Source organism: Theobroma cacao, chromosome 7 (assembly GCF_000208745.1).
Source record: "Theobroma cacao cultivar B97-61/B2 chromosome 7, Criollo_cocoa_genome_V2, whole genome shotgun sequence".
Lineage (NCBI taxonomy): Eukaryota > Viridiplantae > Streptophyta > Magnoliopsida > Malvales > Malvaceae > Theobroma > Theobroma cacao.
In genome coordinates, this window is record NC_030856.1 from 13,209,232 (window position 1) to 13,281,320 (window position 72,089).

General features: G+C 34.7%; 5 protein-coding genes across 6 annotated transcripts; 1 reads left to right on the plus strand and 4 right to left on the minus strand.

Annotated features, from left to right (window-relative positions):
- Positions 16,488-17,750, minus strand: LOC18594940. Its single transcript, XM_018124068.1, has 2 exons — positions 17,334-17,750; positions 16,488-17,245 (listed from the first exon to the last, which is right to left on the minus strand). The coding sequence occupies exons 1-2, from the start codon at positions 17,645-17,647 to the stop codon at positions 16,759-16,761; spliced, it is 801 nt and encodes a 266-aa protein (XP_017979557.1). The 5' UTR covers positions 17,648-17,750; the 3' UTR covers positions 16,488-16,758.
- On the minus strand, positions 24,571-27,551 carry LOC18594938 (metal tolerance protein 10). 2 transcript variants are annotated; one of them, XM_018125092.1, is made up of 7 exons: positions 27,345-27,551; positions 26,822-26,986; positions 26,615-26,727; positions 26,271-26,516; positions 25,648-25,728; positions 25,284-25,514; positions 24,571-25,087 (listed from the first exon to the last, which is right to left on the minus strand). In XM_018125092.1, exons 1-7 carry the CDS (start codon positions 27,355-27,357, stop codon positions 24,740-24,742), a joined length of 1,197 nt encoding a protein of 398 aa, XP_017980581.1. In that variant the 5' UTR covers positions 27,358-27,551; the 3' UTR covers positions 24,571-24,739. The 2 variants fall into 2 exon arrangements, with proteins under 2 accessions (XP_017980581.1, XP_007022709.2); XM_007022647.2 differs by having other exon boundaries at positions 26,822-27,550.
- LOC18594937 lies at positions 31,641-33,197 on the plus strand. The gene is made up of 5 exons (XM_018124371.1): positions 31,641-31,913; positions 31,989-32,152; positions 32,305-32,794; positions 32,878-32,972; positions 33,095-33,197. The coding sequence occupies exons 1-5, from the start codon at positions 31,641-31,643 to the stop codon at positions 33,195-33,197; spliced, it is 1,125 nt and encodes a 374-aa protein (XP_017979860.1).
- LOC18594936 (metal tolerance protein 9) lies at positions 33,425-37,748 on the minus strand. The gene is made up of 6 exons (XM_018125091.1): positions 37,354-37,748; positions 35,346-35,458; positions 34,958-35,203; positions 34,681-34,761; positions 34,310-34,540; positions 33,425-33,982 (listed from the first exon to the last, which is right to left on the minus strand). Exons 1-6 carry the CDS (start codon positions 37,553-37,555, stop codon positions 33,638-33,640), a joined length of 1,218 nt encoding a protein of 405 aa, XP_017980580.1. The 5' UTR covers positions 37,556-37,748; the 3' UTR covers positions 33,425-33,637.
- On the minus strand, positions 66,943-69,080 carry LOC18594935 (metal tolerance protein 10). The gene is made up of 6 exons (XM_018125094.1): positions 68,894-69,080; positions 68,687-68,799; positions 68,343-68,588; positions 68,003-68,083; positions 67,639-67,869; positions 66,943-67,442 (listed from the first exon to the last, which is right to left on the minus strand). Exons 1-6 carry the CDS (start codon positions 69,078-69,080, stop codon positions 67,095-67,097), a joined length of 1,206 nt encoding a protein of 401 aa, XP_017980583.1. The 3' UTR covers positions 66,943-67,094.

Consider the following 72,089-nt stretch of genomic DNA (forward strand, 5'->3'; position numbering starts at 1 on the left):
AAGACCCGCCAAGTCTCGAACAAGCCTGTCTAGAATTTGCTCTTTAATCCACTACATTCAATCACCATATAATATTGATACTTTCATATACTAACTTGAACCATAAATATAAAAATCAATACAAACTTTTTCCTTTTTATTCGTAAGTATATGCATTAAAATCTATAATCTCCAAATTAATGCTTATATAAAAATTTAGAATTCGTTTACAACTTAATAAATAAAATGCTACGACTTGACCTCTAGTAGCGGAGCGACTCGGAATAAAATGCTAAGAGATGCCTTTACCTATTCACAGTGGACCGAACGCGTCACTCACTACACGCTAGGCTGATCCCTATCTACAAAAAGGGAAATAAAAAGGTGTGAGTCTTATAGACTCAGTGATAATCATCGACTCAGCGAGTAGGGCGTAGATGGAAAACAAGCAAACGGCAGATCAGTTGAATATAAAAATGCAAGATTATAAAAGCAATTCGTTTCAAATGAGGGTTTATGCCTTATATAAAAATCGAGAATTTCTTATACAGTATAAATAATTGAGATAATAAAATTTTTCGCATCAAAATATATTAATAATCATTTTCGCATCAAATCAATAAAATTTAGCAAGCTCCCGCGAAACTAAATAATATTTAAAATCATGCACAAATCATAACTCGCCCCATATGTGAGAAATTACAGATTCATTTCCCGGATAAACAAATAGGGGAGCTACGAAAAACCGTTTAATTCCATTTTCACCATGCAACAAAATATAATTCATAATATTAAAACTTATTTCAACTCATATAAAATCATTACATTTTTGTCAAAATAAACATGGCTTATGACTTTCTTAAAAACTCGGCTTGTGCCAAAATCATTCTCATACTCTGTTGTCAAGGATACCTTGGCCTGGGGTTATCCCAACCGAGTCTGCCAAGGCTGTTAAAAAGTTATGTAACCATATCTCATGTTTTTATTTTGAAAATATAGTTGTTCCTCGGCGTTGACTGAGTTCACCCTCACGTGATGGTTTAGCATGAAGTGAACTCTAAAGTCATACCTTGGGAGTTACCTTACTTGCCTCTCCAACCTAGGTAAAATATAACGGGGTTACCGTGCCCCTCTAATAGGCTAGTCCACGGAACCCGCCCACTGTAGCAAGCTAACCCACTATATAATAAAATCTCAACCGCATGACATGGCAATTATATCACAATCCAGCCTATTCATGCCCACATTATCATAAGCCATTCAATTCGAAATACAATTTATAACACAACAAGTAGTAGTCTCTAATTACTCTTGAATTTCTTGGTTAAAATGAAATCACCTTTTAAAAGAATTCAAATTTGATCTTCAAGGGGATATTTTAAATCTTTCTCAAAATATCGGTCCCCACATCAGGTTAAAACTCTCTTTTCGTAAAATGTTCATTGTAAATATTTGCATGATATTTTGTAACAAAATAGCATGGTGAATATGTAATAAATTTCATTAATGCAAACCACACAAACAATAAGGCACAATTTCCTTTGATGTAAATCTTTTCGAAAAGCTTGTTTTGCCGGTTTAAAACACTTTACGTATAATATATATATATTCCAAATAATTTCTNCCTTTGATGTAAATCTTTTCGAAAAGCTTGTTTTGCCGGTTTAAAACACTTTACGTATAATATATATATATTCCAAATAATTTCTAAAAATAACTTTCACCCACAATTCATTAAAATTCTATCGACGCATGCTTTTCATAAATTTTGTTCTTCATGTAAAATATACATACATGTATATATATATATATATATATATATATATATATACGAAATTTTTAAAATTGTCACCCCCTACTCACCTCATAATAGTGGGATATTACTTCACTATTGATTCATACGCGTATATAATTATTCCTATTTGTCAGGCACATACTTCGTTCGGCACGCCTCTATGACAAACATTCCTAACAACAATTTAAAGTCAGTATACTTAAGCACACATTTGTATGGGTAGTAACTTAATTAAAAATTTCTTAAGCAACTTGCATATTTTTCATCCGAACCCTGAACCCAAAAAAAAAAAGTTTGAAAAATGCTCTCAACCCAAAGGTTTTTCCTCCTCTCCCTCATCCTTAGGGAATGGCGGCTGGCCGACCGCCAGACCCCTCCCTCCACTGCCTACCCTAGGCCACCGGCAACTCCGGTCAACCTTACCACTTCGAAAAACCAACCTGCACAACTCAGCTTCCATCCAGCCACCACACCCCTATCTATACAGATCAGGACTTCCCATAACCTTTTGCCATCAAACAACCTTTGGCCGCCACTAAACAATGGTTTCCCACAACCAATACCACAAGAAAACCTGCAGCAACCAGTCAAAGATGGCCTATCGCAAGCTATACGAGATGAAAACCAACAACCATTATCCCCTCGGGCCTTCAAAAAATCCTTCCTATCTGTGGCAGCAGGAGAAAAGCCGTCAGTGATTCCTCCCACGAGGAACCCATGCACTTACAAGGATAGGCCAGCTGCCATGTTTTTTAAAGATGAGATCCAAATTTTGGCGCGTCCTTTCTCCCATTCCATTGTTGGAAAGTTCACTCGCACGCCCAGACTGCAAGACGTCCAACAAGCGTTCAAGGGGATAGGTTTATCGGGTGCATATGAAATCTGGTGGATGGACTATAAACATGTGTTGATTCATCTATCGAATGAACAGGATTTTAATCGCCTTTGGGTCAAGCAGCAGTGGTTCATTTTAAACCAAAAAATGAGAGTTTTTAAATGGACACCGGACTTTCAAGCGGAGAAAGAATCTGCAGTGGATTCGGTTTAGATTTCATTCCCTAACCTTAAGGCTCACTTGTATGAAAAGTTTGCTTTGCTATTGATCACCAAAACGGTAGGAAAGCCACTTTATGTTGATGAAGCTACGGCTAATGGGTCTCGTCTTAGTGTTGCAAGGGTTTGCGTTGAGTATGATTGTAGACATCCGCCTATAGAGAAGTACGGATCGTGATCAGGAATAGAGAGACGGGAGCCGTCACGGGTGGCTACTCTCAGAGAGTGGATTTTGCACGGATGCCAGATTATTGTGGTCACTGTTGTCATGTGGGTCATAACGAATCGGCTTGCCTAGTGCTAGGGAATAAGCCAAAGCAATATGAATCGAGTAATCCACAGAACAAGGGTAAAGGGCAACAAACTCTCTCACTGCCAGCCAGAACCGAGAATGTGGAGAAAGCTGCAAAGAGGGTAGGAGGCAATGTGAAAATTCTGGATAAAGAAAAAAACCTACGCTTGTAGGCTCCAGCAAAACCGGTACAAGGGTGGCAAGCAGTGGGCAAAATAGGAACTAGTGGAGTTAAGGATCAGTAGGGGAGAAAAATCGTTTCTGATAAGGTCCCTGATGATACTGGTGTTCAAGTTATAAACAGTTTTCATGTAATCTCGGGTGAAGAAGAAGAGGTGCAAAACTGGATTGAAACACAGGGACAAACAGAGCTTGTTAATAGTGATCTTGTGGGAAGGAAAAATCTATTGAAGGAACCAACTGAGGATGACGTACGAAGAGAAAATGAGGCAATTTTGCTTCGAGAAATGGTGGTAGAAAAAAAGGTGGGTTCGAAAGGCCAAAACGGTGAGGCAGAGCTGGCCGGTGCCGAGACCATAGCAGCAGTTTCAATAAGTTTGAAGTCTGTGCCGAGCGACGTGCAGGAGATTTTGCATGGAAATGAAAACCATGCGCAAGACGCAAAGTCCAAAAAGAACGAAAAAGGAAAGAATCCATAAAGTTTGGCCGCTAATCCCTGAATGCATGGAGCAGACGTGCAGATTTTAGAGGGAAACGTTGACCGAGTGACAATATCTGCTAGGGTTCAAACTTCTTTGGCAGCAGTAACGGGACCAGGGAAGGTGCCAACCTACTCTGCAAATTACAGACAGCAAAAGGAGATGCACAGGAGCCTATTTTCGACTATGGGGGACGCGAAAACCAAGCAGACGTGGAAAGTGGGTGTACGGTAAGTGACAGAAAAAATAAAAATAAAAAAATAAATCAAAAAAATCGATTGGTCGGAGTGGTAGAAGCCATCTCGCATGGGGAGGATAAACAATACCCAAAACCCGTGACCCATGTGCCAGCAAATGTTCACGTAGATGGAGCAACAGCAACGGTAGGAAAGTTTGCCACACGTCCCTTCCCCCTTTTGGCCGGCCAACGGGAAAACAAAGTCTCAGGTGAAGGAGAGCCCTCGTCCCCTATGCTAGAGCTGGTGGAAAATGATAGATCAATAACACCAGCAGCAAGAAAACCTGCCACGCACCCCTCCTCCCCTTTGTCCGATCAGCAAAAAAGCACAGCCCCGAGTGAAAGAGAAATAGAGCTTGCAGCAACAACAGAAGGTGATGTGACGTTAATGTAGAAAATAGTGGAGGAGGCAGTGGAAGATAATAACAATGGTGCAGTTTGTAAACAGAAAAAGAGAAAAACAAAGCAAAAAGTGATCGTACGGCAGGAGGAATTGACTTTGCATGGGGACGTACAGCGGCTGTCGATTATGAGAGCAAAAATTTTAAAAAAAGATAAAAGCCAACAGCAGACGACTGCTCGGGTTGCAAAATGCAGCCTGCACGAAAAGGGAAAACAACTTCCAATGAGGGCCATTAATCGAGAAACTTGTGATGTGACAGCACCTGGTGGGGCCGAGCAAACATTGGCATCAGCAGCGGGCACTCCTGCCGTAAGGCATGGGCAGCGGGACCCAACAGGGGAGACAACGGGGAGCAAGGAAAAAGATTTATCAACGCCTACGTCAGCTGATGGGACGTCAATGCAGGATTTTCGGCAAGAAGAGAAAGCAAAAAATTATTTCATGCAGTCTGAAGTATGGGTCGTGACCTCTGCGCATGGGAAAGGCCAACAAAAACCAAAAAATGGGTTGGCAGACCCGATGAACAACCCAATAGATATGCTCGGACAACCTAATGAATAGCCTAACAAATGCCAACAATCAGAAGATAGGCTCATACAGCCCAATGGACAACCCAACAATTTCCAACAATCAGAAGATATGATTGAAGAAAGTGGGGAACACAGCCCAACAGATGGACAGAACATAGATGACCAACATCAAGTTATTTCATCAGAAGCAGACATCCCCCCCACCCAAGAGTCTGCCTCGGGTAAGTGCACGTACAATAAAGAACTAAGTGATGTTCCTTCGTTTCCCTCTTTCTCTAGAACAAAATTCACAAAAATCAAGGTCCATCCTAAGATACGTCGTAGGAGACATTCAGACACTGAAGTTTCAATTGATAAAATGCTAAGTTTAGCCTCATACAAAGCCGTGGACATGTGGGAAAATGATGAGGACTCGGATGAAGATGCCATCTCAGTGAACTTTGCAGCTAGTTGGGAACACGAAAGGTATTACTAGGGCACTAATCAAGAGAAAAATAAAGAAATTTAGGTATTGCAAAATACATTTTAAGTTTCAAATTTTTACTCTAGGACTGTCTTCAAAACCCTCTTATGCTCATGTAACTTGGAGGCCCGGATCATGTCCCCCTCCTTTGTACTTTTCATTTCGTAATTTATAAAATTTAACAGGGTAGCTGGGCCCTGCATTTCTTTCCAGCTTAAAAAAAAAACTTGCATATTTTTCATCCAAAATATGCACAATATTAAATTACCCATAAATCTTAAAATATAACATTAATTTACCATTGGGCCTTTTTCATTTTTTTATGACCTTTGGTCCCCCACTTCATGGACTTTTTTCAAATTTTTTTTCCTATTTGGGCCATGCCCACTTATTTTCTATTGGGCCATGCCCATTCTTTTTTTTTTCTTTTCTTTTCTTTTTCTCTCTTCCACGTTCTTCCTTCTTGGCTCGTTTTCTTCCTCCTCCGGTGGCAGCACTTCCAGCTCTCTTTTTCTCAAAAATTTGGCAGCACCAAGCTGCCTTTTCTCCCTCAAATTGGCAGCACAATGCTGTCTAATTTTTCTGCACAAATTGGTAACAACAGCTCCAATTTTTCTATACAAATTGGCAGCAAGCGGCTCTATTTTTTCTGCAGCAAACAGCTCCAATTTTTTTGTACAAATTGGCAACAATTAGCTCCAATTTTTCTGCATCCAAAATCAGCCATAAAAACCTCAAAAATTTCAGCAATTAACCTCAAAAAAATCAGCTTTCTTACCTCAAAATTTTCAGCTTTCTTCTTCCTCCAAAATTGCAGCAAAAACTTTCTTTTTCCTTCCTCAAAGTGTAGCAAAACCATTCTCTTTACTCTTCCTCTCTCACGGTTCTTTCTCTCCCTTTTTCTCTTCATTTCTTTCTTCCTTTATTTTTTTTCTCTTTTTCTTCTTCACTAACCGACTTAACTTTTCTCTCTTCCTTTTTCTTTCCTCACATGGCTGGCCCCCACCTTCCTTTCTAAACTTTTTTTACTTTCTTTATTCTTTATTATTATATCTTATCCTTCTCTCCCATGAACCCATACCTTTCTTTGACTTTTCCTTGCCTTTCCCTTTTTCATCTCTTGTATATTACTTGGCTGGCCACCACCATTATCTTCTCTTATTATTATTGTTATTATATATATATATATATATATATATATATATATATATATATATATATATATATTCAGGTTACATATTGATCACATGGGTGGTTGCCCTTTTGTTCCCATATATTTATATTATTATATTTATTAATTTCAATTTACACATTTGCACTTAATCCTTGATTTTATTTTATTTACCTCATAACTCTCCAACTTTCACATTTTAAAATTTGATCTTTCCAATGCGTTTAAAAATTCTAATTTTCATCTATCTCTTTCCTTTACACGCTTACAATCAAAATATCGAAATTGTACTTCAACGCGGTGTCACCATAATATTTAAATATTTACTTACCCGCGTTAGCTCGATTTAATAAAATCACGCTGACACAATTATCATCGTTTTCCTTCAAAATTCTTCTTTACTTCTTCTCCCCCACTTAAATTAGTCATATTTCATTTTTCATGACTAATTCTGACAACATATAAAATATTATTTTATTTCAAAATTTTTCACTTGCCTTCTTTGGTCCCGAAACGCATCATTACATCTCGGTTTACTTCCAAATCATCCTTTAGCTTACTAATTTTTTTCCAACGAAAATATTATTATTTAATTATTGTTTTTGCATGCACGAAGCATTTTATTCTTGAACGTTCCTTTCATCCTTTGTCGCTCTTTAGCATGTCAATTCACATCAAACGATCATTCGTTTGATCAATAAGGTCTTATTTGTATCCAACGAGGGTGCGGGGTATTACAAATATGATGGTGAGTAGAGCGTCCATCCCACAGAGAATTTAATTATTTCTTACTATTAACTACTAAAATTAACACACCCTAATTTTATCTAAACAATTAAAATTAAAATTAAAACTAATAACTAGAACTAATCTAAAATATATCAACAAAATTATCTTATTAACTTCTAGTAATTACCAGATTATGATATTTCTCAATACTTCATCTGAATATGGTTTCTCTCCCTTAACTCAGTTTAATAGATTAAGTTGCTAACCTAGAGTCTTAAATTATTTACAATCTCTATTGAGTTTCTCATAAAAATATATCTTCCAATTAATTTACTATATGTCTATGCAAATTAATTGAAGAAAGACTCATTAAATTTTTGCACTAATTTTGGCTACGTATGGCTTATAGGTGTATGTTTACCTTATATGTAAATCAAACCACCTAATCAACTAAGTGCATTTGATCATACGCTATTCTATTCAAGGTCTACCTAAATCTCCTTCATCAAGATTTAACTTAGGTTTCTAATTCAATTTAATTGGTGGCTAGTCAACTAGAAACATTAAGAACAGAATAGAATAAACAACTTAAATTCATCAAACATAAGTAAAAGAGAGATAAATAATTCAGACTACATATTGAGTTCAATCATAATCTTAGATTAATGAATTACTTTCCCATCAAGTCACACATTATCATTAAATAAAATTTTAACATTAAAAACAAAACCAAGAGAATAAGAGAATAACAAAAGATAGAAAAAACCAAGGATTGTTTTCTTGATCTCTAAATCTCCTTGAATCATTCAAATTCTTCTCAGCTTCAATGATTTTGTGGCTTGACTCTCAGCTATTAATCTGGTATTTCGTTCCCTTCTAAAAGTCCTCCGAAAAGTTGTTTTTAATGGGCTTTGAAGTTAGGCCAAGTTGGATGGAGAAAGAAGCCCATTTCAACTGGGATTTCCTCATCAGACTATGTGGGCCGCAACCTTACCCAATTAATTAACATAAATTATGATTTTTTTAGGACTACTGTAATGCATCAAATTTGAAAAGATTTTTGACCATCTTTCAAGCCGAACTGGGTAATACGTAAACATGAAAGTTGTATATTTTTCTCTTATATTTCCAATGATTTAAGAATCACTTCATTTGAAGCTCTGTAGAGAGAGTTATGGCTGAAACACCGAAACATGTGCAGTCTAAATCTACACCTTAAAATTACTCTTCATCTTTCATTAAAATTCTTCTTTCATCAAATACCTACAAAAGTACAAATAAATCAATAACAATCTATCTTAACCACATTAACACCAAATTAAGCATAAAATTAACTAAGATTAGATTGACTCATCTAAATTAACTAATTTAAAATAATTAAATAAAATCTACTAATTTTTATGTATTGCTACAAGAACTAAGCTAAATTACTATCTAAATTAAATTCAAATAACTCTATATTAGAGAGTTATCAACGTCAATACTTTCATTTAAAAAAAATTAATTCATTCACTGTCAGAAGCTTGAAAGAAAGATGTTTTTTTGCTATATAAATACGCAACTTCAAGTCATAATTCATTATAGCCGTTTTGCATTCACCAATTTTTACTTTGAGAATACATAGTTTTGCTCTTATAAAAAAAACAGTATTGGTTTTTTTTTCAATTCTTTTCTTTTCGGCATAGATTTCCTAATCTTTTTCATATTTTGTGATCTAAGTTAAAATTTTATTTTGATCTAATTTTATTAATATATTTTTTTATTTCATAAATAGGTGTTGGCTATTTGAATAATTGAATAATTGGTGTTATGGTGGATTATGTGATATGATTGATATTTGAATTTTTTTAGTGTTATGGTTGATGTTATTTGAATTTTTTTATGGCTAATGATGTGATATGGTGGTCTATTTAATTATGGTTGATATTGGATAATTATGATTGAATTTTATTATGGTTTACAACTGTGGATGATGATTATGAATTTAATGATGTTAAGTTTTATTATATTTATGATTTTTTGTGATAAATTTAAATAATTGAATTTTTTTTTTTTAAAGGCAGTAGCTACGGAAGTATTAATGCATACCATGTGGGTTACAAAGGTGCCTCAAAGAGGGCAGTACAAAAGCATCCAGTTGATGCCAAAAGAAATAGCAAAAACCATAGCTACAAATCAGTATACCAAATTCAAGACTTAGCATGAAACTGCAGCTAGTCGATAACCATGAAAAAAATCAGTTGAATTGAATTAAATTATAATAGTATATATTTCAACTAAATTGTTTTAATCGTGTTTTAATCATGTTAATTGTTAAAAAATTATAAATTATATAAATTTTAATTATATTATTCGTCTAAATTAATAGTGTCATGTCGTATAAAATTGAACCTACACGTTTAGTAAATGCGTTAATCGTGTCATATCATGTTATATAAATATAAAACATATCATATACACCTTTAAAATCTTAACACAATTAATCATATTCATATTTATCTAAATATCTGAACTAAAAGATTTTTACTACATAAATTCGCAGGTCTACTTTCCAGAGAAGGTAACCAAGGTAGTCAAATAGGGATAATTCTGATGAGACTTAACGCCGGCTATTTTTTTTGGCAAGTCAAGAAGCAGCCCTAAATGTTTATAGGAAGTGCCGTGACTCAGAAAATCTCGATTTTGAGAGAATTTGGCTGTAATTATGGTTCTAATTTATTCAAACAAACTACAAAACCTCTTTATCCGAAGACTGGGGAGTCTAGGGTTTTCATCTTTCTTTTTGTTTCCCGGCGTTGGGTACTCTTTCTTCTGCAATATTTCTTGGTTCCTCTGTTCATAGTTTCTTTTACATTGTTATGAACTTTCTCTCAGACCTTTTCTTTTGTCTGATCTAATTTGTTATTGAAAATATATAGAAATTGCTGGGCTTTGATCAGTGTTTCTTAATAATTGTTTGTTTTGCTACAAACCAACCTTTGATGAAATTTATGCCTTATCTTTTAGTTTTTATTCTTGGTTAACTTTTCGAACGATACTCTTTTCTAATATAAGATTTCATATTATTAAGTTTAATTTTCTTGTTACAGTAGAACTGTCATGGCAATTACTGCAGCTTTAGCAAAGAAACGAAAGCTTGATGCTTTTCATCAGCATCATAAATTGCGAGAAGATCTAGGCTTTGAACCAGCCCCAAGTCCGAAACTCAAAGCTGGAAGAGATTTTCCGGCTGGCTGTCAGAACCAAATTTGTTGTTCGGCTCGGATAAACAGTAACCCAGCCAATGGAAAACCTTTCGCGGAAGTTCCTGTTCCTGGTAGATGCAGAACCCATCATTCTCGCTTGTTTAACAGTACTTCAGCCAATGGAATTGGGAAGTCTGCAGCAGACACCAATCCAATGGGATGTTGCTGTTACCTCCACCTTTTACCCGCCCAAAGCCCAGTCTGTTGAAGATAACTTTGAGAATAGTGTTCGTAGTGATAAAGTTGATGAGACTATCAAACTTTTCCGGAAGGTACTATCTGATGTCAGGCTGGAAACTCCCAGGACCGGTGACGGTGTTAATGATCATATTAAGGCCGCCGTTTTGCTCCGAGAACAGGGAAAATGGCTCAACACCGAAAAACGGCTTGGAGCTATCCCAGGAGTTGAAGTCGGTGACGCTTTTCAATGTAGAGCTGAATTGAGAGTTATTGGCCTCCATTGTCAGCTTTGGAGAGGCATTGATTATGTAAAGATTAATGGAAGAACATTAGTCACGAGCGTTGTTGATTCCGGACGGTATTCAAAGACGACTGATTACCCAAGTTCTCCTGATGTCTTTATTTATTCAGGAGAAGGTGGAAACCCAAGCACTCAGAACATAGCAAAACCTGAAGACCAAACGCTTGAACGAGGAAACCTGGCGTTGGAGAATAGCATGATGATGAAAAACCCCATAAGAGTTGTACGAAAGGTTAAGAATCCCTGGTGATCTTCCAATAAGTTTGTTTATCAAGGCTTGTACAAGGTGGTGGACTATGAGCTAGTGACAGGAAAATACGGTAAACTAGTTTACGAGTTTATATTTAAAAGAATGAAGCAACCGGAAAAACCTCAAGCTCATCGGACAAGAGGGAGAAAACCTGAGTGACTTGACATTTCTCAAGGAACGGAGAAGAAGACACGGATCCCTGCAGTAAATGCATTGGATGCTGATAAACCTTGTGTTCTAAAGGATATTACAAAATTAATGAATCCGAGGCCCGATGGTCAATCCATAAGATCAAGTGGAAGTGATGGACGCTCAGATTCGTGCAAAATCAAGAAGAATGGAGCAATAATTCCGTACAACTATGGTGAATGTCTGGTCAAGCAAAGGCTTCCTTCTTGTAAATGCTTTGGATCTTGCCCTAACAGAGTGAGCCCACGCACAAACGAGGAAGGTGACGAGGATTCTTGGGGGTTAGATCAAGGTCTTTCATCCCTAAAGGGGGTTTTGTTTTGAGTGCCAAAAGGGCTTCGGAAGACTTATTAAGCGTACCACTTCTCCAAATCTTATTGCTCGAAAAGTTCTTTATCGTGGTTATGGGAGACATACCTCGTCTGCTATTGGGTTAAGTCCCTAGTGAAGAAAACAATAATTATAATTTCAATATCCAGTAAGAATATTTATTTCTTATTTATTCTAGTTTTTCTCTTTCTCTTTCTTATATTTGAGGTACAATTTAAATATATATATATATATATATATATATACATCATCCGTATAAAAAAAATTTCTCTTTTTCTTTTTTTAAACAAATTTTTTAAAAAATGAGATTATTTTTTATTTTATTTGTGACCTAAAGTCTATTATTCGGTTTACAGGTGTGATATGCACATGATACAACTATAAAATGCATGATATAAATCTCAGTAAATGTCAAATGAAAACTTTTTTTTCAAAATGTTCCTCAAATTCACCCATGATACTAATGGGACCTAGGAATGCTCTCTCACTTAAGGTATTACTAAGGAAACCTTGCATTCATAAGCTTATTAAGTAAATCCCATTATTGGGGTAATCATTTGCTAGTAAAAATAATATTTTCATGAATACAAACCCTAGTACGAGTAAAGGTTCTTTTATTAAGAACATTTTCCAAGCCCTTTCATCATGTTGATAAGACCTAGAGATATTCTTTCACCTAGAGAAGTTTCCAAGCAAACTTGCCTTCGCAAGCTTTTCGAAAAGTTCCATCATCGAGGCCTTGAAAAAGAAAGAAAAATCTGGTTTTTCGGCTCAACAAATCGCTTTAAGATCTCAAGTAGGCACCCAGGTGTTGGTATAAGCAATTTGATTCCTTCATTGTGAGCTTAGGTTTTAAAAGATGCGAGACTGACCATTATACTTACGTTTGTAACTTAGGTAATAAGTGCTTATGTATCTTGTTATTATATGTGGACGATATGATTATTACAGGCAATAATTTGGAACAAGCATCTACAATAAAAGCTCAATTGGTTGGGGAATTTGAAAGGAGGGATTTAGGAGCTGTGAATCAGATTCTTAAGATGAAGGTACTCAAAAAAAGAAAAGACAAGAAGATCTGGTTATCTCAAAAGGGTTATATAGAAAGAATTTTGTTGCGCTTCAACATGCAAAATGCAAAACCAGTAAGTACCCCATTTCCTGTTCATATTAAATTGTTTTCAAAATTATCTCTCAGCACTGAAGTGGAGAAGGAAGCGATGTCTCGAGTACCATATTCATAGTGCCTTATGTTTGCCATGGTATGTACAAGACCAGACCTTGCACAAGCAATAGGAGTAGTTAGGAGGTACATGGAAATCCAGGTCATGATCATTGGATGAGTGTCAAATGGATCCTTAGATATCTAAGAGGCACTCATAATGTCTTATTGTGTTTTGGATACATAAAGCCGCAATGCACTGGTTTTGTTGATGCAGATTTTGCTGGTGATAAGGATAGAAGAAGGTCTATTACAGGCTATATTTTTACCATGTCAGGAGGTGTAATTAGCCTGGAATCAAAACTACAATCGGTTGTAGCATTATCAACAACAGAGGCAAAATACATGGCAACAACACATGCTCGCAAGGAAACTATATGGCTACAAAGGCTTCTTGAGGAATTGACGATGAGACAACAAGAGGTTATTTGTGTTAATAATGATAGCCAAAGTGTTCTTCATTTGGCTAGAAATCCAGCTTTCCACTCACGTACCAAGCACATCGATGTTCATTATCACTTTGTTCGAGATGTTGTTGAAGATGACAAGATTATCTTGAAGAAACTTCACACGAACCTAAATCCTGCAAACATGTTAACCAAGCCTGTGACAAGAAAAAAGTTTAATTGGTTGAAAAATTCTCTAGGTCTTGAAGCAGTTCGTTGTTCAATTTCAAGTGATGGAATTGTGTCTTCAAGTGGGAGAATTGATGAAAATTGAGTCAAATTTTCTATCAGTAGTGTCCTAATAAAGTAGGAGTCAAAGTTTGCTAAAGATTGAATTAGTAATATCCTAATAAAGTGAGAGTCAAAGCAACAGAGAAGCCACGATTTTAGCACAAAGCTAAGAAACAGACTTGACTTTCTCTATGAATAAAGTCAAGTTTCTTTTGCTTTTCATTATCACAATTACAAATCTTTATCTACTCTTCAATTTTTTACTGTTTCATAATTATTCAATATAGAGGTCATGCATTCTTTATATATGTTGTTGTCTTTTCTTTCAATTTCCTAGTTGTTAGCTATTTATTTTGCCCCCTGTACTTGATCCATTTTTAATCATAATCATGATTAATATTGGATGATTATGGTTAAATATTATTATAATTTATAATTGTGGATTTAATGATGTTGAATTTTATTATATTTATGGTAAATTTGAATAATTGAATTATACTATAATTGTATATATTTTAATTAAATTATTTTAATCATGTTTTAATCGAATTAATTGTGTAAAACATTATAAATCGTATAAATTTCAAACCTATTAATCATGCAAACGTGTCGTGTCATATAACATTTATCTTCATATATATAATAAATGTATTAATCCTGTCATGTAACACTATTATTAAATGTTTCTGCATATGTGTTTAAGATCCAAAGAATAAAGATAACAAGTGATGCAAATCTGATAACGGGATCATTGCACAATAAACCCCACTTGTTTTATCCTAGCCTAAACACTAAGCAAATAACTTAATCAACTCAATTACAACTCAAAGCCATAAATAACTTGACTCAGCTTGACTTAATCAACTCAGCCATAACTCAGTTCTCATGCAAAGCCACAGCCCACATAAGGGAATGATGAATTGAAAGGAATATCAGATTCAGAACAGCATTCTTTATACAAGAGTGAATAGCACGACTAGACAATTCATGTTCATTGCAATAGCAGATTTCTTGTCATTTAACACATTATATGTTACAAATGCATTCCAGGATCAAAGATGGGTGAGTGAAAATCACAAGATGTGAGATTAACAACACCCCAAACAGATGGAAGGATTAAGATGGACAAACCAGTGAACAAATTAAAGAAACAAGCTCAAGGCAAATATAAGAAGAATATTCTTACAGACTATAGCGAGAAGACCGCCATACAGTTGACAAAAATGTAACAAGAACTTGGAAGAAAAACACTTCAAATTTTTCCTTTTGAAAATTAGATAAATCTTCATGATCTTAATTTCAATCTATGCTACAGAATACTTCTAAAAAGTGTCATATCCCACAAGTGTCTAACACAGAATATACCAAACAGACAGTTCTATATGCATAGCTTTTACTTGCAAACATATGCAAATACTCTTTCTTATAAAAGAATAAAATCAACCTCTACATTGCATCTGGGAAAAAAGACAATTTCTAAATTGCATCTAATACCTTTTAGATACATCTAGATATACATCAAACATGAATGCAACCTGGAGATAGCCGTTTTAGCTGAGACAAACAATGAGTTCATAACCAATAAGCACAGAAGTTATATATCATAAAAGGTTTAGCTTATTTATGAGAAAGATTGATCTATAATAAACTTCCAACTGTTGCATAATGACCATGCATCTGCTGTACCATATTCTACCTTTTCAAGGATTACCATATCAGTGTGTCCCTATCATATCATACTGCAAAAGATTCATGTTGCACAGGTGTAAATTATCAGGCTAAACATAAATTGCTCAAGTAATAAAACCTTTATGACAGTCATCCGAGCCTTTAAGGAGCAAAAACTTATGACAGTCACCTAATAGTTCAAAATGAATGAGTTCAGCTGAATAGTGTCACGCGTAAACTAATGGTTCTTAAAGAAGTGCAGCGTCTATAAAATGACCACCTAAATAACTATCAGACAAAGATTAAACCCAAGAAAGAGTAGCTTGAGCGGTGTACTCAGCAGCTGCCCTACTTTATGAAAGATGAAGGATCAGCAGTTTAACTACATCATTCTAGGCACCAACAAATAATCTTTTCCTCGTTAACCAACCATATAATCCTACTCGAGGGACAACATTCTTCAATTAAACAATATTACCAAGGAGAAGGTTATGCTATAATTGCATATTGCTAAAGAAGATATGGCTGACTTGAAGAAATAGCTGGAAATGAGGTTCAAAAAGATGTGATGTGTTCAATGAGTAAACAGAGACACATACAATAATCTGGCTAAAGATGAGCCTATAAATATTAAAGCTCAACCTCTCACATGCTATAAAACCCAGTTTATATGTCTAAATGCAGATCTATTTCCGTATAAATAATTTACAGTGAAGTATATGCTTATTTAAACTAGAAGCTAGAGATGCAATATTGACCAACAAGACATTAATATCTTGATAGACATAGTAGGAAAATGAAAGCTTTACACTACACAGATATGTTGTTCCTACTCATTCTAAATATAATAAATAGCACACATAAAGGTTTCCACTTCTCACAGAACTCTGTCCTGTAACTTTTGAAATTAGAGAGCTTTGATACATGTATAAACTCTGAGAACAACAGCATAAGTGTATGATTTTTCCTTCTAAACTGCAATCATAGAAATAGGCAGTTTGTTGAAAAGGAAGCCTGTTATCCATCCTTTACTTCTCACCCTTCTCATGTCTTGATGCAAGCAACAACAGATTGTGGACTCAATCCAAAAGCAAATTATGATATTCAATGATGTAACCAAGTGAATATAATATAAGCTCTAATTAAATCAATAGATTAAGATTCTGTATACATACACATTGCCTTCTAAGAGCTGAACCAAATATCCCCAGGCTTGTCTTCCTCTGGCAACTCAAGAATTACATGATACTCTCCAGCGTTCTGGCCTATGTACATACAAAACCTTTACTAGCTATTTCCAGATCCATTATAAAAATTGTAATGTGCTGATACACGTATATATCATAAAATTTCACCATATGCACTAAGTACGAAGTAACTCAGACTATGAACAAGTAGCCAAACCATCTTGAGCAAGCAAATATCCTTCTCGATCCAATGTCTGTCTAACTGCACGATAAAACTCAATCCAAGAAGATTGATACATGTCCACAGGGCCCCATAGAAATGTTGGATTAGGACTTGCTGGGCCAGCAGCAACTAAATCCAACACCGAGGCTGCTGGTTTAAGCGGCTGTGGGAAATTAAATGCTAAATTATCAACCTTATGCTCATAGATTTTTCCATTTCGATCTAATTTGTACCTTGAAGTACCCTGAAACTGTCCCTTGGCCTCCCATGGAACTCTAGGGACACCTCTCAAGTTCCATCTAATCAATATGACATTCTCTGAAGGTTGCCAAATCCTAAAAACTTCAAGGGAAATATCTCTGAACAATATTTTACCATGAAATCTCAAAGCCCAGAAGATCAATTTATAGTTTTCAATACCAGAAAATGTATTCAAAGGGTCTACAAAAGTAACATCATCCCTGAAAAAAAGAGAGAAACACAAACTTCAAAAAAACAAAATCCCGAATTCCCAAGGGAAGAAAAGAAAAACCCAGAAGAAGAAATTACCTGTAAATGTCATAATTGAGGTCTCTGGTGAAAAGCAAAGGCAAATCCTCACGAAGAGTCCTAACAGCAAGTCCTAGGTTGACATAAAACTCATCTCTTTGGTGGGGTTGGTGGTGCTTGTCCTGGTGAAGTGAGGGAGAGTGAACCTTAACCTGGGAGCCTTGGAGGGTTGGGGATTGCACAGTTAGAGTTTCAGAGGAGAGCTTGGGAGTTCGGGAAAGCAGTGGTTGGTGAATGGGTTTTTCTCTATCGTTAGAGCAAGTTATGGTTTGAAGGAGGAGAGAAGAAGAAAGGTTAGTCAGCAGAAAAGCCATGGGGGCCTTCCCAATTGTTTGGTCTCAAAAGCTCTTAGCTTCTCATGAGAGAAAGAAAGGGAGACGATTTTGTGAAGTTGAAAACAAGGTACGGTTTGAGATTTTGAGTGGTTTTAAACATTGCCATGAAGCCAAGTGGAACGTGTGCTTCATTCAAGGCTTGAACGTGGACCAAATTTGAAGGCTTTTGTGGGTTTTTTATTTTATTTATTTTTTTCTTCCTCTTCGCAATTTGGTGCAACTTTTACAATTTTTTTTGTATGTTCTTCTAATCAAATTGGCAATAAATTCGTCCAAAAATTATTCACTAGCTTGATCTATGAAAATTTATTATTTTATCAATTTATGTATTAATTAATAAAAAATTAATTTATCAAAATATTCTTTATATCTTTTAAAAAAATCTAATTCGAAACTTTTAAATTCTCTTATGCTTGTATCTACAAAATTAATTCATATTGGAATTTTCAACCAACTTTGCATTTAAGTATTTTCATTTTATTTCCGTAAAAATAAAAGAATAATCCTTCTTCTTTTGCAAAGAGACAAAAAAAAAGTCAAATTTGATTGCCTCTAAGTACAAAAAATTTCAAAATAAATGTCATATAAATTGAAATTTCTTTGCCATATTTAATAATAATTAATATGTTTTTGGTTTATTATTTTCAATGCTCAACTATTCATAAATGATATAAAAATAATAAATAATAATTCATAGGTACTACTAAATTAATTTAGAAAGGGGAGGAGTAGGAAGAATCTTGTTTGGGATAATATGGACAAGAAAGAGCATAATTTAAAAGAATATGCCATCAACAGCATCTTCTTACTCTTTACATTTTCTTTTGTTTTTATTCTTTCTTTTTTTATTTGATAAATGGTTACTCTTCTAAGTGATAATCCAACTAAAACTTGAGTTCTGTTTTGAAGGTTTTACATTGAAATCTTAAAACGGGCAGACTAAAATTTACATAATAGTAGAGAGCTACCTCCCTTTAAGTAGTCTAAAATCACATTTATCACAAAAAAAAAAAAAAGAAAATTCCTCATTTCTCAAACTAAACAATAAAAATTAGAAAAAATATGATAACAGAACAGTATATATATATATATAAAGAAACTTATTTTTAAACAGTGATTGTGCTAATTTAAGTAAGAAAACAAGAAAAGAGACTAAACTATTGGGAGTTAAAAGAGGTAAAATTGAAAAACTCCCCTCTAATCACTTTAAAAGGACACTTTGACTCATTTTGTTTTAAAATGATATATTTGGCCCTTTGGCTGATAACCTTGTTAATCAACAATTAAAAAAAATGCAATCTAATATTAAATTGTTATGAATTAAATCTAAAAAAACAGCTATAAGAAAAATATAAGAGAAAGTATTTAAGGGAAAGAAAGTATTTAGAGGAAATAAGAAGATTTTATTTAAATGTATCTTTACAAATGAAGTGAAGGGGCCTATTTATAAACTAATAACCCTTTATCTAGATTGAATTTACGAGATGAAGATAACACTTAAGAATAGATGGATTAAATCTTAATCTAATCTAATTTACGTCAAATCTAGATATAGATAATATAAATGGATATTCACAAAAATATTCATAACACTCCCCCTTAAATATCCATTGTATTAAGAATATGCCTCATTAAAACCTTACAAGAAAAAAACCTCATGGAAAAAAATCCGAATGAAGGAAAAAATAGTACATAATTTTTTCAAGAATACGCTTATGAAATACTGCCTCATTAAAAAACTTATCAAGAAAAACCCAGTGAGAAAAACCTTGATGAAGGAAAAGAGTACAGTCCGTATTTTACTCCCCCTGATAACTGCATTATAGAGATCTTTAAAATGATACATTTCAACTTTTCAAATGTTGCAGTAAGAAGGGCTTTAGTGAACAAATCTGCTAGATTGTCACTTGGCTGAATTTGTTGAACACTTATTTCACTCTTTTCTTAAAGATCATAAGGAAAAACTTTGTGTTTTGTTCGATCGCCTTTAATATATCTTTCCTTTAATTGTGCTGTGCAAGCAGCATTATCCTCATATAATATTGTTGAAATTTTTTTTTTAGTTGACAAGCCACATGTTTCTTGAATATGTTGAGTTACAAATCTTAAAAAGACACATTCACGATTTGCTCATGAGTTATTAAAATTTTTGCATGGCTAGAAGAAGTAGCAACTATAGTTTGCTCTATAAAATGCCATAAAATAGCCATACCTCCATGTGTGAACAAATAACTTGTCTAGGATCGAGCTTTGTATGGATTTGATAAATATCTTGCATTTGCATAACTAATTAAATTTTATTTTGATGCATTTAAATAATATAAGCTCATATCCATCGTTCCTCGGAGATATCAAAGTATATATTTAATTTCATTTCAATGTTTTCAAATTAGAAAAGAACTATATCTTGCTAATAAATTCACAACAATTGCTATATCAAGTCATGTATTGCTAGCAAGATACATTAATTCTCTAATTTTAATAAGATATGATATTTCAGGGCCATGAAGTTCTTTATTATCCTTACGAGGTCAAAAAATGTCTTTTTTTTTTTTTACATCTAATGACCTTACAACTATTGGTGAACTCAATGGATATGCTTTCTCCATATAAAATCGTTTTAGCATTTTTGTGATATAATTTGATTGATGGACAAAAATTCTATTTGCCAAGTGTTCAATCTAAAAACCCACATAAAACTTTATTTTTTTTAAGGTCTTTCATCTCAAATTCTCTCTTTAAGTAATTCACGATTTTTGATAACTTTTCAAGAGTTTTAATAATGTTCAAGTCATCAACATAAACAACAATTATAATAAATTCATATCTAAACCCCTTTTATAAAATACATGGGCATATAGGATTATTACTATAGCCTTCTTTCAACAAATATGCATTAAAGCGATTATACTACATATGTCTAGATTGTTTTAATCCATATAAAAATTTATTTAATTTAATCGAATAAATTTCTCGAGAATTCAAATTTTGTGCTTCAGGCAACTTAAATCCTTCAAGGATTTTCATATAGATATCGATATCAAATGAGCCATATGAATAGACTGTACCTACACTCATTAGACGTATTTTTATTTTCTCATTTATTGTCAAACTAATTAATATAGAATTATAATTGTGTCCACCACAGAGAATATCTCTTTTCGTATTTAATACCAAATCTTTGGGTAAAATATTGTGCGATAAGCCGTGCTTTATATCTCATAATCTCATTTTTCTCATTTCATATTTGCACAAATACTCATTTATATCTCATTAGTTTTACATCATTTGATGTACGGACTACAGGTCCAAAAACTTCACGTTTTGTAAGTGAATTTAATTCCACTTTGATTGTGTCTTTCCACATTGGCCAATCATTTCTATATCTACATTCTTCAACAAATGTGGGTTCAAGATCCTCATTTTCTTTCATAATATTGAGCGCTACATTATATGTAAAAATATCGTCGACGTTTATTTCATTTCGGTTCCATCTTTTTCCCATCATGACATAATTTATTGAGATCTCTTCATTTTCACTAATTTCAGGTACCTGAATTTCTTCTGAAATTATGTCAATGGTCTCTTCTAGAGTTTCTGCTTCCTCTTTCTAACCATCTTAAATATTTGCTCCTTTTTTTTTTTCGAAGATTTTATCTTTGGAACCGATTGATTTCCACATTTCTGGCGTGCCTTATCCTATAGGGACATCAGTACTAATAGAAAACATTTGTAGCTAGAATATAAGATTTAGTTATTCCCTTTAGGTTAGTAAATACGTCTAGCAACTAATTTACTATATTTTACAAAATAATTATCTTTTGAATTTCTTGTTTACATTGATTTGTATGAGGATTAAAACTAGATAATGATAATGTATTCCAAGATATTTCCTTTTCCAGCTACTTATTTTCTCCCCCTAATGTTGGAAAAATTTTTTCATCAAAATGACAATCAGCAAACCTTGCAGTAAATAAATCTCATGTTGAGAGTTCTAGATATTTAATTATAGATGGAGATTCATATCCAACATATATTCCTAACATCCTTTGAGGACCTATCTTTGTGCGTTGTGGTGGAACAATTGAAACATATACCGCACATCCAAAAATTCTTAAATAGAAAATATTTGGTTCTTGACCATAAACCAATTGTATAGGGGAGAATTTATGATAACTTGTTTGGCCTTATGCATACAAATGATGTTGCATCCAAAATGGAATGCCCCTTAGTCAACATTGGGAGTTTAAGTTTCATAAGCTTGCAATCAGTTGAAAGTGTTTAATAAATAATTTTGCTAAATCATTTGTATATAAACATAAGCAACAGGTTGTTCAATAGTTATTTCAACTAATATGTAATATTAAAGGCTTGAGATGTATATCCACTAGTATTATCAAGACAAATAATCTTAATTACATAACCAAAAAAATGTGCTTGCAAATGAATGATTGCAAATGCCAAATTGCAAGCTATAATAAGCACACATGTGACCATCTAATTGATGAATCAATTAAAATCATAAAATATCTAAATAGTTCACAAGATGGATATATGAATCCACATATAACCTTGAATATTATTCAAAAACGTAGGGAATTCAGTCATAACAAAAATATTCGTAACATAAATAAATATTTTAGACACAAATAACCTCTTCTATAAAAAAAAAATATGTTATCTCTTTTCTCTTTCAAAAACCTTAATAAAAAAATTAAAAGAATTTGAACACCTTTTCTTTAAATTTTCATCTTTTGCATTTCGATCCATATGAAGAATTTTGAAATAATCAACACTCATTCTTCAAATTCCTTTTTTCTTCCTATAACTTGAAGAATTTTCTCTCAGGGACAGATCTAGGATTAAACCACTGGGGGAAAAAAAAAGAAAAAGCTAACATGTTCATGTATATAAAAAGTTTAGGCTAAAAAGCATATATATACAATACCTTTTAGTAGTTTTTATTATATATTTTGTCTTATCTTAGGTCATGTCGTCATGGTCTTGGATTATTGGATTTATAAGTCACACTTCTATGGACAGTTTAATTAGTGCTTATTAGTTATTGGTGAGTCTATCCTTGGAGAATTAGTATGTTCCCATAAGTGATAAGGATAAGCCCATGACATTTGTTTCACTTTAACTGGGATTGAGAGAAAGACATAAAAGTGTAGACACAATTTTATTTATTTAAACTAATTTATATTTCATAATCTCTTATTATTAGTATTTGTTCTATGAACTGATATTGAGTCTAAGGTTAGAATTAAGTTCTTTAAAGGGCTCTCTTTTGGGCCATTAACAATTCCAAGTCTTGCTTAAGCCAAATCCAAATTCTAATTTTTCACTAATAGATTTTGTTAAAACAATTAAGATAAAAATGGATCAAACACTAAAATTTAATCAAATTAAGCAAATAAATAGGATTAATACAAAACTGAGAGAACAATTTGAAAGCTGGCTACACAAGCAGACAAAGAAATCGTACAACCATGACATGCAAAATGCGTTCTGCCAGGTGCAATTTCTTGCACCTGGCAAAGGCCAAGATGATGCGATCCAATGGTCAGCTGAGGCGCCAAGAATGACATCTTCAACTCCATATAAATACAAGATGTGGAAAAAAATAAAGTGGGGAGAGGCAACAACCCATGAAAAAAGAGAAGCCACAATTTTTCAAGACAAACCTAGAGGAGAGCAAGAGAAAAAATACTATTGAGAGAAAACCCAAAACTGTAGATTTAGGAGTAGAAAAATGTTAGTATGAGTCCTACAAGCTAATTTGTGATTGTATCAAATTTATAATTTTGAGATATTTATGTATGACATTTTGTTATTCATAATAACATTGAGGTAGTTCTTTATTCATAAGTTTGTGATTTAATTACCTTTATATTTATATAGATAAAGTCCATAGAACTATATATGTCTTACAAATGAATTGTATTGGGATACAATTATGAGATCTTTATGTATCAAAACATTATTCCTAAAAGCTCTTAATCATTGTATTATTGAGACGGGGCATCAATAATACTCAAAGATTAGCACATGTTATATTCCTTACTTGTGAAGTGGAAGAACAAATCAATGTAAAAAAAAACCAAAAAAAAAAGAAAAGGAATGGAAAAAAAAAAGTAGAAGGGTACCTGTGTGGAGATTGAAGAGGATATGTCAGTGATAAACAAATCCCTATCTGATGGGATATAAGAAATAGGAACGAGTGAATCATGCAGGAAGCCAAAGAAGTATAAAGATTGGGTAAGAAACTTGGGCTAAATACAAATGGAGATAAGGAAGAAATTTTTTTCACAACCGATTGGTATGGTGGGCACTTCATTGGCAAAAACTAAGTAACAGGTGGTAAAAATGGTTCATGCCTTAAGTTTATTTGTCTAAACTGGTATGGAAGCTAAGGCTTTTATGGTGTTTGACTACAACCAATTTGATTGGCTTATAAGGCATACTACCACCATCGACTAATACCTTCTCCACGCGTAATTGTATTCCCGAGCCTAAACTTGTTTCATAAACTAGAACCTATCCTTTTTAATGAATCTAAGTCAAGTATAGATCCCATTAGGAAAGATAGATTCAATTAAACGGTCAACACCTAAACATAGAATATTGGTAGTGACACCTATACACATCGAGTGGTTGGAGTGAAATTTTCACTGTATTCTTCGACGACATATAATCTGGTTAGTTGCCTATAAACCGTTCTTGATTCATTTGTTTTTTATTTTAAGCGATAATATAGAAATACGGATTCATTTCCCGTGGCATTACTATTTGTCATTCTATTCATCTAGTTTTCCACATTCCAAGCATTCTAAGATCCTTTTGACTATTTTGTTCATGAAACAAGTGATCATATATTGAATACAATAATATTACTCTCATTTTGTGATAGCTCCACTCAAATTGTTGTTCATTAATTATTTAGATAAATACAACAAATAATACACGGTTTCTAACAAGCCCTTGATGCATAAAAATTGTAATAGCTATTATAAAGTGTGGAAAAAGTAATCGCTTCATGTCCTTGGAAGTGAACTTTAATCCTAATGCTCATGGCCTTTTTGTCTTGTGCTCTTGAGGATGAATGGTGTCACAATCCACATGAACAAAAGCTCGCTCTACTTGAGGAAGTTGCTCAAGCTTATCTTCAAGAGTTTGTCCAATGTCATGTGCTTGGCCAAGAGGCATGTCCTCAGGCAAAACTATGTGAACCTCCACAAAATACTGAGTACCAAATGTGTATGCTCTAACAGTCTCTATGTGTGTAATCTCTTCATGGTGGTTCCATATTAAGTATGTCAGCTTCGCTAGATAGTCTGACGGTGCTGTCTTCCCGATTAGTGCCCAAACGTTATCCATCACTGTCTTCGCCCAATTCCCCATTGTGTATAATGCTATCTGCACCATATATAGTTTAATTAGTATATATAGTCTTGTCATTGTTCAACTCATGTTCTTTAAATTTGTTAGGTCACATCCTCGTGACCATGTCCTTGACGTTTAAAGTATCCTATCTAGTTCCATCATGCAACATACGTATGAGTATTTTCAGAAAAATTTAACATATTAAAGTGTATGTATATCATGAACTTACAAGAATTGCCCCAAGAGGATCAATCCACCAGTAGAATTTGATAGCTAACACTGCTGTTCCTAGACCAATTGAGTTAGTAACGACGTCGAAGAAATGATCTTGAGCATATGCCCTAACGATTTCGTCATCGAACGTGCGACAATACACCGTGAGCACCACTTTTACCAATGTCACTGATACCATAATCCCAATCATCCATTTTTCTTTTTCAGGATCCCTTTCTGGTTGTGCCTGCAATTCATAATCACTGCTCATTGTTAGAAGGTCAAAGTTTAACACTTCTTTTCTTATTAGTCCAAAGCCTTTTTTTTTGTAATTAAACTTCAACTTAGAGTAGTTAATTGGTGCATGCAAGCTCACATACCTTCATAACCAGTTCTCGACCTGATTCAAACAATATTTGCAATCCAAGAGTAGCCATTACTGATGCAAAAACAACAATTCCCTGCACAAGCCATAAAAAGTTTTTATTTATATATGACCTCACATGGCATGATTCATGAAGTTGACTGAAATTATATAATTGCCATACTTGGACTAGTGAACCATTAAACTACATTAAGGACTTGAGGTTCCTTCAAGGGGAAAATTTTAAGCACCAATCAAGCTAAGTTGTCATGACAATATTTTTCATATCTTTAGTGCATTGATAGCCTTAAATAAATTCCAATTTATGTATTTCCTGAGGAAGGAAGACTTACAACAGGTTGCCGTCTATATATATATATGACCTCACATGGCATGAATCATNCTAATTATATATATGACCTCACATGGCATGAATCATGAAGTTGACTGAAATTATATAATTCCCATACTTGAACCAATGAACCATTAAATTACATTAAGGACATGAGGTTCCTTTAACGGGAAAATTTTAAGCACTAATCAAACTACGTTGTCATAACAATATTTTTCATATCTTTAGTGCATTGATAGCTCTAAATAAATTCCAATTTAAGTTTTTTCTGAGGAAGGAAGACTTACAACAGGTTGCATTCTATTTTTGCCAATAGGGTAGCGATACTGATTCGGTTTTCTCATTGCATAAGCAGTAAACCACAAAATAAAGCCTGACAAGAGATCCAGTAAAGAATCCAAGGTTGATGCTATGACTGCCAATGATCTACTCTCCACAGAGGCATAAACTTTTGCTAAGAAAAGCACCAAATTCGCCACATTGGATGCATATATTGCTACCCTCTCACTCCTTTCTAGCTTGTCCATTTCCTCCTGAAATAAACATATGTTTTGCATCGTAGCACGTTATGTTTAGCAAATTCTAAGGAGTTAAAGAGGATAAATCCAAATAAAACTGCAAACCAATAAACCTCAGTCAAACTCCCAGGCAAAATGCCCAATTCATTAAATGTGTCCACTTCAGTGAACCCTTTGAGAAGCTTTTCCTGCCTCTTGTAATACTCTGAAACTTTTCTCTGTCTCCCTGCAAAAGGATACACAATTGCAAATGGTCCAAGCACTCTGCAACACTATGCCAAGTAAATATGACCATGAACAAGATCAATGGAATTGCTTACTTAAAACCTTGATAAAAGCCCCAAGGCTAAAACAAGAAGACTCCACTCGTCTCTCTGGAAGGTGAAACTTATCCATGTTGAGTCGCCAAGTTTGTTCAGTTGCCATAGTGTCATTCTCTCCAGCCGGAGCAGGTGACAGAAGCTCCGTTCGGTAGTCTGATGAATCTGTCCGAAGGTTGTTCGCCATTTTAATTTCCTTGAACAAGAGATTTCTTAGAAGGGGAAGAGCAAGTTATATAAGAAAATTTTTAAACACAACTGCTCCAAAGATATGAACGCAAACACAACTGCTCCACTCACGGAAAAGCACAATGGCTTACCATGTTATGAATTATGCAAGCATGGAGAATGTCGTTTGCAGCAAAGACTTTGCTGTTGGTTTTGGTTTTTTTATTAATGGTATTTAACTGTGTATGAATTTGAGTATCACTTGTCTCATGCCTTATTGGAGCAAAAAAGGCTGACATAATGTATTACGTATGAAAGGAATCAAAATCTAGGCATATAATTTCCTTGTTCACACCTGAATAGGACATTTCAGTTTTATGTTGTTGGACTTTTAATTTGATCTTGTTTTGGGGAAACTCCTTAGACTGATCAAATTGGACAAAGACAAGCAAGCACAGCAGGTGAGCTCAGTCTGCACAACAACAAAGATAAACTAATAAAATAATCATCCCGAATGCAGCCCAATTAATAAAGGAATAATACTCAAATAAGTTTTTGAATTATTAAAAAATATTCAAATAAATTCTAATTTTTTATTATATTTAATCAAACTCTTATATTTTTATTTTAAATTAAATAAATATTAATAATTAACTAATTATCATTAATAAAATATAAATTCTATATTTAAAGTATAGTAAATTTTTTATCAACTGTTAAATTACACAATCAAACTTTGTTGATAATTTGTGTAAATTAAATTTTTTTATTTTTTAATTTGTTCAATTTTCATCATTAACATTTGCTGACATCACTTTTTTCTTTCTAAAATTTGTTTTTTAATCGTTATACGAAACTATAGTAATTTTAACACAAAATAATTATTTTTGTAAAAACTACAATAATTATTATACAAAACCATAATAATTATTGTTGCAATTATTATACAAAATTATACAAAAAAGTTGGTATAAAAATCAATTACATAAGTCGACCTTTCCCAGAGATGAAACTTTTTGAAAGCAATGGCAGACAACTGTTAAACTCGTTGGTTAGAGATGTTGACGAATATGTTTAATCTTCACAATTTTATTTTGATTTTGAGGGCCTATCATTTTCATCACAATTTAGAGTCAAATATTTAATGCCATTTAATTTGGAATTTCCTAGTATAAATATTTCAAATAAAACAGAAATGCAAATAAAAAAAAAGTAGTATGGATCAGATTTCTGGCTTGAATTCTCATGAAAATGAGAATAAAATCGCACAGTTTGTTCAGCTTCGATCATCTGGGGAAATAATCATCACCTCCACAATAATTAACACTAATTAATTCCTATAACAAAGTGAAAAAAATAATTAAAAATTAGAAAATAATGTAAAATTGAGGTGAAGATGGATCAGAGTTCTGGCTTGGAATCTCTAACGAATTAGAGAAAAACAATCGCACAGTTTGTTCAGCTTCGATCATCTGGGGAAATAATCATCACTTCCATCTTCACCATTCATCTCTTTCTAAATTCATTTTATTTTTTAAAAAATACGGAAAATAAACAAATATATAAATTCCAAAATGTAGGGGCATCTGAATGCATCAAACTTACAGAAAAAAAAAAAGGGAAAATGCCAGAATCTCAGCCCCAAATGGGTATCGGCAACGTACAGCGCTGAAGTCGCTATTTTAATTTAAGCGCAACAGTGACTCTAATTTATTGCCTTCTTTTCCATTGAAAAACTCTAAAAAAACCAAACAAACAAACAGAAAAATAGAAAGGCTCAGAGAGTAATGATTTATGATTACATCAAGGAGACATGAGCTCTCATAGTTTGATGGTATAATTTTCGTCATCACCGCCTCATAAAAAGAAAGGAAAATTTATAAATAAATAAATCGAGGCAAAAATAAAACAAAAATGGTGCCTCAGAAACTAGGCTTACATACATCAAAGAAGAGAAAAATCTCAGATGGTACGGACAAAACCATGTACATCACAGGCGTTTAAGAATCGAAATAAAACGAAAATCAATAAAGATCTAATGGAAGGACAAAAGAACAGAGAAAGGAGAAGCTTTTAAACAGAGGAAGAGAGAGAGAGCCGATGGACTGAGGAAGGAAGATGTGAGGAAGGGGGACTATAAATGGGGAAGACACGAGAAACCCTAATTCGCTTTAGTGAGGTTAAAATACCTATTTGCCCATTACGGGTATGTGAAATTACAAGAGTAACCTTGTCTACATGGACCGTCCGCCGTATCTTTGGACCTTTTTTATTTGAGCTCAGTAGCTCAATAGTATTGAAATTTAATTTTTTTCTTTGTTTCTATTTTCATTTTTAGGTATTTATTCATTTATGTATTTTCATTCTGTCATGCACATATTTAAGTTTGGAAAATTATTTAAAAAAAGCTATAAATATGAAAAAAAATAAATTCTTAATTATTTCTTTATTGATTTTTTCATGCACATATTTTAACCTAGGAAATTATTTCAAAAATGTTAATTACGAAAAGTAATTTTTTTTTAATTAAATTAAAAATTATAATTACTTGGAATGATCTTTTAAAAGTAAACTCTTAAAAAAGTTACAAGTGTTAACTTTCTTAAAATTTTCAAAGTGAAAATAATTATGATTCCTTACCAAAGTGTTGGGAGTGATGTCAACTTTTTTTTATAGGATGGTTTCTTTCTAAATAATTATTAAAACATATAAAATAATAAATATAATAATTAAAATTTTTTGTAAATTATAAATTGCGTCTTGGAGTTTCTTTGATTGCATCATAAGCATTTAATTTTAATTATGTAAATGTAAGAAAATGTTTCAATGATAAAATTTATAGGAAGTTATGAATACTAATTTTCTTGAAAATTTCTAGGGGAGGCAATTTTTTAAAAATTCTACCAAATGTTGGATAATTTAGAAAAATATTTCTAATATTTAGGGTTTGCAAAAAAACAATTTAAAAAAAAAAAGAGAAAGGGAAATAGAGTGAGATAAAATAAAAAATAAATAAATAAAAAGTATCCATGATGAAATTTGATATTATTATCAAATGTTGATAAAATTTTATAAAATACACATCAATGAATCACTTAAAAAAATCATGATATTATCACAACAAAATCTTCACCCATCATAAATATCACGGAATAGTGCGAGTATATCTTATTTATGATTTAAAAATTTATATTCTAAAATCTTTTACTTTTAAATTTATTTTTTAATTTTAATATTTATCATTACACTGTCATCATGTCATATTTTAAAAATTTTATTTTAATAAAATAAAAAATTAAGTTGCTTTGAGTAGCCTAAAATTATTTAAAAAGAATTAGAAAATGTGACTTGGAAAATTGATTTGACTAACAAAAATTAGTCTTGGAAGAAGAGTGCAGAAGGCCAAGAAATGAGAAGAAAGAAAAAACATCACTTTTATTTGTTAGAAGGAAATAACAAGACATCACTCATATTGGTAAATTAACACATAATTAATACAAATTATAATGAAATTGTAAAGACTAGATTTTGAATACAAACCAAGACTAATTTCTAAATAATCTATATTATATATCAAAATCCTCCCTCACATCTATCTAAGTTTATATTTTCACACTTGGTTTGATTTATTTAATTGATTGATATATTTTTTTAATTTCTTTTTTTATTAACATGCTATTAAAATATTAATAATTTAATAATTTATTATTAAAATGTTAATATGATATTTATTTCAATTTTTTATCTATTTTCATTTTGCTTTTTTTATCTTTCAATTTATTTTTTATTAAAATATTAGTAATTTATTATTAAATAATATAATTTTTATTTTAGATTCTTTTAATTTGTTTCTCTACTTTCATTGTCCTTTTTCCTCCTTTAATTTTATTTTGTATCCATAATTTAATAATACATTACTAGATATTAACTAGATATTTTATATGGTAGGGTTAGTAATCTCCCATGATAAGTAAGATTATTTTTGTCCATATAACTATTTAAGCTCTATTTTGTGAAGTTTGAAATAGCTATTACAATGGGTATCGGTATTAACTATTCCGAGTTTGTAAAAAATAACCATTTCTTGTTATAAAAGGAAACAAATTAAACATAGAATTATTGTGAATATAGGTCCATTTCTCCAACCAAATATGTACTTGATACATATATACATATATACCTACACTTGTAAGCAAATACAAGACCTTTTAGATTTACATCATTTTACAGCCGTTGATATCAAATGAATCAAGCTAATGGCTGATATTGGTTTCCATTTCAACATAAATTCACTACTATCATTTCTTTCTTTTATCCTCTTTTGTTGAACATGAAAGATCTCCCTTTCTTTCTCCTTGTGTTCTACTTCTCTACTTGTTCGATTCCCCGCATTCAAACACTTCACACAAATGCCATCAGTTGCGTTGACGTTGATCTAATAGTTAATGCAAAGTAAATGAGGCTGAGACTAATAAATAAAGTTGCTCATAGGGAAGGTACGTAAAGAACATGCATGGACTTCTTTGGTGAATTACGAGACTAATAAAAGAGGAAGTAACCAGTAGCACCTAGAATCATTCTCCCAAGAACATGATGAGTTGAGTAAAACAGTGGTAAAATATTGTGCTTTCCAATTGATCAGTTAGTTAACATGGGTGAGCTGATAGAGTTGCAGGTAGCATTAGGGGAGTGCTCTTCCAGCTTCAACATGGAGAAAGCAGTGTGCAATCATGGTTTGTTCATGATGTCTCCAAACGTTTGGATCCCTTCCACCAAATCCCTTCGTCGCCCTCTTCGACTCTCAGACTCTTCTGGTTCCGTTTATGTCACAATCTCACACCCAGCTCCCAACCACCCTTTCCTTGTTATACAAGTCAATGGCCTTCAGAACTCTATCTCCTCTGCTGATAAAGCTGTTATAATGGTATGTATGTCTTTTGACCAACATGTATATACCTATAGATTATAAGTATAACGTTTCACCATTGATATGATATAGGAACAAGTCGCAAGAATGCTAAGGATATCAAGCAAGGATGAGAGAGACGTTAGGGAGTTCCAAACATTGCATGGTTCAGCCAAGGACAGAGGCTTTGGTAGAATTTTCCGCTCCCCTTCCTTCTTTGAAGACGCTGTCAAGTCAATCCTTCTCTGCAACTGCGGGTACAATTATCTTTTGTTAAGTTATACAGATGAAGATGCAACATCTTATGGGTTGCAATTAACCATTTATCCATGCATCCTTTTGTCCTTTCTCTGTCATTATATGTCACGAAAAAGTCACTAATAGACAACAATTCCAAATTTCTGACAAGGTGGAAGAGGACATTGACCATGGCTCGGGCTCTCTGCGCACTTCAGCTACAATTGGCTAGTGCTCATTTGCAACGCAAAAGGGTAGCATCCAATTCCAATGTGAAAATTTCGACCAAGAGATTAAAGCATAAGAAATACACTAAAGCTAGCTCAACTTCAGAGTTGTCAATGAGCGGATTTGATCAATCCATAGGGAATTTTCCAACCTCAACAGAACTAGCTTGCCTTGATGAGAAGTATCTAAATGAACGCTGCAATCTTGGGTACAGAGCCCGGTGCATTCTTCAACTTGCTAGAAAGGTTGAGAACGGGGAACTTGAGCTCAACAAACTTGAAGAATCTTCTGACACAACATCCTACGAAAGATTTTATCAAAAGCTGATGAAGATCAAAGGATTTGGTCCCTTTGTCTGTTCCAATATAATGATGTGCATTGGATTTTATGAGAGGATTCCTTTCGATAGTGAAACTATCAGACACTTGAAGATGGTCTGGACATTTTAGTTTATTAGTGAAGCACTTCTACTTTGTCACATTTGATAGAATATTCACTGCTGTTTTCATTGTCGCAGGTGCATGGCAAGGGAAAATGCTCTAGAAAGACAATTGAAAAAGATATTGAAGAGATTTATGGCAAGTATGCTCCATTTCAGTGTATGGCATACTGGTGAGGAGACTATATATCCTTTTTTATTTACATATAGAACATATCCTGGCTATATATATTTTTACATTTTAATTTCTATTCAATTTGTATAATTACAGCTTATCTCTTTGAATTCTTTGTAGGCTGGAATTGTTGGACGAATATGAAAACAAATTTGGGAAACTGAGTGAGTTGGAAAGTTCCAGCTATCATCTTGCCACTGGCAGCCTGCACTTAACAGAGTAACTGACGAACATTGGCTCATTATCTAACTTGATTGTCTTTGTTTAATCATTACCTATCTTTGTCTAAATTTCCTCTAAAATCTGAAGAGACAGTTTGAACAACTTTTGCCTTTTCTATTTGGCAATGACAAATGAGCAAGTAATTAGTTGGTTAACATGACTTTCCTGAAGCTAGCTTTCCATCAGCTATTTCTGCTATCTATCAAATTTAGCAGACAAAAAGGAAGGTTTACACAAGCAAAATAACATAATCCCATAGCAATCAACTGAAATACGAGTGGACTTCATGCACAGCTAATGATCTATAGTTATGAACAGTACAATTATGTGGCATTTGGAAGTACAGGCAGAATGTACATTAACAGGTGAATAAAACTAGGTTATTGAAAAGACACTAATAAGCTCTGGAAATCAATGCCAGCAGTGCCAGTGCCCATATAATCAGACCATGGTCTTGTGTTCAGGCCTATGTGTGAACTCAAAATCTATATGCACGAAGGCTCGCTCGACTTCTGGTAGCTGCTCCAGCTTCTCCTGGAGTTTCTCACCTATGTTGTGCGCTCTACCCAGGAACATGTCTTCAGGCAAGACAATGTCTACCTCCACAAAGTAATGAGAACCAAAAGTATATGCCCTGACCGTGTCAATGTGTTGGATCTCTTCATGGTGGTTCCATATCAAATATGTCAATTTAGCAAGAAAATCAGGTGGCGCAGTCCTACCTATTAGTGACCATACATTCTCAATCACTGTTCTGGCCCAGGTAGTCATTGTGTATAGTGCTATCTGCAGTTATGGATTTAACAAGGCATTGCTGTTAAGGATAAATTATAATCAGCTTCTAAGGATATTAGTAACATATGCACATGTGAAAGTGGTGCATGTCACATCCAGATGGCCAGGATTGGATAATTGCAACTGTCATTGGCTTCTTCTGGAAACAAACTGAGAAGTGAATCCTAGCAAATTTATAATTTTGATCAATGTGTAAAGAGCATTACATCATTTAAATGTGAGTGTCAGGGGCATACTAGTTACCAAAAGATGGAAGAAGTAAGTACTGAACCTTAAATAACTATAGCAAAGTGTGATAGAGAAGGAATTTTAACTCACTATTATAGCTCCAGTCGGATCAATCCACCAGTGGAAATGAATAGCTAGGACAGCTGTTGCTAAACCAACAGAATTAGTTATCACATCAAATAAATGATCCTGTGCATAGGCTCGAACAATTCCATTTTTGAATCGCCGGCAATAAACCATGAGAACGAACTTCACTACTGTCACGAAAACCATGATACCAATCATCCATTTCTCTTGCTTGTGATTGATCTCTGGGTGGGACTATAGCCACAAAAGGAACAAAAATAATAAACGAGTAAAAAATAAGTTGTGGCTATATCAAAATGATTAAAGAAACTAAAAACTTTTATGTAAATGCAGCATCTGACAGATGCTATGTTTACTAAATCAAAGTAGCATACCTTTGCAACAAGTTCCCTGACAGACTCAAGTAATATTTGTAATCCTAGAGTTGCCATTACTGAAGCAAAAACAATGATACCCTGGATTTTCAAGCTTGGTTAGTAAATATTTTTTTGTAAATTAAAAAAAAAAAACCAATTTCTATTGAAAAATTAGTTCAAGAAGTGAAAAAAAGCAATCAGAAGAGGGAGTTCTGTGAAGCTCAGATCAACAGAAGATAATCTTTGAAATTAATCATAACCTTATATTAGACTGGAGACCTGAGCAGTAACTTACCACTGGCTGCATTCGTTTCTTTCCAATTGGATAGTGATAACGGTTGGGGGTTTTCATGGCATTCGCTGTGAACCATAGAATAAATCCTGACAAAAGATCCAAGAGTGAATCCAAAGTTGATGCAATGACTGCCAAAGATTTGCTCTCAACTGAAGCATAGACCTTTGCAGCAAAAAGCACCACGTTAGCAATGTTGGACGCATGGACTGCCATCCTCTCACTCCTGGCAAGTTGCTTCATTTCATCCTGAGTTCAGAAAGGTATTTGTGGATTAAATTTTGCTTTCTGTAAAAAATGGATCCAAATAGTTTGAATCTCCTACTACGTAATACAACAAACAGATGTAATCAAAACATTGTGGGGAAAAGACCAATGAAGAACAAACAACCTCCGTTAGGCTTCCAGGCAAACAATCCATCTCATTCATGGCCTCCACTTCATTAAATCCTGCGAGGAGCCTCTCTTGCTTTTTATAGTACTCTGAGACCTTGCGCTGTTTCTCTGAGTCAAGATTGAAAGAAAGAAAATCCAATAAAAAATAAATCATAACATCATAAGTGAAGGCTAGGTCAAAACCAGAACCTAAGTGCTCCAAAATTATGGATATATATTGACACATGCATTACACAGATTAACTAACAACACAGAGAGATAAATCTTGGTAATATAAAATGAAGTAATATCAAAGAGATTGTGCATGACATCATATGGCAAACTGACTACCAAATGAAACTATAATTACCTGTTATACATGTAAAAAACTGTTACACGGAAAAGAACAGAAAGAAAGATGATTTTATGAGCTTTTGCCTTCATTATTGTTGTCAATTGCTAAGAATCTAGAAAAGCCTTGTAGGTAGCTGAGAGTCAGAAAATGTTGGTCAGCTTCTTCCTGTCAAATCTATGATGCAATCAAAAGAAACCCTTTGCATCCATAACTGCTAATCAAACACCTCACAGAATAACAACATCATACAAAATCTTGAGATTATTTTTGTTAATATCAAAGAATTAGTCCCAAAGTTAGTGTTTGCTTAGCACTTTTTACAATAATTTTAAATTTTAGGAAGATCATATACAAACAGGTTTGTTAATAGCCTGCTTCTGCTTCACCACAACTAAAAGAAATTAAGCATAAAGGGTCCAATTATTGGATGACCATCAAGTTCTCCAAGGACCAGCCCTTAAATCATAAAGCTCGAGGTCTAAAAGTTGACGATCAAAGCCAGGATATATTTTGGAATTTTGTACGTCAATCTTTGGCCTAAGTCTCAATGTTATCTCAAAGTTTTTCTTTCTTATTTTCTTTGTTTGAAAAAAAAAAAGGCTGAATTATCAAGAAAAAGTGGGCCTAACACTGATCTTGGTATCTCGTTGGGACAAAGAATATTCTATATATGTTTAATTAGTATAATAAATAAAAGGCCCCTTGGCTAAAGAAGGAAAACATTTACAATGAAATCACACTTTTGCCTTGCCTTTTTCCATAATGCTTCAGTCAATTAAAAAATACCAAACTTGCTAAATGGAAAAGAAGATAAGGACAAGCTCCAATAGAAGTTTTCCCAACAATTTAAAACTTTTAGAGACAAGCCAAGTAGGATTCCACTAATTCAGAAATGGGATCATGTTTATCATCAGCTAGATACATACCACAAACTTATAAATTCTCTTATAAAAACATGAACTCATTCTACTAAAGTTGTTAATGGCTTCATACATATATTGGGGTATATATGATGAAAGCAGAAACAAAATGTTTGCTTGTATCTAATGGGGTTAATTTGATGTTCTGTTTGAAGGGAAAATGGAATTGTAAAATTGGTTCCTTATCGTGAGTGAATTGAATTAAGATATCCTATTCTTCATAATTCCTAGAGGAGAAAGCGACGTCTTGAGTGGAAATTAATGATACGTACTTGTTTCTTTCTTTCTTGTCATGCATGCCTTTAATATATACATATATATTGAAGTTAAAGTTAAGATATATAAAAAGATTTCCAAATGCCAAAGCACAAACAAAGATAAGCATAGGTACCTCCCCCAAAAGTGAATTAAATTATGTTTTTGTGCACAAAACTCGTGACCCTTTCACATGCTACCATAACAAGTTCAAGGACCGCCAACAGTAGGAAAGCAGAATACTTTCCCAAATGAACGCAAGTTGAAAAGAAAATCCATTTGCAATTGCATAAACCGGTTTATTCTACCAGAAATTAAACACAACTCTTTTTCTAGAAACAAAGTTTTGGCTTCAAATAAAAAAAAAGAAGGAAAGTTGTAAACTTGGAATTGAATTCAGTCACAAGACAGGAAAGAGAAAAGGAATCAAAGTGGGCTACTTGGTATCCACAGTTCACTTTGATGATGTCAAAAAGCAAACACAAATAACTTACTTGGGGTACAAATCAGGGGAGAGATGCGAGGGCCAGGGTGGCGATGAGCACCGGAGCTTGGTCCTTGTTGGGGAAGGCGAAACTTGTCGAGGGAGAGACGCCAAGACGAGGATGCTTCTGCTTCTGAGGGCTCATCCTTTGACGGTAGAAGCTCTGTGCTGAAATCTTCAACATTAATGCCACTCTGAGTAGTGCTCTCCATTTTCTTTTTCTTAGGGAAAACAAAGGACCAACTCAACTCAACTCAACTGAACAACAACCGCTTGGCGTAATGCCGAAAACCGCTCCTTTCCTTCCCTTAAAACGGGGAAGGCGACGAGCCTACTTTGTGCGTACTCGTATTGTAAGTTACAGTGTGGCCCCTAACGTGCCATTCTCTTTGTGGAACGATGACGCTTTCCCAACATAGAATTCTTTACATATATATATATATATATTTAGATAATTAAGGGGAAAATGCCACGTGTCTTGTAATTAATATTTGGACATAATTTATGAATTGGAGGTATTGAATAAAACAAATTACAAAACAAAAAATTGATGAAAATTGTGATTACGAGTTCATTTATGAATTGTTTGACAAATCATAGACTAATTCGTTTCAATAAATTTTGAAGAAGCAAGTATTATTTTGCATTAGATAAAAAAATGTACATGTGACACCTATTCACTCATTATTTTTTTTTATTTCATTTCTTTTTTCAAATTTTTTTAAAAAATGAATATTGTAATTATTTTCTTGTCTCGACGAGGAAGTAAGTAGTTATTCGCTGAAAGTACGGAAGAATATGATATATAAAAGAAGGATGATGAAAAGCATATACCCATAAATTCCTTAAAAGAACGCTGCAAAGGGCCGCATGTTGTGACCGTTTACAAGGGTGTGGTATCAAATTCCGATCCTCTCGTTTCGCCTGTGGTCCAACCTTCCCTTCATTTCCCCAGATGCATATCCTAGAAGGTTTCCCTTTCCTTTTCCTTTTCCTTTTTCTTTTTTTAATCAAAATTGTGACAATATTTTTGTAGCTAATAGATAATGGGATAAGTTTTTATAATGCGAAAAATTCAGATTTGGAATTTCAAATGTCAAAATCATACCACAATTTTTATTTTTGTTTTTACAATAATGCCACGAGTTGGGAAATTTCCTTCCTACCTGTACCACTACAATATCTGTTTTCTTTTTTTAAAGGTAAATTTTACATAAATCCCTTGTAGTATAATGGTTTCTCATATAAAGGTTACTCTGACCAAACAAAATCTTGTGTTTTACCATTGTTCTTGTAAAGGTAACAGTATTTAATTTTCAATAAAAAGACAATACAATTCTTATAATTTTCACTAAAAGACCGTTCTTGTAAAGGTAATAGTATTTAATTTTCCATAAAAAGACAATATAGTTTTTATAATTTTCATCAAAAAGACAACAAGATCTTTATATTTGAAAGCTTTATTTCTTATTAAATTTCTAAATTCTTTTTTTTTTTTTATAATTGAGAGAAGGAGATTTGAAGTTTACTTTTTAAATGAGAGAATCATACACTAATCAATAAGTCAAATGCTTGAGTGTACATTTCTAAGTTTTTTTTTTAAAACTTGCTTCTATATAAAATTATCTTCAAGGCTTAGGTATCATCTTTGTACCGATCTTTTCCACCCGAATCAACTTTACTACCGCAATATAATCGAGATAGAAACAAAGTTCAAAACCCAAATCAATTAATAAAATAAAAATGCCAAAAAATCAATTCAAGCAAAACGCAAACCTGAAACAAGTGGTGATGGAACAAGAGGATTGAAAATTTACGAAGGAAAGTAACCCACTACAACTCAAGTAACATTAGAATTCAAAAGGACTTAGTATTGAGAAGGAAAGTGAAATTTAAGAAATAAGAAAAACCCATAAGAATTCAAATAACAGCCAATAGAAAATAAAACCCATTTTACAAGAGAAACAAGGGGATTTACTAATTTTTTTTAAAAGGCAAACTGATATTGATCAAGTGAAATGGTTGAGTACATAATGCTAGCCTTGATTAGCAAAGACCTTTTGCAGCCAAATGCAGAGCACCTGTGCATATATACCCCTTTCTGAGTTGAAGCAATTTTACTCGACATTATGCTCTGTTTCACTTTACATACTTCCTTACCAAAAACAATCGAGGCATGCTTAATTCCTTCTCAATAACCGCAAGGAAAAGGCACCACTCTCCACTTGCCCTAGACGAAACTTCCTGGTAGAACACAAAAGTTTGTTTCTCACCAGCTGTTGCCAACTCCATCTCATGGATACCTTGCCGTCCTTGTCCACCCTCCTTTGCTTTTAGCGTATGCTTCCTGGTTCGTGCGTGTCCTAGTGCCAGTCCTTGTCATGGTTTTGTTGTTGTGACTCGTTACTCACAAGAGGACTTACTATTACTAGATCCTCCAACGCGTAAAAAATCAATCATGAGAATAAAAAAAACAGTAATGTCTTTTTTTCTTTTTTGTCAAAAGTAAGAAATAAAGCACTTAGATATAAAGGTTATACTGTCTTTTTATTGAAATTTTAACTGACAACACTGAAAATTTTTGTTGCTGATAGCTTTACCGCTGGTGGAGACCCGTCAATCCAAAAGAAAAATACAAAGAATAAAGTAAGATTTGTTGATTGATTCATTGTTGAGTTCTCTATTCGAGTTATTGATTTTGTTTGTATCTTATAATATTTATAATATTAGAGATGTGAAAAACAAATTTTGGAGATGGAATAAAGACAAGTCCACCAACTTATCCTTTCTTTTTCTTCTATGGGTTTCGAGTTATTTTTTTTCAGATTTTGGATAAAAGACTTTTATCCTTAATAAATTCACAACTTATTAAGCAATATATATATATATATATACATGATTTTGAAATTATTATTATAGAAATTAAATAAATAATATTAATCTTCTTAAATCAAAAATATTTTCTACAATATCATCCAAACAATAACAATAATAGTTTTTCAAAAAAATGCTTTCATGAAAAATCTATATTCTTCACAGGATAATCCGAATAATATAAAATGTTTTCAACAGTTTATCCAAACAATAGGAAACGTTTTATTTTCTTATAAAATATTTTTACACAAAAAAATATTTTCCCTCATTAAGTTATTTTTTAGTTACTAAACGGAGTCTTATATGAAATTAAAATCCAACCATACAAATACCACACAATAAATAAAATTACAACAATATATACCACAAAGTTATATGACATACCAAATAACAAAAAATGCCTTTAATGCTACATATTATACTATATAAGGAATGTGCCCTTAGTGCCACATGGCATACCAAATCATTCTTAACATTATATGGAATAGGCATTCTTAATCTACAAGACATTCTTGAACTATATGGCATAACATAGGTAATTTCTTAGCTAAACTATATTGCAAACTTTGTGAAATCCTTACATGATCATGTTTTTAGATAACATGCTTTTGTCACATGCGACATGACCAAGAGGCCGAGGAAGGGCCATTGGAGGTGTCGAGCCAGTAGATAGTAGACCATGAAAGGGATGAGAAGGTCACTTATGAGCCATAAATGGTTACTTACCCAAGCATACAGGCCAGGCACGTGAACAGGCAATAAGCCAGACAGGTCAAGCACATAGAGTTGTAGCAGCTCAGCTGAGTTACGAAACCGGGTGAGTCACACAGATTGTCTCGTTAGCACTAACACCCACTATGCCAACCTCATGCCCTTGTTAGAGTTTGCAGGCTGATTCAAAAATCTGCCCGTTGGAGGGTTTCCCTAAGCTTATAAAGTCTTTCTCTTGCCTTCATTTTGCTGCCTTGTTTTCTTTTTTCGCTTGCTAGTTGTGTGAGTGAAAGCTAACCAAGTGAAGGGGTAGGCTATCTACGCTGACTTAGGTTGGACTCGGGGGAGTTATGAGGACCTAAGGTGGCACATGGGGTGATTTAAAGAGCCACCATGTGACAAGTGGTATTAAAGCAAGATGATTGGGTGTAAGTGATGAGTGGAGGAAGAGAACAAGTCGCATCAACTCTAGAAGTGAGGCAAGGCTATGGGGCTACGAGTGGAAGAAATCGAGCTCGAAGGATGTGTTGTCTTTGAGGGAGGCCTAGGTGATTAGAGTGTGAGCTCACAATGGGCGAGCTAAAAAAGCAGTATGATGAGATCGAGGCATGCATCGAGTGGCCAGAGTTCTAGGGGAACAAGTTACTCGTGGAGATGCAAGGAGCCTTAAACTAGTCACTCGACATCTTGACCCAGAAGAATACGAGCCTGGAAGCCATGGTGGAGACATTGAAGTAAAAACTTAAGCAGTAGCAGGGAGAGGAAGTTTCCTGTCGAGCCACTTCGATTACTGGTTTGTGGGGTTCTTTGGTGGAAATGCCCATGCCACTGCCATTTTGTGGGGAGTCGCTCTTCCAAGTAACTTGAGAACTTCGTGTGGAGCATGGAGTAGTATTTTTGAGTGGCCACAGTAGAGAAAGAGACCAAGGTGAGCATTTTCATTTTTTTTTTTTATAAATATTGCTCTCATATGGTGGTATCATAAGGACGATGGGGATGAAGCCCGGTGAGCATGCTGTGACCACATGAAAGGAGTTCACGCAAGAGCTAAGACAACTGTTCTAGCCTAAGTATGCAGAGGATGAAGCCCGGAGCAAGATCTGCAAGCTCATGTAGAATGGCAAGGTGAGAGACTATTGTCAAGAGTTCTCTGAGTTGTTGCCCATGGTATCAAACATAAGTGAGAGAGAGATGCTGTTTTACTTCATTGATGGGTTAAATCTGTGGGTAAAGGCTGAGTTGCAACATTGAGGCATGTAGGATATGAGTAGGGCCATAGCTATGTTGAAATCATTACTCAAGTTTGAACGTGTGACTTCCCCAAATAATGGCAAGGTAATGAGGAAGAGAGTGATGAAGGCTCCTTGTTTGACAGGGAAGCCAAGGGGAAGCTTGCCCGTTGCAAGGTTAAGATTTTAAACAAACGTCGAGAGAAAGGAGTTTTCATGTGCTACTTGTGTGAAGATGCCCATCAAGTGAAAGGCTACCCAATCAAGAAAAGGTTTTTAGCGATTGATTGCGAAAGTAACAAACATGAGCCGCCACAGCAAGAGCCTAAGCAACAAGGTGCTGATAACTCTATGATAGTAAATTAGCTTAGTTCTTATAGTAATTCATAAAAATTAGTGAATTTTATTTAATTATTTTAAATTAGTTATTTTATGTGAGTCAATCTAATCATGGTTAATTTTATGCTTAATTTAGTGTTAATATGGTTAAGACAGGTTGTTATTAATTTATTTGTGCTTTTGTAGGTGTTAGAAAGAAGAATTTGAGTAAAAGAAGGAAAGCAATTTCAAGGTGCAGACTTGTAATGCATATGTTTTAGTATTTTGACCATAAATTTCTCTACAAAGCTCCAAATGAAGCAACTCTTAGACCATTGGAAAGATAAGAGAAAAAGTTACAACTTTTATGTTTATGACTTTACCCATTTCGGTCTGCAACATGGTAAAAAATCATGTCAAATTAGACATACTATAGCAAGTCCTAGAGCAATTACGATTTTTGTTAATTAATTGGGCAAAACTGCGACTAACATAGTCTTATGAGGAAATTCTAGCTGAAAATGACTTCTTTTTTTCATCCAACTTGGCCAACTTCAAAGCCTATAAAAACAACCTTTCAGATGAGAAAGAGAAGAGCGAAAAAGTACACCAGATTGAAAGCTGAGAATGAAGCTACAAAGTCATTGAAGTTGAGAAGATTTTGAAGGATTCAAGAAGACTTGGAAGATCAAAATTATAATTCTTAAGTTTTATCTTTTTGATTATTCTTTTATTTTCTTAGTTTGTTTTAATTGTTTAAACTTTATTCAATAATGATGTGTGACTTGATGGGAAACTAATTCGTTAATCTAAGATTATGATTGAACTTAATATGTAGTTTGATTTATTTATCTCTCTTTTGTTTATATTTGATAGATTTAAGTTGTTTATTTTATTCTATTCTTAATGCTTCTAATTGCCTGATCACCAACTAGATTGGATTGGGAACCTATGTTAAACCTTGATGAAGGAGATTTAGGTAGACCTTGAATAGAATAGCGTATGATCGAATGCACTTAGTTGATTAGGTGATTTGATTTGCATATAGGGTAGACATACACTTATAAGCCATACGTAGTCAGGATTAGAGCACAAACTTAATGAATCTTTCTTCAATATAATTTGCATAGACATATAGTAAATTAATTGGGATATGTATTTTTATGAGAAACTCAACAGAGACTTGTAAATAATTTAGGACTCTAAGTTAGCAACTTAATCCATTAAAATGAGTTAAGAAAGAGAGACAATAATCAGATGAAGTATTGAGGGATATTATAATCTTAGATTTGGTAGTTAAGTGAGTTTTATTTACTATTTAATTTTAGTTTTAGTTTATTAGTTTTAATTTTTCTTTTTTATTTTTATTTGTTTGGATAAAATTAGGGTATTATAATTTTAGTACTTAACAGTAAGAATTAAACAATTCTCTGTGGGAACGATACTCTACTTCATTACTATATTACTTGTTAATGATACATGCACTTGCGTGAGAAAGCACCAACAGGTGCCATCAAGGTGAATAGGGAACTTATGAGGGAGTTGAGGTTGGGAGCTATTAGAGGGTGCCAAGAGACAAACAGTTCTCCATCAATGTGACAAAAGAGGAACGAACAATGCAAAGGTAAAAAGGGTAGGTGAATGTGCGAAAAGTTACAACATTCCCCTAATAATGAGGGCATTGCTAGCTTGTGTAAGGGAGAGTGGCATGTGCCATCATCTCCTATCAGCCTTTCTTCACTTGAGTTTATTATTAAATCAAATCCATCTATTGCATTTGACCTATTCTTAAGCTAAGATCCTTTATCATTCATTTCACTTTTAATATCATTCAACTAGCCCACTTTTTGTGTAAATTTTCTCCATTTTTTATCGTACACTACCTTGCCCCAATGTCCTCTTCTTCTTGCTATTTTGTAGCATTCTTGCTATTTAGGAGTATCTAAGTTCCTATAAACAAGAGACTTCTAACGTTGAGAAAAAATCGCAGGGCAAGATTCTTTTTAACAAAAATTTAGTATAATTTTTATGATCCCATGGATAATTAGTCTTATCATGAGAGTGAGGGGTACCCATATGTAGGATTAATCGAAAAGGGTTTTGCTAGATGTATATAAGAGATAGAGGTTATTACATATGTAAAAGAGGCTTAATGATTGCATGAAGATATTTTTAGGTTGGTTTTCAAGAAAGTTTTCAAAACAGTTTCCCAAAAGGCAAGAAAGCATTTTCTATGTTTGTTAATAACTGTTGCTCCCTATATGTATGTTAGAGGGGGGTGAATAGCACTTTTTGAATGTCACTAAACTTAATTTCTAATTAACAGCTTGTTAAAGGTCGATGATGAGAAGTTAAAAACCAGATGGAAGAATGATTTAAAGAAAAGTGAAATGAAAAAATAAAAAATGGTAGATAATGCACAAAGATTTATAGTGGTTCGGTCTCTTTGACTTACATCCACTACCTTGATCTTCCATTCAAAGATTTTCAAATCAAATCACTAGAATCGTTGGAATTCCCAAACTTCTACCAAGTTTTTACAATGGCTTTTCACAAGCTCAGCTACAACCTTTAACAATGATTTTTCTCGAGATCAACCAAAACCCAAAACTAACTTTTCTTAAGGTTGAGTTAGAACCTATAATAGCAATCAAGCTAACCCAAGCTTGATTAATCCCCTTAGAGTGACTCGTACACTCTAAGTAATCAAGGAATACAAATATGAAGAAGTACTTATGATCACTAACCTGATCTGAATGGTACAAGATGAAGTGCTAAACTTTATTACAAAGATTAAAGTGAAACGTAATAAGAATTGAGAGAATCTTTGCTATTTTTTGGCTTTTTTTTTCCTGGAAGCATTTCATTGTCTTCTTAGCCGTTGGAGATGTCTTTTATACTTGAAAATTAACTCTGATGGATGTTGACAGCTTTTGACCGTTGAAAATAGTTTAAAATCCTTTCTAGCCATTAGTTTGTCTTTAGACATTCAAATTTAAATTCTTTGACAGTGAGCTTTTAGCTGGCTAATCATACTTCTTAGTCGATTAAGTTTTCTCTATCTCGCAATCAAATTCTTTGACAGTGAGCTTTTACCTGGCTAACCACACTTCTTAGTCGATTAAGTCTTCTTTGTCTCGCAATTTGCTTTACTCTGTTAATCATTTAAGTAAGACTTTAATAAATTAAAAGCTTACTATCTTTGAAGCAGCCAATTTCACTTTTGGATTTTAACTGACTAACTCCCTTAGTTATCTGACTAAGAAACTTCTGTTTGTAGCTCATTTGTAACTTCTTATTCGGATGCGTTTTGATGTTTGCTTTCAAGTAATTAATTTATCATTGATATAGATTTTTATCCTACACACTCAAATAGTATAGTTAGACATTAATGAATGGGAATGTTTTGTTATCATCAAAGACTTATGGAGCTAACAATCTCTTTTTTTTTTTATGATGACAAAACATCCCTTAATTAATAGCACAATGTCTATTCATTCCTTTTGTGCTACACATGATGAGGAATTGCTCCCTCTGAGTGTGTGCTCCCCCTTAATGTATGCATGATATTTTCAAGTTATTTTTTTTCCTGCTCAGCATGCAAGCTAATTTCTATCTATTTCTTAATGTAGTTAACAAGCATTGATTCTGTTCTTATGAGACATTTAACAAAGCATATTCATGAGTCAACATACAAACTTGCATAACTATCAATAATAAGTGACAAGATATCATCAATATTGTAACCAAAAGTCATCAACATATCATCATCAACTGACCATATCCATTTTAGACCCAAATGTCATTAACAAGCCAACAAAAATAACAAAATAGCATACCAAAAGGTTATCACCATCTAAATGCTAACCATCAACAATCAATAATAACAGAATGTCATAAATAACTAAGCGTCATCAGCATCATTAGAATAAAATTCCTAAATCACTGTATTATTACTTCTACTTTCTCCCTTTTTTTGTCATCAGCAAAATAGAGGTGGTATTCTGATTCAAGAAGATTCAGAGAGGGTGGATTCATTAATCCCAAAGTGAACATTAATGGGTTTGGGAGATGATAAGGGTGATGATTTTTAGGGTGAAGAATCAAGGGAAAGAGTGTCCAAGACTTGGAAAAGGTTTTGGCTAGAGGATTTAATTGAGGATCTAGCTTTGTCAGTCAACCTAGAAGATATTCTTCTTTTAAGGAACCTAGTTTTCATTACCATTGTCTTTTTTCCTTTTCCAGTAGGTTTGACTATAGACTGTGCAGATGCAGCTGCTTTCCCTTTTATTTTGTCAGTAGGTTCACTTCTGCCTGTAGTGTGAATTGAGTTAGGTGGAGTCCTTGTAGGTGCAGGTGTCTATATTTTTCTTTTTACTTTTTTTTTTACAACTTGCTCTTCCCTTACCATTTGATGAAACACATCCATAATTAAGATTTCTTTAGAATTTGTTGGAGATTGCTTAGTTTTTTGTACTTCATCATGTTGTTAAAGATTAAAATTGTCAATGATGTCATCAAGAGAACCAATTACTTCTGTACCATCATTGTGTTCTTGTTCTATTTTAGGTTCAGGAGTAAGTTGTTTCTTTGCTGTGGCAAGTTCAGGTTCACCACCTTTAGTCTAAGGTGCAGGATTCTCAATAGTTTGTCCTTCTAGTATAGGACTGTGGGTTACTAAAGTACCTTCAAATGCAAGACCAGATGGTGTTCTTCCTTTTTTCTTTCACAATATTGGCTAGGCTTTATAATTGATCGTTAATTTTCAGAATCATGTCAGACTGATCAGTTAGCTTGCCATCTATTCTCATCAATAAATTTAAAATCAATTCACTGGAGATTTGTGAGGGGGCTGACTTGGTTTGAGCAGAGGGAAGATTTTTATTTCTTTGGGTGTCTTTCAGAGTTTTAATAATTTTTTCTCTTTCGAGTTTATATCCCATTTTTGGTAGACTTCCCAAATAAATGGCTTGGTCTCTGCTTCTGACTTGATCCATTTGATATCTTGTACTCCAAATTCCCTTTTTCCTTACCACGAAGGTAATGAGGTTCCTATAGGCCAGATTAATTTTATCTACATGGCAAGTTCCCTTCATTCTCTCAATCATAAACCTTCTAAGGTTGAAAAGAGTTGCATTGAATGCATGTTCCATCAGCCACATGTCTTGAAGACTTACATAGCTAAAACTATCGCTTTGTCCATGAATTGTTGTTGCAATAAAATAGTGCTAAATCCTAGTTTGAGGACTCTTAATGAAGCTTGCATAACTCCAAGAGGAGTACCTTTCCTTTTTCTCAGTAATGATTTCCCATATAAATGAGGAATCATATTCCTCTGGAATCTCATATTCTCCCACATTACATTCAATATTCAACAAGTTATGCAAATCAATAGTGGTAAGCACAAATTCTTTTCCATTCAAAAACATATTAAGACGATCCTCGACAAAATCCTCTAGATCATCAAACTCTGTTTTATCTAGTGCAATGCTAAAGTAAAATTCTTTGGCAAGATTAGCACTATAAAATCTATTCTCAAAAACACTTAGTTTCTTTAATTTAAGTGCCTCAAAATATTCTGATAGACCTCTTTTGATATTAGGAACTTCATCAAAACTTTCCCAATCAATGAATTTTTCACAAGATATGGGTGCATTCTCTACTTTCTTAAATCTTTCCTCATGAATTTTATTCCTAAATTTTGAGGATGTAGAGTTACCTTTGTTGTTGGGGTTTCCTTTTTCAACCTTTTTGTTTGATCCTGATGCCTTCTCTTTTTGTTTCTTTCCAACCTTTTCTGTCATTGGTACTAAGTCGTTCTTTTTCACTTTCTTTTGAGCCTTGGGTGATGGACGTTTTCCTTTTTTCTTTTCCCAAGCGTCACTTGGTAGTGAAGATTTGGCCATTGTTCTTGATGGTTTTTGACTTAGGGTTTGGAGAGATGTTTAAAGAGTTTGAGATGAGGAGTTTTAGTTTTGAAATGGCAGTTCAAGGAAAAAGACTATGGATGGGAGATAAGAAGTTAAGAGAAGTTATTAATCTCCCGTTTTAAATAAGGTCTGACATCTCCTTTTCAAAATTCAAAATTTTGGCCTTTGTTTTTTGTTTTCAGCAGTTAGACAGTTTTCTTTTCCTTCGTTCTCCTTTCCTCTTTTCTTCCTTTTTTTTTTAATTATTTTAGTTTCTTAACTGATTAAGTCTTACATTTAATTAACTAGGTCAAGCACAGAAAGTTTTTAAATAAGTTAAATGATTCTCTTAACCAACTAAGTTTTCATTGACTTGTTTAATTTATTCAATTATGCAACTGGTAACTTAATCGGTATATGTCTTTTGTTCAAGAAATATTTCTGACAAATTACTTAAGTTGTATAAGGTGAACTTAAAAGATTTATCTAAAGCTCATTTACATTAAGCATCCCTAGATTTCTTCTAATTTCGCAAAATCATTCATCACTTAAGGGTTTTGTGAAGATATCAGACAATTGATGCACAGTGTCAACGAATTCAATCTTAATATCTCTTTTATGTACATGATCTTTAATTAAATGTTGTCGAATTTCAATGTATTTTAGTTATAAAGTGCTGAACTGGATTCTTTGAAATGATTATAGCACTTGTGTTATCACAAAATATGGGTCTATTATGCATGGTTATTCCAAAATCTTTTAATTGCTATTTAATCCATATAATTTGTGCACAACAACTTCCTAAGGATATGTATTCTGCTTCAACTATTGATAATGCAATAAAGTTTTGCTTTTTACATGACTAAGATACAAGCATATTTCCTAAAAACTGATAAGTGCCACTAGTGTTTTTCCTATCTATTTTACTTCCAGCAAAATCAGCATTTGAGTATCTAATAAGATTAAAAGATGATTCTTTTGGATACCATAATCATAAACTTTGTGTGTCCAAGAGGTACCTAAAGATTCTTTTCACAACGATTAAATGTGATTCTTTGGGATGTGATTGGAATCGTGCACATAAGCATAAACTAAACTGTATGTTAGGTCTGCTAGCACTTAAGTCGAGTAAAAAGCCGATCATACTTCTATAAAGCTTTTGATCAACACTTTTTCCTTTTTCCTCTTTACCAAGCTTGGTGGAAGGACTCATTGGCGTGCCGATTGACTTCAATTTCATCACATCAAACTTTTTCAGCATTTCATTTATGTATCTTTCTTGATTGATAAAAATACCATCCTCACATTGTTTAATTTGAAGACCAAGAAAGAATTTTAGCTCACCCATCATGCTTATTTGAAACTCACCCTGCATTTCTTTAGCAAAGTTCTTATACAAAGTCTCATCAGTAGCACCCAATACAATATCATCCACATAAATTTGAACTATAATTAAATCATTTAGGCATTTCTTAATAAACAGGGTTGTATCGATACTTCCTCTAATGTAACCTTTTTCAATAAAAAATTTTAAAAGTTTTTCATACCAAGCTCTTGGAGCTTGTTTTAATCCATATAAGGCCTTATGTAATTTAAAGACATATTAAGCTTTTCAAAATCTTCAAAAACAAGGAGTTGTTTGACATAAACTTCTTCTTGAATAAGGCCACTTAAAAATACACTTTTCACATCCATTTGAAATAGTTTCAAATTCATGAAACATGAAAATGCAAGTAATAATCTTATAACTTCTAACTTGGCAACAGGAGCAAAGGTTTCATCATAGTCAATACCTTCTTCCTGATTATATCCTTCAGCAACTAGCCTAGCTTTGTTTTTTATTACATTACCTTTTTCATCTACATTGTTTCTAAACACCCATTTTATATCAACAATTGGGTGATTGAATGGCCTTGGAACTAATGTCCATACTCTGTTCTTTTCAAAATTTTCAAGCTCTTTTTGCATGGCCAACATATAGCTTTCTTCCTTTTCTGCTTTTTCGAAATTTTTAAGCTCAACTTGTGACATGAAAGCTAAGTATTCACATGTTTCTTTAACTCCTCTTCTGGTTCTAACTCCTTATGAAGGATTAGCAATAATTTGCTTTTGTGGGTGGTCTTTGACATATTTTCAACTTTTTGGTAGATCATTATGTTGGTTTTCAACTCTTTGCAGATCTTCTAAAGATGAAACTTCTGCTTCTCTTTCATGGGAGTTTTCTTCGTTGTTTTGCTTGTTCTCCAAGCTTATTTCTTCCATTTGTCTTTCAATGTCCTCTACACCATTATCATCAACAAAGCTTTCTTTTGCACAATATTAGTTTTATCAAACACTACATGAATGGACTTTTCAATCATTAAAGTTCTTTTGTTAAAAATTCTATATGCTTTTGAATTTAATGTATATCTTAGAAATATTCCCTCATCACTCTTAGCATCAAATTTTCCAAGAGTATGTTTTCCATTGTTAAGAATAAAGCATTTACAACCAAAACTTCTAAAATGAGAAATATTTGATTTTCTGCTTTTGTATAATTCATAAGGAGTTTTAGATATCATTGCCCTTATTGAAACTCTGTTTAGAATGTAGGTTGCTGCATTAACAGCTTCTGCCCAAAAATACTTTGGTAAATTATTTTCACAAAGCATGGTTCAAGCCATTTCTTTTGAAGTTGAATTTTTCTCTCAACAACTCCATTTTGTTGAGGTGTTCTAGGTGCAGAAAAGTTGTGGTCTAACCTTTTTCATTGTAAAAACTTTCAAATTCGTCTCCTTCAAACTCACCACCATGATCACTTCTAATACTAACAATGAGAAGTCCTTTTCATTTTGAACTCTCTTATAGAGATTTGCAAATGTAGGTAATGCATCATTTTTGTAAGCGAGGAAGCAAACCCAAGTATACCTAGAATAATCATCAACTCTCATAAAACCATATGATTTACCTCCTAAGCTAGTTACGCTGATTAAACCAAATAGATATATATGCAACAATTCAAGAGGTCTAGAAGTTGAAATAATCTTTTTGGCTTTGAATGATGTTCTAACTTGTTTCCTTAATTGACAAGCATTACAAATCTGATCATTTTTTAATTTTATTTTAGGCAATCCAATAACTAGATTTTTTCTCATTAGTTTTGAAATGGTGTGCATGCTTGCATGTCCAAGTCTTCGATGCCATAACCAGCTATCATTTTCATCATTTACTATAAGACATGTCTCACAATCTAGCTCAAGATCTTCAAGAAATATAACAAACATGTTTTTTATTCTTTTCCAATAAATGCAGTTTTGCTGGTACTAATATCTATAACTTCACATTTATGTAAATCAAAATATATTTCAAAACCTTTGCCATACAGTTGACTGATACTTAATAGATTATGCTTTAAGCCTTTAACAAATAGAACATGATCAATTTGAGCATGAGAATTTTTACCAATAGTTCTCATACCATGAATTTTGCCTTTTGAATCATCTTTAAATGATATTATACCACCCTTTTTCTTATCCAATTGAGCAAACAACATCTCATTTCCTATCATATGCCTTGAGCAGCCACTATCCATATACCATGGTTGCTTCTGCTTCAATTGAGCTTTTGAACATGTGTCCTCTCGGTTTAGCTCAACATGCAAAACAAATTTTCAATTTTTCCTAAAAAGAACCCATACCTTGATAGGTCTTTGAAGGTTAGTTGATGCATGAGAGCCTTTAGTACCTAAATCATTTTTGTTCTTTGAGTGCTTTTTCTTCTATGACATTCATAAGAAAGATGACTTATTTTACCACATACATAACACCTACATGAGAAACCATGAGAATTTCTCTTAAAGGTTGTATTTCTTCTTGATATTTCTTCTATTAAGCCCTTAAGAGCAATGTTTTCATCAATTGCCTTTTGGAACACTACATTTCTGTTTTCAAGTTCCAATTTCAAAAGTTCAAAATCTGTTCTAGAATGTTCTAGTTCAATTTGAAAGAAATTTCTTTGTTCAAAAACAAAGTTGAAATCATATCTTATCTTTTCTAGATCATTCTTAAGAGATGTAGTCTTCTTTTACGGCCTTATATTTTGATGCAAGTTTTTCAAACTTATCTAGAAGTATTCATATTCTTATTGAAATTCATCAAATAAAATATCACAAAGGATAGAGGATACCTTGGATCCATCATCTTTGGCTATCAAACATAGGTTTGCTCTTTCTTCCACTATTTTTTCATCAACTTCCGAATTTGATGCATCACTGTCAAACCAAGTTACAACTACTATAACTTTCTTTGTAATTTTCGTGGGAGTTTCCTCCTTCAGCAATGGGCATTTTGATCTGAAGTGTCCAGGTTTCTTGTGCTCAAAACATATAATTATACTTGTCAAAATGGGCTTAGTCCATTGGATCGGCCCATTTTTTATCAAATATGGGGTGGGTTGGGCCTAAAAATTTAGGCCCATATTTGAACCGGGCCTAAATGGGCCAGCCCACCAAATCAGTGGGTTAGGGTGGGCTTGGGCGGGCCAACCTTGTGGCCTAAAAAATAAATAATTTTAATTAATTTAATAATTTTATATATTTAATTATATAAGATTAATAATTTAATTATCAATAATATTGTTTATTTTATATATTTTAATGTGTTTAATCTTTACTTATCAAATTAATAATTTTCATTTATAAATTAAATAATAAAATAATTTTATTATAAAATTATAAAAATGATTTTTTTGAAAAAAATAAAAATGGGGCTGACCCAACCCAGCCCATGGGCTAGCAAGGGGTGGGCTGGGTTGAGGTTTTGATGGCCCATATAAAAAATAAGCTGGCCCGACCAGTCCCATATTTTCTTAGCCCACAAAGGTTTGGGTTAGGCTAGGCTGGGTTGGGCCGAGCTAGCTCTACATATAATATCTTCCTTCTTGTTAGATTCATTTTTATTTCTAATCTTCCATGAGAACTTTGATATCTTCTGTAGTTTTTCTTAGCAAGTCTTTTATCTCTTTGTCACATAAGTTTTCTAAATCTTCTAGCTACCATGGCTAACTCTTCATCATCATTACATGATAAATTATTTAATTCTTCTTCAAAAGTGTTTGCTTTCAGAGCAATGCTTTTCCTCCTTTCTTTGGCTTCTCTCTTGTTTTTTTCTTCTTCTTCTTTAAGCTCTAACTCATAAGTGAGAAGAGAGTGATAGATTTCATCAAGAGTGATGACATTCAAATCCTCAGCCTCTCAAATAGCAGTCACTTTTGGCTTTCAATTTTTAGGTAGGTTTCTAAAATATTTTTTGACAAGTTCATGTTTAGGGATTGGCTTACCTAACTGACTAAGTTTGTTGGTGATGTTAGTAAACTTATCAAGCATACTGGTGATATCTTCACCAGGTTCCATTTTGAACATTTCATAATTATGGGTTAGGAGAGTAATTTTGGACTCCTTGACTTGTGAGGTCCCTTCATGAATGATTCTAAATTTGTCCCAAACTTGTTTGGCAATGGTGCAACTTAACACTTTGTTAAATTCTATAGGAGTCAAGGCACAATGTAAAGTATTTATTGCCTTAAAGTTTGTTTGAACCTTTTTGGTTTCAGCTTCAATCCATTCAGCTCTCGACTTAGGAATCCTTTCACTAGTCACAACATTTATGGTCGAGGGGATATAAGGTCCATCAATGATAACATCCCACATTTTATAATCTATTGCTTTTATTTAAATAGACATTCTAGTGCTCCAATAAGGGTAGTTTGATCCATCAAATAGAGGTGGTCTATTTGTGAACTGTCCTTCAGTAACAACAGATTTTTGAAGAGCCATTTGGATTTTCCCTAAGGGTGTTAAGCGTTAAGAATGAGGGTTAGACTCTAATACCACTTGTTGGTCCTTAGATATGTCCTAGAAATGGGTGAATATCACTTTCTAAATGTCACTAAACTTAACTTCTAATTAAAAACTTGTTAAAGGTCGAAAATGAGAAGTTAAAAACCAGGTGGAAGAATGATTTAAAGAATAATGAAATGAAAAAATAAAAGAGTGTAGACAATGCACAAAGATTTATAGTGGTTCGGTCTCTTTGACCTAAATCCACTACCTTGATCTTTCAATTAAGGATTTTCAAATCAAGTCACTAGAATCGGTGGAATTCTCAAGCTTCCACCAAGCTTTTATAATGGGTTTTCACAAGTTCAGCCACAACCTTAACAATGGTTTTCCCGAGATCAACCAAAACCCAAAACTAACTTTTCTAAAGTTGAATTAGAACCTATACTAACAATCAAGCTAACACAAGCATGATTAATCTCCTTAGAGTGACTCGCACACTCTAAGTAATCAAGCAATACAGATATGAAGAAGTACCTATGATCACTAACTTGATCTGAATGGTACAATATGAAGTGCTAAACTTTATTACAAAGATTGGGGTGAAAAGTAATAAGAATTGAGAGAATCTTTGCTATTTTTGGGCGTTTTTTATTCTTGGAAGCATCTCATTGTCTTTTTAACTGTTGGAGATGTCTTTTATACTTGAAAAATCAACTCTGATGGATGTTGACAGCTTCAGATCGTTGGAAACAGTTTAAAATCTTTTCTAGCCGTTAGTTTGTCTTCAGACATTCAAATTCAAATTCTTTGACAGTGAGCTTTTAGCTGGCTAACCACACTTCTTAGTCGATTAAGTCTTCTCTGTCTCACAATCTGTTTTACTCTGTTAATCAATTAAAGTTTTACTATAACCGATTAAGAGCTTACTATCTTTGAAGTAGCCAATTTCACTTTTAGATTTTAGCTAACTAACTCCCTTGGTTATCTGACTAAGCGACTTCTGTTTGTAGCTCATTTGTACTCCTTATTCTGATGAGTTTTGATATTTGCTTTCAAGTAATTAAGTTATCATTGACATACATTTTTATTTTGCACACTCAAGTAGTATAGTTAGACATTAATGAATGGAAATGCATTGTTATCATCAAAAACTTATAGAGCCAACAATAACATTTTAGAAAAAGCTTAGTGGAGATGGCTTTAGGAATTTTTTAAGCAAAAAGGAAATGTTGTCGACATGTTTCAACATGTTTGTGTCAAGAAAAAAGAATTTAACCGAAAGAAAGCATAGATTTGTTAGGTATGGGCCCTAAATAAAGTGAAAAGGGCATGTTCCATGCTAAACTGTGCCTAGTTCTTAAACAAGAGGCTTAATGTTAACCTAGCAAGTCATGACAAAAAGGACTTTTTTGAAGGAAGAGGAAAAACAACCATGATAAATAAATGGAACCAAAAATCCTTATAAATAAAAATCAGATGACAATGCAAGAACTGAGAAACTAAATTGGTCATGTGCTCAAGTATGATGTGGCATGAAAGATGACAAAATGGAGTCTTTCTCTACCAATGGAAGATGCAGCCCAGTAACTATGAGATGTCCAGGTGTTACGAGTGAGAAGAATCTTCATTGGCATGAGAGATCAGGGGTTGGCAGAATGAAGGTAGAATTTGATGCCTCAGTGCTTATGGGTAAGTTAAGATTTGAAGGCCATTTAGGGGTGATAGTGAAAGGCTTATGTCCCAAGCATTTTCTAGTCACTTTTATTGACAATGAGGAATTGGACAAGTTGGAAAGGTAAAATGAGGGTGGCTTAATTAATGGTTTGTGGTGGTTGAAAGATGGATGGAGCAATTTGAAATGAGCTTACAGTGGAAGAAGCTTTTTATTTAGGGTGTACCTTCATATGCTTGGACATTTGCAAACTTTGAAAACATTGCAGCATGCTAGGGTGGCCTGATGGCTATAAAGGAAAGGACCCTTAATGGTAATAAGTTGAATTATAGAGTTGTTCTTATATCCACAATGGCTAGGAAAAGAATTAAGGCTAGCTTGGAGTTAGAAGTGGCCAAGAAAGTTTTTATGGTTCACGCCCAAAAAGCCATTGTGGGGGAAAAAGAGGTTCCTTTCCACGATTAGATAAGAGAAAAAGAAAATGTAAGTGAGTATAAAAGGGTTGAGAAATAGCTTGAGTAATATGTTGAATAGCCCTGATCAGGCTGGCTTTGAGGATGGGAGTAGTGAAAACCAAGACATTTCAGTGATTAAAGAGCTAACAACAACAAATAGAGTGGAAGCGGCAAAAGAGGCTAGCAACATGGGACAAAGTTAAAAAAAAAAAATGTTGACTATGGGGAAAAGAGATCTAACTTCAACAAAGTGTAATTGTCACACCCATTTTGTGGTGAGGGGCGGGACACCTCGATGGCAAGGGTTTGGGGTTCTAGAGTAGGTGAGCTAGCTTGAGGATGGGTGAGCAACGAGGGCTAGAACCCCAATTTGGCTCCAATAGGCTTGGACTCATCGGCACCGGCTAGCGGATGAGCGCGCAAGCCAGCAAACAGATAGTGGGTGTGGGCCAGCAAGCAAACGGGGTGCGCATGACATAGGGAATTAACGTACAGCAGAACAGGCATATTGACGCACAGTTGACGCTTACGAACTGCCCAAACAGTCTACTTGGGGCATAAGAAACACTAGCTAGCCCGAGACCTGTGGGGCAGCCGTTGCTTGCTGTTGGCAACAGGACCAAGGGCCCATCAGAAGGGCCCAACAGAGTTCAAAACAGTCCCTAGCCATTAGGAACTGTCTTGTAATGGCTCTAAAGGGTCCTAGGCTATATAAACCCCTTGAGCCCCCTCATTTGAGGCTAATGACTCTTGTATTGGAATTCTTATCAATAAAAGCTCTCTCTTTGTTCTCTCAACTCTCTTATGCTTGCCAAAATCGATCCTAACTTACTAACTTGAGAAGGCTGCTAGCCTTTCTAAGCAACCTTGAGTAAGGTAAAGGCTAGATAGCACAGGTTAAGAGAAAACACCCGTGACACTTGGTATCATAGCGACAATGACAAACACAAGGTTTGGAGTAGGAACCGAGGGTGTTGCTTCCACCCCTAATACAAAGGAAACACGTTCAGGTAGGGTGAAGAGGAAATCCCTCTCGAGAGACCTTCTCACAATGGTAGAGATCAGGATGACCTACCAAGAGGAGCGTGTGGCAGAGCTGGCTGACCGTTGTGAGGTGGGCGAGGCTCGAATTGATGGATATGAGGAGCAAATGGCCGAGCTACAAGAGGAGCTGTAGGCCGCACTCAATGAGACCCTCGAGGCACTAATCTAGTGTGATGCTAGGCGAAAGGCTGAGGTCGAACAGTTGAGATGCGAGATGAACGAGCTGAGGTGCGAGCTCGAAGCATGCAAAGCACTCCTTGGTGGAGGATTACTGGCCATGCAGCCGACTAGCAAGGTGGACGTCCCCAAACCGAAAGAGTTCAAGGGCCAGCAAAGTGCCAAAGACATCGACAACTTTTTGTGGGGGATGGAGCAATACTTTCGGGCCATCAACATTAACGATGATGGTAAGAAAATCATTACTACTTCAATGTATCTTACTGACTTGGCGTGTTTATGGTGGCCCAAGAAGTGTGACAAGAGGCATGGTGGAGCTGCCATCCCGACGTGGGCAGACTTTGTGCGCGAGATGAAAGTTCAATTCTATTCGGAGTATGTGAAAGTTGAGGCGCGCGGCAAATTGAGGTGCCTAACACAGTAAGGGGGAGTTTGAGAATATGTGAGGGAGTTCACTGAACTTATGTTGCAGATCAGTGACCCAGGCAAGTGAAAGGCCTTGTTCTGTTTCCTTGATTGACTGAGGCCATGGGCAAGACAAGAGCTTCAGCATCGCGGGGTCCAAGACATCACTGTTGCAATGGTTATGACAGAGTCCCTAAACGAGTTTCGTAAGGAAAATACGGAGAAAGATGTTGAAAAAGGCAAGGCCAAGGTGCGGACCAATGCCAAGCCACTACTGCAGGGCACTACCAGTGAGTAGGGAAGCATGCGGGGTACTGACCAAGGCAACCATATGAAGGACAAGGGTAAGAGGCCCTTGAAATGTTTTTTGTGTGATCGGCCACATTGGGTTCGAGACTGCCTTAAAAGTGCCAAGCTATCTACCATCACACCATAAGAGGAAGATGAGGGGCAGTAGCGACGTGATTCCTTGAGATTGGGCACCATGATGCTAGTGGCAGTGAACAACACAAGCCGAGCCACAGCAAAGGCCTGATGTTTGCAGACATAACAGTGATGGGTAAAAAATTGAATGCACTGGTTGACACGAGAGCAAGCGATCTATTCGCCTCTGTCGAGACAGCTAAGATGCTAAGGTTGGATACCAAGGTAGTGGCCTCGCACATCAAAATTATCAACAACAAGGAAGTCCCCATCATAGGCACCACAAGCAATTTGGATGTGCGACTAGGTGAGTGGGTCAGTAAGGAATCTATTAAAGTCATTCCTTTATATGATTATGACTTTGTGATTGGATTAGATTTCTTTAACCAAATAAATGCTATGGTTGTCCTATTCTCGAACTGCATTGTGATTTTTGACCCGCGACGTCAATGTGTGGTATCGGTGAGGAGCAAGCAGCAACTTGCGACCAAGACGCTGAGCGCTATACAACTAACGAATAGTGTCCGCAAGGGTGAGGAGACCTATGTAGCCACACTGTTCTTGAACGAGGGCGAGCCGAGCGAGCCAGCACCTGTGTCGAGCAAGGTAGCAGGCGTGCTGGACAAGTACGCAAATGTCATGTCAGCCAAGTTGCCAAGTTGCTTGCCTCCCAAGCACGAGGTTGCAAGGGCACCTTACCGAATGACACCCTCATAGCTAGCTGAATTGCATCGGCAGCTTACGGACCTGATCGAGGCAAGTTTTATCAAACCAAGTAAGGCACCCTATGGTGCACCTATCCTCTTCCAGCGGAAGCATGATGGGACACTGCAGTTGTGCATCGACTATAGAGCACTCAACAAGCTGACCATCTGAAACTGCTATCTGATCTCCAACATCTCTGAGCTGTTCGACCAACTAAGTGAGGCTCGGGTCTTCTCCAAGTTAGACCTGTGCTCTGGGTACTACTAGGTGAGGATTTCTGAGGGCAACCAAGAGAAGACTGCTATGTGACACGCTACGACAGCTTCGAATTCATACTCATGCCCTTCGGCCTAACCAATGCCCTTGCGACATTCTGCACGCTCATGAACAAGGTATTGTCATTGTTCCTCGATAAATTTGTGGTCGTATACCTTGATGATATTGTCGTTTATAGTAGGACCATGGCAGAACATATTGGGCACTTGCGGGCAGTGTTTGAGCGTCTAAAGCAGTACCAACTGTACGTTAAGCAGGATAAGTGTTTTTTTGCCCAACCGATGATCCCATTCCTTGGCCACATCATTGGGGGAGGCCGAATTTGGATGGACGCAACCAAGGTCCAAGCCATTAACGAGTGAGAGTAGCCCATAAAGGTGACCAAGCTATGGAGTTTCTTGGGGCTTGCGAACTACTATCACAAGTTCGTGCGAGGCTACCCTAGCATCGAGGCACCTTTAACAGACTTGCTACGCAAGGACTGTACATGGCGATGGGGTCCAAAGTGGGAACAGGCATTCCAGCAGTTGAAACAGGCCATGATCGAGGAGCTTGTGCTAGACTTGCTAGACCCTAGTGTGTCGTACGAGGTGCACACTGATGCATCAGATTATGATATAAGCGAGGTACTCATGCAGCAAAGCCACCTAGTGATGTTCGAGAGCCGAAAGCTCAATGACACTGAACGGTACTACACTGCTCAAGAGAAAGAGATGACGACGGTAGTGCATTGCTTGAGGGTGTGGCTGCACTACTTGCTAGGGGCACAGTTCGTGGTGAAGACAGACAACGTAGCCAATAGCTTCTTCCAAACTTAAAGAAAGCTCACCCCCAAGTAGGCTAGGTGGCAGGTCTACTTGGTGGAATTTCACTTCACCATAGAGTACAAGCCAAGTGCCACCAATCGGGTTACAAATACGCTGAGCTGTAAGGTAGAATTGGCAGCCATCAGCTAGGCGCAGGACGAGTTACTAGCCAAGATTCGTGCGGGGCTTAAGGGAGATGCCACTGCACAGGCCATCATCGAGTACGCCAATAAGGGTAAGATACGACAGTTTCAAATGGACGGGGACCTGCTCGTGGTGAAAAGAACCCCGAATATATATGCTGAGATTTGATGGGCTATGTAAGGAGATCATGCGGGAGCACCACGATTCCTTGTGGGCGAGAGATCCGAGAGCCGAGCGGATAAAAGCACTCATAGCGGCACGCTGTTACTAGCCCAAGCTAACCGAGGATGTAGAGGCCTACGTGCAAACGTGCTTGGTCTGCCAGCAAGACAAGGGCAAGTAGCAACATTCGACAGGCCTACTCAAGCCACTAGAGCTGCCAGACCGACCGTGGCAGTCCGTATCCTTAGATTTCATTAGTAACTTGCCTACAACTAACAGATTGGGTGTTATAATGGTTATGATGGAAAGGTTTAGCAAATACGGAATCTTTGTACCGGTCACATGAGAAAGCCTAGCTAAGGAGGCAACCCGAGCATTCATGGCACATTTGGTCAAACTGTGGGGCTTACTAGAGAGCCTAGTGAGCGACAGGGATGGGCGCTTCACGGGCAAGTTTTAGATCGAGCTATTCAAGCTGCTGAGGTCCAAGCTTCGCTTCTCAACTAGTTTCCAACCCTAGATGGATGGGCAGACGGAGCAAGTAAACCACCTACTAGAGATCTACTTGCGGCATTTTGTCCGCAACACCTTGTCGAATTGGCCAAAACTGCTAGACATCGCCCAGTTCAACTACAACTTGCAATAGCGTGAGCCAATGAGGAAGAGTCCCTTTGAACTGGTAACAAGACAACAACCAATGACCTCGGGGGCCCTAGTCAGCAGCTATACAAGGCCAACACCCGCAGCCTTTCGATGCACCCAAGATTGGCATGAGCAACGAGATTTGGCTAAGACGAGCCTTAAACGCGTTACCCACAAATGCAAGAAGTGGGCGGATAAGCACCGACGGGACGTGAGCTTCAACGTGGGGGACTTGGTGTTGGTAAAGCTTCACTTGGTTCTCTGCCACCTGAAGTTGCACAAAGGGCTGATCAAAAGGTACAATGGGCCTTTTCGCATTGAGAAGAAGGTAGACCATACAGCGTACAAGCTGAAGATGCCGCCCAAGCCTGAGGTGCATTCGGTCTTTCACGTCAGCATGCTAAAACCCTACCATGCTGACCCGGATAACCCGAGTAGGAGCCAAAACCAAAGGCATCCCATGGGGTGAAAGGCCTTATATGATTGGGAGGTCAAGCAGATCCTAACCGAGAGGGTCTTAAAGAAGAAACACCACCGACCGTAACACCAATACCTAGTCCAATGGAAAGAACTGCCAGCGAGCAAGACAAGTTGGGAGTCGGCCCAAGCATTGTGGCAATTTGAGGACCTAGTGGAGCAGTTCCATGATCAGCAGGCAACAAAGGCATTGGCAGAATAGTTAGGGGAGAGTGTCACGCTCATTTTGTGGTGAGAGGCGAGATAGCCTGATGGCAAGGGTTTGAGGCTCTAGAGTAGGCAAGCCAGCTTAAGGATGGGCGAGCAGCGAGGGATGGAACCCTAATTTGGCATCGAAGGGCTTGGAGGCATCGGCACTTGCGAGCGGATGAGGGCGCAGGCCAGCAAGTAGACTAGGAGCGCAAGCCAACATATAGGTAGTGCTCGTTGGCTAGCACGCAAACATGGCGTGCAGGTGCATAGGGAATTGACACGTAGTAGAACAAGCAAACTGACGTGCAGCTAGGGTGCACGAATTGCCCAAGCAATCTGCCTAGCTCGCGAGAAACATTGGCTAGCCCGAGACTTGTGAGGCAGCCGTTGCCTGCCATTGGCAACAGAACCAGGAGCTCATCAGAAAGGCTCAATAGAGTTCAAAATAGCCTCTAGCTATTGGGAACTATCTTGTAACGACTCCAAGGTGTCCTAGGCTATATAAACCCCTTGAGCCCCCTCAATTAAGGCTAATGACTCTTGTATTGGAATTCTTATTAATAAAAGCTCTATTTTTGTTCTTTCAACTCTCTTGTGCTCGCCAAAATCGATCCTAACTTACTAACTTAAGAAGGCTGCTAGCCTTTTCAAGCGACCTTGAGTAAGGCAAAGGCTAGGCCGCATGAGTCAAGAGAAAATGTCACTACCCGGAACCTCCCTCAGGCCCATGACAAACGCCGCGACGTCCCGATTAACACTCATTATCCAGAATATCAACCGGAATCCTGCAAGGCTTACATATCAGTTTCTTTCCTTTCCTATGAGCAATCGTTGTTAAATTTTGAGTTTTTAGAGAATATACACTATTTTAGATCAAAAACAATCAAAATAAAATTTTCGCCACACAGGGGTATTTTGGTCATTTTTTTCTCAAAAATTTCGAAACTGGCTAAAACGTAATATACAAGTACAAAACATATAATTCATATTCAAAATGAGTTTAAAAGTCTAAAATCTTCATTTAAAATGAAATTACAGTTATTTGAATATAATAAGAAAATAAAAGAAATATTAAGGGAAATATTCTATTTTCTTATAAAACAATATTTATAGAGTTATACGTGAATAATTTTTATAGCGTAAAAGCTAAATAAATTTATACAGATTGAAATACAGTAAGCCAAAATATTTAATTTAATTTACAATAAGAAGAGGGCCCCCGAATAAACAAAAGTAAAGAGGACTGTGAACCTACGGTTTGGAAAATGCAGATCCAATGGTAGTCCTCGATGAGATCAGCTATCTACAGTCTATACTGAACCTGAAATGGGTGGAAAGGAGTTGGGTGAGATTTTGCAATCCCAATGAGTAAACAGACATTATCATAAATATCTAAAGGCGAGTAAAATGGAGGCAAGTTTAAACAACAAATTTCAACCCATTTCATAATGTTTTCAATTTATTTCTTAAACCATAAAATATTTGTAATTTACCAAAACAATTGTTAAGGCTTATGTCTTTTATTAAAACAAGGCTCAAGCCAAAACTAATCCTCGGGGATACCTTGGCCGAGGCATCTAACCGAGTCCGCCAAGGGTGTTAAAATATTCACACGTGAAACACATTTTTATTTTTAAAACCAGCCGTTCCTTGGCGTTGGCCGAGTTACACATTCACGTGGGGGTTCGACGTGAAGTGAGCTCTAATACTACCCCGGGAGTTACCCTCCTCGCCTCTACAACCGGAGTAACTATATAACTGGGTTTACCGTGCCCCTCTAATAGGCAGTCCACGGAAACCCGTCACTGCAGTGACTAACCCACCAATTTTAATAAAATTTCGACAGTATAACGTGGCTTTTATTTATTTATCCAGCCTGCATAGTAAAACCAACTTACATAAATTTCCCAAATGCACTCACAAAATATAGCCACATATACTCATTTCTCATAAGCCATTCCTAGGAAAATATATATTTTTCAAGTCAATTTGCAGCCTCCAATTACTCAATTTCATAATCAATACAATATATTTTTATTTGTCACATTTATTCCTAAAACATCAAAAATCCCGTTTTAATCTCGTTCTCATTTCATAAAATACATAAAGGGCATTTAAAATAAACTCTAGATAATTTACAATAATAATAAGTTTACTCACCGTTTGTACAAACTAAAAGCTTTCTAAGCGCCCCGATCACTACTCGTCGGGTACGACTTCTTTGCCTTTTCCGGAAGGCTCTCCTCCTAGACACATTACAAAAATTTACACAATTCATCACATTGATGCTAAATCACTATATAATTAACTTAAATCCTATACTAATGCATGGTATGAAATGCAATAGCCTAAAACGGCTTAAACGCGGTATTAACCTATTTTTGGCACTTTGCCCGATAAATTGCTAACGCGCTCCATTTTAGCTCTAAATCATCCCATTCTCTCTCCAACATTTCTAACCATTAAATATCAGCCAATAACCTTCTAAAAACAACAAAATCAGCTCACTCCCTTCCTTGGAAAATTCGGCCAAAAATGGGACATTAACTCGGTTAATTTTCTACTTTGTTTTTCTATCACGTTTAATCGTTTTTCATCATTTTCTCTTCATTTCCCTTAGAATAAAATCAATTCATCATCATTGTACAGCATTGAGCATCCAGCCAAGAGTGGGTATTGTGAAAATTTAATGATTTCTTGCCCAATTTAATTTCTAAACACATTTAACTAACTAAAACTATCAATTTAACTAAAAATCAAAACCTAAAAATTTCAATTTCTCTCCCCTAGAATTTCGTCCAGCCCTTGATATCACTTTTTGATCTCTCTCCTCAAGCATGCTAAATGGAAATAAAGGCATAGGAAAGGTAGAAATCAAGCTAAAATCGAAAAATCTTACCGTTAGACGCGTAAACGGTCGAAAACCGCGAATTTCCCTTTGAATTTTCTTGTTTCTCTTTGGTTTTTCTTTTTTTCTTCCTTTCCTCTCTATTTCCTCTCTTGTTCTTCCTTATGGCCGGCCAGCACTTAAAATTTGGGTTTAAATGGGCTGACTTTTCATTAAAATAATATTATATCATTAAAAAATGCCACATGTCACTTTCCCATTGGCCCATTTTTAAAATTTCATCCATTTGTTTCCAAATTTTCACCATACACTTGTCCCACATATCCATAGCTTAGATAAAATTCTCAGACTTATCCAAAGTCTCGGTGGAGTAATTTTTGAAATTTACACTTTTACCCCCGTAAAAGTGAAAAATTACATTTTTGCCCAAAAAACTAAAAAATTGCTCATAGACATATTTTTCATCCCTTATACTCATACCATTCTTCAATTTGTCAAATTTGATCTAAATTCTCTCAAAATCTCAAATTTTATCCGCAGGTGGTAAAATTACAATTTTGCCCCTACACTCCAAAAATCACCAGAATCAAACTTTTTCACTTCCTATCATTAAATTATACTCCAAATAGTTAATCTTGGTCAAAAATTTCACTCCCTGATCAAATTATTATCTTAAGTGGCAAAATGACGACTTTTGCCCCTAAACATCAAAATTTTCGATTTTACCCCAAATGAACCATCAAACTCCAAACAATCATTTTTAGTCATTCCTTGACTATAAAATATTAAATTTCATCCTACAATTCCTATTTGAACTAGTTCGAGATTAAATCAACTCAAGTGTACCATTAGATATAATACCGAGTTTCGTCTATTCTTAGGTGCTTTTCCTAACATAATAACATGCTACTCAATGCATGTATGTCATGACATGTGTTTATGGCGTCAGGTTTTACAGAAAACCCCCATGACACAATGGTCAATAAAAAAGATGATGAGATTTATGAGAAATTCAAGAGTATGATATGTATGAGGGAAACAAGAAAAGAGAATGAAGCAATGTTGCAAAGAAGATGCATTATGGAGGAATTGGATGCGACAGGTTGTAGTGCATTTAAGGTGATGACTTGTGTTGTGACGATGGGTCAGGTTGCCAATAAAGAAGTTATTACATCTTATGGCTCAAAAATATTAGGGAACCCACTAATTAGACTAGTTCATGATGGGCCTTAAGACAGTGAGCTGGCAAAAAATCCATCAGCAAAGACCTACCTCTTTGAAAGCCTAGGTAGATTTTTTTCTTTAGTAGCTCAGTTGAAAGCTTATGACCATGCAATTCTATCATCAGATCTGCCACACTCTAGTAAGCTTAAAAACAAAAAATTGGGTTTACTAAGTGAAGTGGAAATATGGATCAGTGTAAAAAAGAAACAAAAAAAGAAAAGGAATGGAAAAAAAAATAGAAGGTTACCTGTGTGGAGATTGAAGAAGATATGTCAGTGATAAGCAAATCCCTATATGATGGGATATAAGAAATAGGAACAAGTGAATCATGGAGGAAGCCAAAGAAATATGGAGATTGGGTAAGAACCTTGGGCTAAATACAAATGGAGATGAGGAAGAAATTTTTTCACAACCAACTGGTATGGTGGGCACTTCACTAGCAAGAACCAAGTAACAGATGGTAAAAATGGTTCATGCCTTGATTTTATTTGTCTAAATAGGTATGGAAGCTAAGGCTTTTATGGTGTTTGACTACAACCAATTGGATTGGCTTGTAGGGCATACTAACACCATCGACTAATACCTTCCCCACATGTAATCGTACCCCTAAAACTAAACTTGTTTCATAATCTGGAACCGATCCTTTTTAATGAATCTAAGTCAAGCATAGATTCCATTAGGGGAGATAGATTCAATTAAACGGTCAACACCTAAACATAAAATATTAGTAGTGACACCTATACACATCGAGTGGTTGGATTGTTGAACTCCTACTTTGCGACATGGCATTTTTAGGTGAGTGTACAAATTTATGTTCTTTAACTACTCAAAAACATTTGAAAAGTGACATTTTCACTGTATTCTTCTACAATATATAATCCGGCTAGTTGCCTGTAAATCATACTTAATTCATTTGTTTTTTATTTTAAGCAATAATATAGAAATACGGAATCATTTTCTGTGGCGTTACTATTTGTCATTCTATTCGTCCAGTTTTTCCACATTCTAGGCATTCTAAGATCCTTTTGACTGTTTGTTCATCATATATTGCATACACTAATATTACTCTCATTTAATGATAGCTCGACTCAAATTGTTGCTCATTAATTAATTAGATAAATACAACAAACAATAGATTGTTTCTAACAAGCCCTTGATGCATAAAAATTGTAATAGCAATTATAAAGTGTGGAAAAAGTAAGAGCTTCATGTCCTTGGAAGTGAACTTTAATCTTGATGCTCATGGCCTTTTTGTCTTGTGCTCTTGAGGATGAATGGCATCAAAATCCACATGAACAAAAGCTCGCTCTACTTGAGGAAGTTGCTCGAGCTTATCTTTAAGAGTTTGTCCAATATCATGTGCTTGGCCAAGGGGCGTGTCCTTAGGCAAAACTATGTGAATCTCCACAAAATACTGACTACCAAACGTGTATGCTCTAACAGTTTCTATGTGTGTAATCTTTTCGTGGTGGTTCCATATTAAGTATGTCAGCTTCGCTAGATAGTCTGATGGTGCTGTCTTCCCGATTAGTGCCCAAACGTTATCCATCACTGTCTTCGCCCAATTCCCCATTGTGTATAATGCTATCTGCACCATATATAGTTTAATTAGCATATATAGTCTTGTCATTGTGTAACTCATGTGCTTTAAATTTGTTAGGTCACATCCTCGTGACCATGTCCTTAATGTTTAAAGTATCCTATCCAGTTCCATCATGCAACGTACATATGAGCATTTTCAGAAAAATTTAACATATTAAAGTGTATGTATATCATGAACTTACAAGAATTGCCCCAAGAGGATCAATCCACCAGTAGAATTTGATAGCTAACACAGCCGTTCCTAGACCAATTGAGTTAGTAATGACGTCGAAGAAATGATCTTGAGCATATGCCTTAACGATTTCATTATCGAACGTGCGACAATACACCGTGAGCACCACTTTTACCAATGTCACTGATACCATAATCCCAATCATCCATTTTTCCTTTTCAGGATCCCTTTCTGGTTGTGCCTGCAATTCATAATCACTGCTCATTGTTAGAAGGTCAAAGTTTAACACTTCTTTTCTTATTAGTCCAAAGCCCTTTTTTTTGTCGTTAAACTTCAACTTGCAGTAGTTAATTGATGCATGCATGCTCACATACCTTCATAACCAGCTCTCGACCTGATTCAAACAATATTTGCAATCCAAGAGTAGCCATTATTGTTGCAAAAACAACAATTCCCTGCACAAGCCGTAAAAAGTTTTATATATATATATATGACCTCATATGGCATGATTCATGAAGTTGACTGAAATTATATAATTCCCATACTTGGACCAGTGAACCATTAAATTACATTAAGGACGTGAGGTTCCTTCAAGGGGAAAATTTTAAGCACCAATCAAACTATGTTGTCATAGCAATATTTTTCATATCTTCAATGCATCGATAGCCCTAAATAAATTCCAATTTAAGTTTCTTCTGAGGAAGGAAGACTTACAACAGGTTGCATTCTATTTTTGCCAATAGGGTAGCGATACTGATTCGGTTTTCTCATTGCATAAGCAGTAAACCACAAAATAAAGCCTGACAAGAGATCCAGTAAAGAGTCCAAGGTTGATGCTATGACTGCCAATGATCTACTCTCCACAGAGGCATAAACTTTTGCCAAGAAAAGCACCAAATTTGCCACGTTGGATGCATATATTGCCACCCTCTCACTCCTTTCTAGCTTGTCCATTTCCTCCTGAAATAAACATATGTTTTGCATCATAGCACGTTATGTTCAGCAAATTCTAGGGAGTTAAAGAGGATAAATTCAACTAAAACTGCAAACCAACAAACCTCAGTCAAACTCCCTGGCAAAATGCCCAATTCATTAAATGTGTCCACTTCATTGAAGCCTTTGAGAAGCTTTTCCTGCCTCTTGTAATACTCTGAAACTTTTCTCTGTCTCCCTGCAAAACGATACACAATTGCAAATCGTCCAAGCACTCTGCAACACTATGCCAAGTAAATATGAGCATGAACAAGATCAATGGAATTGCTTACTTAAAGCCTTGATAAAAACCCCAAGGCTAAAACAAGAAGACTCCACTCGTCTCTCTGGAAGGTGAAACTTATCCATGTTGAGTCGCCAAGATTGTTCAGTTGCCATAGTGTCATTCTCTCTAGCCGGAGCAGGTGACAGAAGCTCCGTTCGGTAGTCTGAGGAATCTACACGAAGGTTGTTCGCCATTTTAATTTCCCTGAACAAGCGATTTCTTCGAAGGGGAGGAACAAGTTATATAAGAAAATTTGTAAACACAACTGCTCCACTCACCGAAAAGCACAATGGCTTACCATATTATCATTTGTGCAAGCATGGAGAATGTCGTTCGCAGCAAAGACTTTGCTGTTGGTTTTGGTTATTTTATTAATGGTACTTAACTGTGTATGAACTTGACATCATTGCCAAGTATCATTGTCTCATGCCTTACTGGAGCAGAGAGGCTGACTTGATGTATTAAACAGGGGAAATTTTACGTATGAAAGGAATCAAAGCTTAGGCATATAATTTCCTTGTTCACACCTGAATAGGAAATTTCAGTTTTATGTTGTTGGACTTTTAATTTGATCTTGTTGTGGGGAAACTCCTTAGACAAGCAAGCAAGCCAGCACAGGCGAACTCATTCTGCACAACAACAAAAATAAACTAATAATAGAATACAAGAATCATCCCTAACGCAAGCCAATTAATAAAAGGGTAGGTATTAATTACCATGTGAATTAATTTCATACCATTTTGATTTAAATTCTTGTTTTAAGTTAATTTGGTATTGCATTTATGGACAATCATGGTTATAGCCTACTAGGACCTTGGTTCTAAGCAATTGGGCACATGGAAATTTCAGATAAGATTTACTACACATCGAATTGACTTGGGCAATTAGGAAGCAATGGACTTCTTTACTTTTTGAAATAATTTGATGCATGTTGAAGCTTATGATCAGTTCAAACAATTACTGTGGCACTGGGTGGCTCATATATTATAATTTAATTTGCTATTCAGTGCTCATTTTTCAATATCTTATTGCCTAACTTCCTGATCCAGCCCCCACCGCTATACTTGAAATTTTTAGATTAATATGTAAAGTGTGTGAATGATATTTCATATATAATACTAAATTTGGAATTAATACAAATTGAGTTAGAAAATCATGCCCATGATGACCCACACTTTTAATTTTGAGTGTTTTTCATTAAGTTATTAATGAATAAAAAATAATTAATACAAACGAAATGAATTATGTATGAAATTAAGTAATGTTGATCTTCTTTATTCTCATTATTAATTTGGAGGAGTATGTTTGATAATAAGATTAATAAATAGATATTTTATTATATTAGTTGCCTTAAGCAAGCCACGTCAAAGTAATACATCAATTAAACATATTAATTTGTCCAAAACATTTGGAGAACTTTGTTTTTATACAAAAAAGAAAAAAATATGGTGTGTAATCTTTATTTTCTCAAAATTTTTATAATTTTTTTATCTTTGACAAATAATAACCCTGTATTATTTTGATTCTTCTTTATTGGAAACTTTTCTTAAGCTTTATGAACAATTTTGGTGAATATCAAGAGAGTTCCCTGCCTCAACAGCATTCAAGAAAATAAGTTGTTTCTTTAAAAAGATTCTGTTGTTAAATTTTAATAAATTATTAAAAATATTTGTATTAAATCCTCTTCACTTTTTATTTCTTTTTCTAATATACTTTTTAGATTATTATTATTATTATTAAAAATTAAATAAAAATCTTTTGATAATAAAATCTTTTCTAAATTCTCCAACACTTTTATTAAAATTTAAGAAAATTTTTTACCATGGAATTTTTAAAAGAAAAAGTATCATTTTCAATTTTCTTAATATTTTCTCATTAAAGAATTTCTATTTATTTGTATAATGAAATACATATGTAAACAAATGATATCACGATGTAATTTTTAATTTATTATTTATTCATTTTTAATGTTTTAAAAATTGTTTATAAAAATCTTTATTGTTAAAATAATTTTGAAGATCCCAAAACTTTTGGCAAGGTTCCATAGTTATTTTTATTTAGGAAAATTTGATGAAATTATTAGTTGCCACTTTTTAAAAATTCCTTTTTTAAAAGATTTATTCTAAATAATTATGATTTTATTATTTAATTTTACTAATTAATAAAATTATTTTTATAATTTCTATTATTTTAGATGGCATTTTCGAAATAATTTCATAAGTTTAAATATGAGCATAGAAAATAAAGAAAATGAAATAAATTAGAATTAAAGTTAGTTTAAATGTCATAAATTCTATATCAGTAAGAGATGAGATAAGTTTTGAATATATAAATATGGAATTTCTATTACTTATCCAACATGTTTTTTAAATTGGAAATGAGAGTCCGTAACAAATTGTATCAGAGCAAACTTAAATCGTCACTAATATGAGACTCGTATGAAAGTGAGAGTGAAGTATATGAAGATAGCTTTCTATAGCCTATCTTGTATGTCTTTTAAGTTAAAAACGTGAACCCATGACAAACGCATACCTCAATAAAACTGATTTGTTTTTCTTCTCTATTTCTCTCCAAAACGATGTCATATTTGGCATCTAATACTCCCTCAAAATGGCACCTTTTTGTGCCTGATAAAAAGGAAAAAGTCAACCTTTTTTGACATTATTTTCTTCTTCTCCTTTCTCTTAATTTTTTCCTTAAAAATACCATACCATGATCATTTCCTTAGTTATGTTGTGCATGTTAACCAAAGGAGTGGTAATGGTACTCATTTGATCTGTCTCCTGTTTATTTTTTGTTTAATTTTTATTTTTTTTTCATTTTAAAATAATAATTTTTCGGAAAAACTTTCATTTTTTAAATTTCATTTTATGGTTTTTTTTTTTGGAAATACAGTTTTTTTAGTAAAAACACATTTTTTATTTTTAGTTTTTCCTTTTTTTACAAGTTTCCAGTTTTAAAATTTTATTTCCAAAAATAAAAATTTTTAGAGAACAAATTCTTTTTTTATTTTTTTATTTTTTTTTTCATTTTGCAAATAATTTTAATCTAATAAACAATTTTAAAAATAAAAAGTAAAATGACATGAAAATTTTAGACACTAACCCATCTTGAATATGCAAAACACATTTAGACCAATTATAGAACAAATCAACAACTCAGAAAAATCCAACAAGCTCACCGTACACCTTAAGACCAATTAT

Excerpts from the sequence above, each read along its gene's own strand:
- LOC18594940 (XM_018124068.1), bottom strand. The coding sequence starts at position 17,647 with ATGGCTTTTCTGCTGACTAACCTTTCTTCTTCTCTCCTCCTTCAAACC. Across the intron at positions 17,246-17,333 it reads CTCAATTATGACATTTACAG|GGATGATGTTACTTTTGTAG; the intron begins GTAATTTCTTCT and ends TCTTTTTTTCAG.
- LOC18594938 (XM_007022647.2), bottom strand. The coding sequence starts at position 27,008 with ATGGCGAACAACCTTCGGACAGATTCATCAGACTACCGAACGGAGCTT. Across the intron at positions 25,729-26,270 it reads AAAATAGAATGCAACCTGTT|GGAATTGTTGTTTTTGCATC; the intron begins GTAAGTCTTCCT and ends TGGCTTGTGCAG. Across the intron at positions 25,088-25,283 it reads ATCCTCTTGGGGCAATTCTT|ATAGCATTATACACAATGGG; the intron begins GTAAGTTCATGA and ends TATATGGTGCAG.
- LOC18594937 (XM_018124371.1), top strand. The coding sequence starts at position 31,641 with ATGGGTGAGCTGATAGAGTTGCAGGTAGCATTAGGGGAGTGCTCTTCC. Across the intron at positions 31,914-31,988 it reads CTGATAAAGCTGTTATAATG|GAACAAGTCGCAAGAATGCT; the intron begins GTATGTATGTCT and ends GATATGATATAG. Across the intron at positions 32,795-32,877 it reads CTATCAGACACTTGAAGATG|GTGCATGGCAAGGGAAAATG; the intron begins GTCTGGACATTT and ends TCATTGTCGCAG.
- LOC18594936 (XM_018125091.1), bottom strand. The coding sequence starts at position 37,555 with ATGGAGAGCACTACTCAGAGTGGCATTAATGTTGAAGATTTCAGCACA. Across the intron at positions 34,762-34,957 it reads AGAAACGAATGCAGCCAGTG|GGTATCATTGTTTTTGCTTC; the intron begins GTAAGTTACTGC and ends TTGAAAATCCAG. Across the intron at positions 34,541-34,680 it reads TCAGGGAACTTGTTGCAAAG|TCCCACCCAGAGATCAATCA; the intron begins GTATGCTACTTT and ends TTGTGGCTATAG.
- LOC18594935 (XM_018125094.1), bottom strand. The coding sequence starts at position 69,080 with ATGGCGAACAACCTTCGTGTAGATTCCTCAGACTACCGAACGGAGCTT. Across the intron at positions 68,589-68,686 it reads TGCCAGGGAGTTTGACTGAG|GAGGAAATGGACAAGCTAGA; the intron begins GTTTGTTGGTTT and ends TGTTTATTTCAG. Across the intron at positions 68,084-68,342 it reads AAAATAGAATGCAACCTGTT|GGAATTGTTGTTTTTGCAAC; the intron begins GTAAGTCTTCCT and ends CGGCTTGTGCAG.